The 72,089-nt window shown below is 43.2% G+C and overlaps 2 protein-coding genes across 2 annotated transcripts; one reads left to right on the top strand and one right to left on the bottom strand.

The window, feature by feature from the left end:
- Positions 1 to 15,669: 15,669 nt before the first annotated feature.
- On the bottom strand, positions 15,670 to 20,965 carry LOC148505790 (transcription factor HES-5-like). The gene is made up of 3 exons (XM_088447725.1): positions 20,859 to 20,965; positions 19,737 to 19,917; positions 15,670 to 16,718 (listed from the first exon to the last, which is right to left on the bottom strand). Exons 1-3 carry the CDS (start codon positions 20,925 to 20,927, stop codon positions 16,498 to 16,500), a joined length of 471 nt encoding a protein of 156 aa, XP_088303851.1. The 5' UTR covers positions 20,928 to 20,965; the 3' UTR covers positions 15,670 to 16,497.
- A 30,513-nt stretch (positions 20,966 to 51,478) lies between these two features.
- LOC148505789 (transcription factor HES-5-like) lies at positions 51,479 to 53,363 on the top strand. The gene is made up of 3 exons (XM_088447724.1): positions 51,479 to 51,572; positions 51,779 to 51,953; positions 52,070 to 53,363. Exons 1-3 carry the CDS (start codon positions 51,513 to 51,515, stop codon positions 52,285 to 52,287), a joined length of 453 nt encoding a protein of 150 aa, XP_088303850.1. The 5' UTR covers positions 51,479 to 51,512; the 3' UTR covers positions 52,288 to 53,363.
- The last annotated feature ends 18,726 nt before the right edge of the window (positions 53,364 to 72,089 follow it).

The raw sequence follows: 72,089 nt of genomic DNA, 5'->3' as shown, positions 1-72,089 counted from the left end.
TAAAGTAGAGACAAAAAGGTGTAATCGGAGTAAACTATTATAAATTACTTTTTAGGCCCAATTTTTAGTAAATATACCCCATACTGTCCTTGAGTTGTTTTCTCAATTTTCTTCAGTAAAATAATAATAATAATAAAAAAAAACTTCTTACACGGTGAGATGATCAACATATTATGACTACAAGAGACGCAAATGAATTTGAATAATTGGATTTAGATTTCAAGAAATGTGACAGAGACGGATGTTTGACATTTTGTTCCCAGCGTTGCACAATATTTATTCTCATACTCGAGGTTAGGACGTTTAGTAAGAAAACATGATACAATATAGCAGGGTGTAGGCAAAAGTTCACAGTCTAGAATACATTTGTCCTGAAGGTTAGTTGGGATTAAATAACAAATGTAATAACGTATATCTGTGTTCATGTGTTTGTACTTTGAGTGGGGTCCAAATATAAATGTTTTTGGCCTTGGCCTATAATGTTTTAAGGTTTGCCAGCAGTACAGGATGGCCGTAGCATTATACTGTACAGAACAGTTCTTATCTTTCTCTATATACAGTACCTTGCAAAAGTATTCATTGTCCTGCTGGAAGATGAACCTCCATCCCAGTCTCAAATCACAGGCAGACTGAAACAGGTTTTGCTCAAGAATATCCCTGTATTTAGCACCATCCATCTTTCCCTCGACTCAAATCAGTTTCCCAGTCCCTGCTGCTGAAAAACATCCCTACAGCATGATGCTGCCACCACCATGTTTCACTGTGGGGATGGTGTTCTTGGGGCGATGGGATGTGTTGGGTTTGCGCCAGACATAGCGTTTTCGTTGGTGGCTGAAAAGTTAAATTTTAGTCTCCTCTGACCAGAGCACCTTCCTCCATACATTTGGGGAGTCGCCCACATGCCTTTTGGCAAACTCAAATCGTGTCTTCTTATTTTTATCACTAAGTAATGTTTTTTTTCTGGACACTCTTCCATAAAGCCCAGCTCTATGGAGTGTACGGCTTATTGTGGTCACATGCACAGATACACCAGTCTCTGCTGTGGAACTCTGCAGTTCCTTCAGGGTTACCTTTGGTCTCTGTGCTGCCTCTCTGATTAATGCCCTCCTTGCCCAGTCTGTGAGTTTTGGTGGGCGGCCCTCTCTTGGCAGGTTTGTTGTGGTACCATGTTCTTTTCATTTGATGATGATGGATTTGATGGTGCTCCGGGGGATCATGAAAGTTTTGGATATATTTTTTAGAACCCAACCCAGAATTGTACTTCTCAACAACTTTTTCCCTGACTTGTTTGGAGATCTCCTTGGTCTTCATGGTGTGATGCCTTTTGCTTAGTGGTGTTGCAGCCTCTGGGGCCTTTCAGAAAAGGTGTGATTATACTGACAGATCATGTGACACTTAGATTTCACACAGGTGGATTTCATTTCACTAATTATGTGACTTCTGAAGGTAATTGGTTGCACCAGAACTTTTGAGGGGCTCCATAGCAAAGGGGGTGATTACATATGCACATGCCAATTTTCTGATTTTTATTTATAAAGATTCTTTTTTATATATATTTTTATCATTTCACTTCACCAAATTAGACTATTTTGTGCAAATCCATCACAGATTAAAACAATAAATAAATTACAGGTTGTAATGTAACAAAAAAGGTAAAAAGCCAAGGGGGTGAATACTTTTGCAAGGCACTGTACAATTTTATTCACCCTTTTTCTTCTTTTCTGAGCATTATAAGCTAATAGATATTAAATATCAGTATATAAACAGTGTTCAGTGAACTTGTCTCAGTCATACTTGCCTATTCCCAAATTTCGATGTGTTCCCCAACACTCCCAGATCCCGCCTACTTCCCCAGCAAAGCAGGGAGGATGGGTCGATGAGAATACAGTACTATTCGTGGTGAATGGCGTCATTAAGCCACCCTCATCAGCACCATGTATTTTACCCCCTCGAGATCTACCATATGGGAGCAGCAAAAAGTAGGTGAGTATAGTCGTGGTGCAAATTTTAATACACCAAGCTCCACTGAGACAGAATTGCTAGTAATACCATTAGATGCACCCAGCCAATAGCAAAAAGTGCCCCAGGAAATTATTTAGAAATGCTGCCAGCTATGGAAGTCAGAGTTCTGTAACCTTTATACTACTGGGTGTAACAGGGGAGCCCTGTACTGCTGGGTGTAACGGGAGCCATGTGCTGCTTGGTGTAACGGGAGATGTGTGCTGCTGGGTGTGACAGGGGAGCCGTTTACTGCGCATGTCTAGGACCAGTGCTAATGTGTTTGGCACCCCCTGCAAACTATAAATTTGCACCCTCCCTCCCACTTTTTATAAAGGGACAGCACGTGACTTTGGGCCACAAAAGAGGCGTGGTCTCACAAGGAAGGGGACGTGGCCACAATTTATCCCCAAGTCAAATTACACCACACAGTAGCACAATCTTATTCACATTACACTGCACATAGTGCCCCAGATTCACATTACAACACATAGTAGTGCCTCTTTTTCACATGCCACACAGTAGTAGTGCCCCTTATACACATAGTGCCACAGTAGTAGTGCCCCTTATACACATGCCACAGTAGTAGTACCCCTTATACACATAATGCCACAGTAGTGCCCCTTATACACACAATATCACAGTAGTAGCACCCCTTATACACATAATGCCAGAGTAGTGCCCCTTATACACACAATGCCACAGTAGTGCCCCTTATACACATAATGCCACAGTAGCAGTGCCCCTTATACACATGCCACAGTAGTAGTACCCCTTATACACATAATTCCCACAGTAGTGCCCCTTATACACACAATGCCACAGTAGTAGCACCCCTTATAAACATGCCACAATGGTAGTGGCCCTTAAACACATAATGCCCACAGTAGTGCCCCTTATAAACATAATGTTCACAGTAGTGCCCCATATACACATAATGCCACACAGTAGGGTCCCTTATACACATAATGCCACACAGTAGTGCCCCTTATACACAATGCCCACAGTAGTGCCCTTATACAAATGCCCACAGTAGTGCCCCTTATACACAATGTCCACAGTAGTGGCCCTTATACACATTTCCCCGCAGTAGTGCCCCTTATTCACATAATTCCCACAGTAGTAGTGCCCCTTACACATAATGCCCACAGCAGTAGTGCCCCTTATTCACATAATTCCCACAGTAGTAGTGCCCCTTACACATAATGCCCACAGCAGTAGTGCCCCTTACACATAATTCCCACAGTAGTAGTGCCCCTTACACATAATGCCCACAGCAGTAGTGCCCCTTACACATAATGCCCACAGTAGTAGTGCCCTTATACATTGCCCACAATAGTAGTGCCCCTTACACATAACGCCCACAGTAGTAGTGCCTCTTACACATAATGCCCACAGTAGTAGTGCCCCTTACACATAATTCCCACAGAAGTAGTGCCCCTTACACATAATGCCCACAGTAGTAGTGCCCTTATACATTGCCCATAGTAGTAATGCCCTTATACATTGCCCACAGACACACAACACTGTACTTCCCTGAAGCCCCGCTCCTGGCTCGCCGCCATCTGGGAGGTTCCGCAGGAGATATCAGTGATTTCCAAGTGGTTTACCTTTTTATAAATTGGGAGAAACAGCGATAACAAACTGCTTTCCGAGGCTAAAAAGCCACGAAAAGAGTTAAATAAACCCCACAGTCATATTATACGTGTACATGCTTTTATAAACGACATTATTTTTAGAGATACAAACTATCCATTGACCTGATTAAGCTTTATAATATCTAGTGCTGACATATTCTGTATTCGGGGGGTGTTTTTACCCTGGCCGAGCCCTAGGGCCTGATTCAGAGCTAGACTCAATAGCAGCCGCAACGGCGTCTTTTTATTCATCCACAAATGCATCTTTATGCTAATACCCTATGGCAGGTGCAATTTCTCCATCTGAACATGGCCGCAGGGCTCAGGGGACACAGTGGTTGGCCGACCACATGCCCACATCTGGCTATCCACCCCATTACCTCCCTGAGACGCCAACCGATCTGCGTCTTAAATGGATATTTACCAGTATGCCGACTTGAACGCACGTATGAGACCACACCACCCCTATCCATAAGCTTGGTTACATAGCCATCGTCATTATCACAGGGTACTTGGCGCAAGAGATCCGCATATCTCGGTTACACTCCCGCGGCACACCCTCACTAGACTTAGCATAGGTGCAGACACCCCATTACCACACAATGACGGGCATCGCCCGTAGTTGCGACTGCAACTGCATCAGCCCCAAAATGTTTAGGGCGACGATTAAAATGCGGGCGATGACCGCGACGTGCTGTTGAAACTGCGTCACTTCCCCACTGCCAATGTCGACAATTTTCCCTTGAACACAATAGAGATATGCAGGAAATGTTGGTGATGTTGGGGTACTGCATTGACAAATACTGTGGCTTTAGCACACACTTAGGGCCTGATTCAGAGGCGCTCGCTATTTGCAAGCTCTCGCTCTGAATCAGGGCGGATTTAAAAAAAAAAAAAAAGTCCGCCTCCAGGCCACTCGCATAGCTGTGGGTGACCACCCACAGCTTTTGCGAGCGGCTTGGCGATGGTTGCGATTATCGCGACCATCGGGCTTGCGACGAGACCCTTGTGGTAGGGTCTTGATTCCTGCAAGCCCGAGTGAACTTCCTGCTCTAATAGAGCAGGAAGTTCACTACTGACATCACAAATGATATCAGTAGGGCCGCCCACAAACGGCAGGCGTTCCTTCGGGAATGCCTCCGTTTGTCCAGCCACCCCCCCCCTCCCCACCTACAAAACGGGGCGACAGCCGCCCCATTTTGTAACGAGCCCCGGATCGAGTGAAGTTCTCACTCGCTCCGGGGCTCGCGCGTGCGCACTGGCCGACCATCGACCCGCTTGCGAATCTGAATTAGGCCCTTAATACACGTTTTAGGTACTTTACATTTTGTTTTAAGATATCAACTTATCGACCGCAAGTCGTAATATGAGGTTGTGTTTCCTGTGCTGACAGATATCTTATTACACTTACATGCTTACACAAGTAGCGCCTCTACTGAACATGTGCTACATACACCAACAACCAATTAAAGCTTTCATTTATTTATGAAAGGGTTCAAAGCATAAATTGTATCATCATAACTTCTGCCAGGGCTAGCAATTTGCACTCTTTAACTAGTACGGCTTTCATGTGCAAGGTGTTGTGGACAAAATATACAATCCATCCAGAGGTACAAGCACAATACAGACATTTACAATACACAATAACACTCACCACACAGATGTAATACACAGAAACCTCACCAAAATAACAAAATGCATTACATTGGTTCTCACAGAGAGACGTGCAATACTGAGATAGAAAGAGACTTTGGCAGGGGTACAATACATAACACTGGGCTTTCCTATACACAAAGTAATACAATGCACGAAGAACAATACATTGCACACAGATACACAGGGAGAAGGAGCTAGCACACAAACAATGCACCCAGCCTCCCTGCAAGGAGGGATTGTGCCTATGAAAGGGTATACTGACTGCATGCTGTTTTTAGTGCATTGTAATATGCTGAGCATTTCATAAATGAGTGGTGTTAGTGGACAGCACTGGTTAAGTCCACACATTTACTTATGTCTGTGTGATTAATTAGGCCCAATTCACAGTTGTACGCTATTTATTATTATTGGCTATGCCGCAGAGATGCCAACAATCTGGCTGCCCCTTCCGGGAGGGGGCAGCCAGATCGCCAAAATTGTGGGGCGTGGCCAGCTGTTGTGGGTGGAGCCACACACTAGCCCTGCACCGCTACACAATGCTGATAATCCGGGTATTGTGAAGCAGGGGGCGGGGCCAAAATGACAGGATTCGGCGTGAATCGCATCACAGGTCCCCACGCTGCTGGGGATTCTCATGTAATCGATGGGGGGGTGGGGGGCAGGAGGGGTCGTCAGCTTGCGGGAGGTTTGCCTGCCTTCCCGGGAGTCCTGGAGCAGCACCTGATTTTCGGGAGGCTCCCGACCAAATCGGGAGGGTAGGCAAGTATGCTATGCCGATGTTTTTCACAGTTGAGCGATTATCAGCCGCCTGGCAGTAGTCTGAGTCGCACTGTGCATGCGTCAAGGTACATTACCGTAGTCGCTTGCAGCGAGGATTTATTCCCAGTGTGATTGACAATCGGGGCATTTGAGGGAGGTAACAGTAAGCGGCGGCAAGGAACGCAGGCATGTCACGACCGTTCGGTGTTGGTCTCACCCTGCGACTGCGCACACGTACATAAGGAAAAGGCTCAGACATCTAAAATTCCCACATTCATTCTGCGGGACCATAGACTCATTTAGGACTGCAACAGTCACATGATCTGAATCAGGCCCTGTAATCCCCTGTCCTTGAGCTCACAGACCTTTGAACTCATAGTAGAAAGTTTTCTATAGCTGCCATGTTGCAAGCAGTAGTAGTTACCGTGCACTGCCAACCATCTGCACTTTACAACAGATGACTTAACTCCATGAGATATTGAAGTCTCGGCAATTGTGACCAAGGCCCCCCACTCTTGTACGCAGAGCTGGATCATACATTAGGCAACCCAATCTCCTGCCTAGGGTGTATTGGGATCTTAGAGGTGTTTTATTTTTACAAGCCTGGGGGGGAGGACAACCTAGTTCCGTGCCAGGGGCCCCATTTTGTTTTAATCAGGCTCTGTACCTCTGTAAATATCTTTAGATTGTTTTGTGTGGAGGTGTCGGCTATAGCTTTGTGCAATGAAAGCGAGTATATAATTATGTCACTTTTTTACAAGGCTGCAGTGTTAAGTGAGGATAAAACTAAACAATGCGTTTTACCGTATGCGTTTGAGTAACACTTTGCTTGAATATTATAAATTTGTTTAATTAATAATCTTGCTGTCAATATTTTACTTTTAATAAAGGAAGATGATTATGCATCTAGCACAGTGATTCTCAAACTCGGTCCTCAGGACCGCACACAGGTCCCGAGGAAGGTCACGTTTTCCAGGTCACCCAGCAGGTGCACAGGTGTACTCATTACTCACTGATATATTTTGAAAGATCCACAGGTGGAGACAATTATTTCACTTGTGATTCTGTGAGTAGACCAGGAAAAGATGCACTGTGTCCTGAGGACCGAGTTGAGAACCTGTGATCTAAGCACACAGGTTCTCAAACTCGGTCCTCTGGACCCCAAACAGGTCTTGTTTTCCAGGTCCCCTCACAGAATCAAAAGTGAAATAAATAGTTCCATCTGTGGATCTTTTAAAATGTGTCAGTGATTAATGATTAAACCTGTGCACCTGCTGGGTGACCTGCAAAATGTGATCTGTGTGGGGTCCTGAGGACCGAGTGTGAGAACCACTGATCCAGCATATTGGGCCTGATTTGGATGCAAGTGTAACAGCGGGCCAATTTCCAGCAGACTGCGCATGGTCCGCAAGGAGCATTCGCAAATTGCGCAGGCACTGCCCCAATGCATACGCGCTTCACTGAGAATACAAGAGCAGTCGGTTTGCTCCATGTGTGACCAGATCGCTTTGTCCCTGAAAAAGGGCTTTTCCTGGCGGCAGCAGGGCGGGTAATGCGCAGACCTACGGAAAAGATCCATCTCATGGGAGTATCGGAACACCCTGTCCCTGAAAATAGGCGTTTCTGCTGCTCTTAGCTCAGTACACAGACCCCACCCACATGTGTGACATCACAGATTGTGCTGTATGATAGATTGTGAATAAGCACAACACATATCCTAATATACAGCCTTCCCTATGATGATATACTGAGGCTCTACGCTGACAGATACAATACACAGCAGGAATGTGCATATAGAGAGCAAAGTACTATGCCAAGTCTAGCAACATGCAATACACAGAAACAACACACATAGGGGCACTTGATTAGGGGCAGGGGGTCTTGTTTTCCTCTGGACATCGTCCCAGCTGCATTCAGCTGCATTGCGTAGTTATACATTCAGAGGCAAATACCTGTGTTTCCCTTGAATCTCTTATGGATGCCTCTGAATACGCAGGGACACAAAGCACATATAAACATACACAGAGGGACACACAATACACTGACCTATAGCCAAGCACAATACATTGGAAAACATAGACATACACATCTTGGTCCTGTCATGCTGCCTCCTACTGTCCCTCATTATCCTGTGCACTAGTGCTGGTACCGTCATTAGCAGTTGCATAGAATCCTATAAAAAGAACAATGTCTCATAGAAGCCCCAGGAAAGTGTAAAGGGGTACAGACATATGGGTAAAACCTATATACTGAGTCTTGAATTTACAAACTTCACATTATGGGGCTGATGGTGAATTGGACTTCTCATTGATTGCGTAGTGTAAATACGCAAATTATCCCGATACATGGCCAAAAAATCTGTCTTCATGTATATACAGTATATGTGTATGCAGATTGGAGGGAACGTTGTAACATAGGCAAAGTACAATAAGGGCATGTTTGTATAATTACAAACATACTGTAAAGGTTCTGGTTTCCTGACTGTTGGTACAAACGCTGCTGGTGATTTGATGGTTGCCAGCACTGTCTATCTGATTGGTGGATTGCAAATGCCACTCTGAAGATAAAAGTGATTCCTTCGTTGCCCATGCATGCATTGTGTTTAATGTTATCGTGTATTACCTATTCCAGGTCAATGTAGTTGCAGCTTATTATTGAATTAGGAAGCACAACAATAATACTACATCCTGACCTTGCATATATACAAAAGTGGAAAACACAATAACAACAATACCTATATGTCGCTCCTTTGAAGACATTGAGATATACACTACTCAGAAACATATCATTGAACTGTTATTTATAATATACAGTCAAATAAAGGGAGAGAGTATACAAAGCATGCACTGCACAAATAAACATGCAATACACAGACACACAAGGCTGACAGAGATACAACACATAAGAGTGTTTGATAAGATGGGGGGTGGTGGTCCTTGATTTACTGCTACTTGCAGCCACCTGCATTACTTACTTACACATTCAGGGCCTGATTCATTACGGATCGCTATTGCGATGGCAGCTGCGATTACGTACGCAGTCCCACCACAAAAATATGCTAATGATTGCAATCGCTATGCCGTTGCAGCCTGACATAAGGACGCCCATTTTACCTTCCACACATCCATAATACTTTGCAAGTCTGAGAAACCATCGGTAACATCGAGTACCATCGCAGCCTCACTCAGGCTGATAGCGTGGGATCGATAAGGAATCAGGCCCTCAGTTTGTTTAATTAATAACCTTGCTGCCTATATTTTACTTGTAATAAAGGATGAAGATAGTTTTCATGCATGCATCTAGCATAATGGGCCTGACTATGATTCAGACTCCCGATTTCCAGCAGACCGCGCATGTGCCGTAAGGAGCATTCGCAGATTGCGCAGGCATTGCCCCAATGCATACGCGCTTTCACTGAGAATACTAGAGCAGTCGGTTTGCTCCATGCGTGACCGGATCGCTCTCTCCCTGAAAAAGGGTGTTTCCTGGAGGCGGCAGGGCTGGTAAAGCGCAGACCTACGGAAAAGATCCATCTCATGGGAATGTCGGAACACTCTGGGGTCGATTCAGATCCGGACGCTAAGCTGCGCTCTCTCACTGCCAAAAGGGGCTGGGTATGCAAATTCCGCTATCGCACTGTCTGGTGTAAGGACGCCCTCTATGTTTTAGAGAGCGATGGCAGAGTGAGCGCATGCCGGTATAAAGGCGCCCACTTTTCTTTCTTAACACACGTCATCTCCAGGAAGTGAATGATTAATCAGAACCATCGAGAGCCATCAGAGCTGCACACAGTGCTTGTGGTAGACCCTACCCCGCCGCAAACACTGCGATCACCGCAGGCTGAAATAGAACCAAGTGACGTGTACAATGACTCTTCCATGCTAATTATACACACCCACAAAACTCCATTTCGACGGCCAGACACGCCTGCGTTCGCAGCACCACTCCCCTGTTCACAAGCACCTTCCCTTGTTACCACCACAAACAGCGCATTCTGTCACTCAAGTAGCGTCCAGTCTGTGTACTACGAGCGCAGGATTCCCAGATGCAGTGACTGGTTCGCTCATGCGTATTTTGACAAATACGAATGCGCAGACGGGCGACAATTGCCCATAGCGTGCGTCCGCGGCTTAGCGTCCGGGTCTGAATCGGGCCCTCTGTCCTTGAAAATGGGCGTTTCTGGGCAGATGCTCTTAGCTCAGTACACAGACCCCGCCCACATGTGTGACATCACAGATTGATAATGTGCTATATGATAAAATGTGAATAAGCACAACACATACCCTAATATACAGCCTTCCCTATGATGATATACTGAGGCCCTACACTGACAGATACAATACACAGCAGGAATCTGCAGAATATGCATATAGAAAGCAAAGTACTATGCAAAGACTGGCAACATACAATACACAGAAACAACACACATAGGGGCACTTGATTAGGGGCAGGGGGTCTTGTTTTCCTCTGGACATCACCCCAGCTGCATTGCGTAGTTATACATTCAGAGGCAAATACCTGAGTTTCCCTTCCTATGAATCTCTTATGGATGCCTATGAATACACAGAGATACAAAGCACATATAAACATACACAGAGGAACACACAATACACAGACACACACAGACCTATAGCCAAGCACAATACATTGGAAAACATAGACATACACATCTTGGTCCTGTCATGCTGCCCCCTACTGTCCTTCATTATCCTGTGCACTAGTGCTGGTACCGTCATTAGCAGTTGCATAGAATTCTATAAAAGGAACAATGGCTCTCATTCAGAGGCGGTCGCAAAATGCGAGCAGTCGTTCTGAATGTGGGCGGCTGCTTGGGTTTTGAAGTGCAGCCTCCTGGTCGCTACCTAAGCTGTGGGTTACCACCCACAGCTTTAGCGACCGAACAGGTTGATGGTCGCGTTGGTCAAGACCATCGCGACAATCGGGGCTTGCGACGAGACCCTAAGGTTGGGTCTCGGCAACCGCAAGCCTCAGGGAGCTTCCTGCTCTGATCGAGCAGAAAGCTCCCCACTGACATCACTGCTGATGTCAGTGCGGCCGCCCACAAAACGGCAGGCGTTCCTTAAGGAACGCCTCCGTTTGTGAAACCACCCCCCCGCCACGCCTACAAAACGGGTCGAGCTGTCAATCACCATCGACAGCTGCCCCTCTTGTAGTGAGCGCCGGAGCGAGAGAATTTCTCTCTCTCTCTGGGGCTAGCGCACGAGCAGTGCGGCCGCTGCGCATGCGCAGGGCCTAAACATCGACCCGGTTGCGAGCGCTCAGCGCTTGCGACCGGGTCTGAATGAGGTCCAATGTCTAATAGAAGCCTCAGGGAAGTGTAAAGGGCTACAGACATATGGGTAAAACCTATATACTGAGTCTTGAATTTACAAACTGTATTATTGGGCTGATGGTGAGCTGGACTTACCACTGTTTGTGTAGAGTAAATGCACAAATTATCCCTATACATGGCCATAAAACTGTATTCACGTATATTTATGTATATGCAGATTGGAGGGAACGTTGTAAGTAAAATAAAACCATCTTTGCAGAATTGCAAGTATACTGTATGTACATCTGTAAAATTTACAGTTTCCCGACTGTTGGTAGTTGGTGCAAACGCCTCCTGGTGATTTGATGGTTGCCGGCACCACCTATCTGATTGGCTGATTGCAAATTCCTCTGTGAAGCCGACAAATGCTTCCTTCGTTGCCCGTGTATGTATTACGGTTAATTTGGGCGTGTTTTAGCAACTTATTTTTTGCACACGCGGTGAAGAGTGGTGTCTGCGGTATTAGAGAGCTTTTTAAAGTTGTATTCTTCCCCATTTGCAAATGCGTCTTTCACAATCAAAACATATGGGTGTAAGTGTACAGTATGTGACGTATGTCTGATATAAATCTGGCGCAGAGTCCGCTGGCTCCGATCTGCACGCATCTTGCGATATGCACACCTTTGCATATGAGCGTAAATACTCTATTACTCTGTGCTGCTTTTTTTTTAGCATAAATTACAACTAATAGGCGTCCAAATCAGCATTTTCTGCCTTTGAGATGCTTTGTGCCACTATTCACGGAATTTCTGATCCAGGCTGGAACCGGCAGAATTTATACCTGGTCAGTGTCCTTGCAGCTTATCACTGGAAGCATAACCGTAATGCTACAGTACATCCTGGCCTTGCATATATACAAAAGTGGAAAACACAACATCAATACCTACAGACACTCCTTTGAAGACATTGAGACATGCACTACACATAGACAAATAATAGAAGTATTATTTATAATATACAGTCAGACAAAGGTAAAGAGGTATACAAAGCATGCACTGCACAGATAAACATACAATACACAGAAAAAACACACATAGGAGCACTTGATTAGGGGCAGGGGGTCTTGTTTTCCTCTGGACATCACCCCAGCTGCATTGCGTAGTTATACATTCAGAGGCAAATACCTGAGTTTCCCTTCCTATGAATCTCTTATGGATGCCTATGAATACGCAGAGACACAAAGCACATATAAACATACACAGAGGAACACACAATACACAGACACACACAGACCTATAGCCAAGTACAATACAATGGAAAACATAGACATACACATCTTGGTCCTGTCATGCTGCCCCCTACTGTCCCTCATTATCCTGTGCACTAGTGCTGGTACCGTCATTACCAGTTGGATAGAATCGAACATTGTCTCATAGAAGCCTCAGGAAAGCGTAAAGGGATACAGACATATGGGTAAAACGGGATACAGAACCTGAATCATACCCACTCGCTAAGCTGCGTTTGCGCGCAGCCGTCAGATGCCTAAGTATGCAAATCCCGTGATCGCACGGCAAGACATCAGGATGCCCACTATGTCTTAACGTGCGACCGCAAGCCAGCCTTAAGGCGCCCACTTTCCCTTCGCAGCACACGTCATCTCCAGGAAGTATATGTAACAATCGGTAACATCGAGAACCATCGGAGGCATTCGCAGTGCTCGTGGTTGACCCTTTCCTACTTTAAGCACTGCGAGTGCTGCAGTGCTTTAAACAACCAGGTGACGTGTACAATGACGCTCCGTCTTAATTATGCACGCCCTACAAATGCCATGTTGACGCTCAGGCACGCCTCCGTTCGCACCACCACACCCCCGTTTTCATGGACCTTCCCTGTCACCACCCACAAACGGCAAATTCTGCCAGACAAACTTGTGGGCCGATCGCAATGACTGCTTCGTACACTGGGATGCATATGCATGCGCAGATAGCGAAAATCGACCAGCAGCGTGCGAACGCAGCCTAGCGAGCAGGTCTGAATCAGGCCCATAATTCATATCCCGGCTGTCGGGATGCCGGTGCACAGAATGCCGGCGCCAGAACCCTGACACCATTCAGTAACCTGGCACCAGCATCCTGACCACCGACATCCCGACGGTAAGTATTTGGGTTAGGCACTAGAGGCAGTGGCGTATCTATAATGGATGCAGTGTGTGCGGGGCCCCCGGGTCCAGGGGGGCTCCGCACCGCACACACTGCACCCATATTATTTTAGACTTACCTGTCCGTGGTCCCACGTCGGGTGTCTGCGCTGCTCAAAACACCGGAAAATGACCGCTGCGGCCATTTACCGGCGTTCTGCGCACGCTCTAGTACCCGGAGTCTACTAAGGCTCCGGTGGCTGGCTAGCCGCGTCAGTTGGCTGCCGGCCATCGGGGAGAGAGGAGGGGGCCCCGCACAGGGAGTGCACACGGGCCCCCTCCTCTCTTAAGACGCCCCTGACTAGAGGCACACGAGCAGGGCCCTCTTCCCTTGTCTCCTTTTCCCTCCCTCACCATCATCTACACCCCTCTGCCCTCAGAGGCACATAACCTTCAGTTTGAACCAGCGCTGCTTTTGTGGGCACTGCGGCTGCATATACATCAATGTCTGTGTAGCCTGTATCCCATGTTTTGCAGAGCTTTGTGCTGTAAATCTTTTGCACTTTTGTCATGTTGTGTTTGCACTGCCTCTGCTTACGGACTTTGTAACCCCTTGCAGCGTCATATAAATAAAGGATAATAATAATTAATAACTAAGAATTTTAGAAAGTAAGTCACAAATAAGTTGTCCTAGAATTTGTCCCTTTAAAATAAACTTTCTTGCAGCACAGATCGCTGTAACTTGTCATTGGGGGGGAGATTCAATTTTGCTTGATGGATCATGTGATGTGCCATTCGGCACATTGCGCCCGGCGACTTCTCAAGTTTTCCATCGCACCCCATAGAGTTGGGAGGGAAAACTTGCGATGTCGGCACTACAGTAAATGGCAGATATACTCGTAGCTTTGAATTGAATTCTCCCAGTGTTTTAAAACATTTACAAACTGCTCAGTGTTGCATAGGATCATTCTATAGTGCAGTATGGACAGCAAGGCCACGCCCTCTAGTGGCTGATCAATAAAACAGAGTTAGAGTTCCCACTAGTAGTTATAAAACTGGTGCCCATCTGGTGACTTGCATGCCACATGCTGTCCTCCTATACTCCAGCTGTGTCCGTGGCCTATGTGCAGTACCATTTAATTGCCTATGTGCATTTTTTTTTTATATTGATTTTTTTTTTTCCCTGTCTCTTCTGCTTCCTTTCCAGCCGCTTTATTGGCGAGGTCAGGATGATTTCTGAGGAAGGGATGGGGGTGGAGATAGTGGTCAGAGCAGGAAGAGAAAGATTGTGGTGAATATTATTTATGTTATATTATTGTACTACTGCATCTGTCATGTTATTGGGTAAAGATGTAACGTCATTGTATATAACTGGGCGTCACTTCTACCCATATTATTGGGCATTACTGCTGACATATTGTTGCCTGGTACTGTCCGGTATTTCATACTAATGTAATCAGTGATATATTGCATTAATGTGATTAAATATTAATCCTCCCAAAATTTTCCCTTCTTTAGGATTGATGGCTGCCTGAGTGACCCCCCAAAATCGAATAGGTTTCTCTGCAGCTCCAATATTATAAAGGTATTTTTTTTTAAATAATAATTTATATTTACTTTCATTAATTATCTTAATAATTATCTTAATAATAATTATAATAATAATAATAATAATCATAATAATAATAATAACATTTGCATATTAGAGATATATATATAAATATATATATCTCTAATATGCAAATGTTATTATTATTATGATTTGCATATTAGAGATATATATATATATATATATATATATATGTTCCACTTTAGTCTGGAGGTTGCCTAAAATTGATCCTGTAATTTGCTTCTGGACTCCCACCTACTTTATACATTATATAAAAGTTATGGTATTTTGTATTGAGCCCCTTTCACCCAGGAGTGCGTGTGTAAAGTATTCTGGGTTTAATGGAATAGACTCTAGGGTGAACAGAAATATTATTTAATAGTTTTTGCTGGCTGCCTTTCTTCGCCAAGCAATAATATCTCCTGCATTTGTTACTAGCCATAAAGGATCCCACTCGGCTCGTGGTTATGTAACTGAGTCTTGTCACGTAGAAGGTAGATAAAGGCACATCCTTAGCGACATCAGGCAAGGTATTAGAACAATCTCAATCAAACTGTTTTTCAAAATATATTTTATTTAGAGATTGTATCTGCATATATTATCATCACAAGGGTGCAAAATAAGCAAAAAATAAAATAAAATTGAATAAAAATAATATACTTTTCATAGAAAAGAACATTCAATTTCAGCACAAATACCAAGATCTCCTTTTGTAAAATAGGTAGAACATACAGTAAATGGTATAGATAAGAGATTAGGATTTCTGCCCTTCATAGAAGGGAAATCCCCTCTTCTGAATATAAATGTATTCTGTTTACTGAACACACCTACAAAGGATAAACCCATTCTTCACCTGTCTGCCCCTAGGCAGAAGCCTAAGAGCCTTATCCTGTATTTCAGATTAATGGTAGATTTAACAATATAAAGTCAGAACATAAAGGAATAATTGCGATGTTAAACTGCGGGTCTTATTTAAGTTAATGATGCAATGTGAATACATTAGCTGTGACCATAGCAACCAATCAGGGTTTAACCTATATTTTTTTAAAATCTGTGTTACAAATTTTTCAGATACAATCTAATTGCTTGCTATGGGTTCCAGCACATTTGCTCACATTGAGCTGTTAAATTTAGCAAGCCCCTATGTGGCCTAAACACTATAGAATATTCTTGGTCATTCCAATGCACTCTAAGACACCATCTACATGTAAAAAAATATATATATTTTTGTGTGTGTATAACGAACAACTTTAAAAATATCAGTATGGCAGGAATTGTAAAATAAAGTACCACACTATAAATATATTAAATCTCTGACGGACGAATATTCCATTTGCTTTGTGTGATTGGAAGACACCACATGAGAATGTTTTATAATTCTTTTGCATTTTGCAAATTAACTTCCTTGTCGGCACACATGGGGGCGCCATCACCACGGTCTCCACAGGTCTGAGGTACCGTACGGTTGAGCTGCCTGCTTGATAATTCCTTGGTTGAAAGAACTCAGAGGATGACGAACATTTTCCTTTGTTGACCTGCATTTTTGGGGGTCATTGCAGAGACCCAACTCTGTGGCCACATGTTTACTGGCAGGATAAAACTCTGCCTGCTTCGCAGACGTTGAAAAGGCTTCTTTGTACGGTGTCACAGCTATGATAGAAAATAAAGATATATTAGTTTTATTGCCATACAATTTGTATAGCCAAAACTGCATGTCTCAGAAGGGCTTTACTGACAGATAGGGGGAGATGTATCAAACTTTCAAGAGAGATAAAAAAAATAAAAAAGAATCATAATCTAGCTATCATTTATCTAGCACAGTCAAATAATTGTTAGAAGCTGATTGGTTACTATGGGCAACTTCCACTTTATCGCTCTCAAAAGGTTTGATACTTCTCCCCCATATTGTGGTACCGATAAAGAACACTTTTATATCCTTCCAGACATGAATGGTGCATACTTAAAGCACCCTTGTCACCTATACACAATATAGGCAGGCATTTTATGGGTACCTCAGTGTTGTCACCGATTCCTAATGAACTGGTAGGCCTCATTTATTGTATATTATAAACAAGTGCATATATATATATATATATATATATATACATATATATATTTATATTTGCACCAGGCACCTATTATAGAAAAACCAATGCTGTTTGGAATTCTCTGATTTGCTGGGTATACTGTCTTTATTTAATATCTGTAAACACCAGAGTAACTTTAAATTTAATTATATAGTCAGATCTTATCTCCTAGCTTCATGGGATGCTGTTTTGGCCTTGCTTGTTTGTATTAGAATTTTATGACTTGTATCTGGTGTGGGTGAGGGTAATGAGGGTGGGTGTAATCAGTGACTACACATGTTATGCTTAACTATATAATCAGTAGGTCACAAGGCGTTAGGCTTGTACAAGGCTGCTAGGTTTTATTTCAAAGTGGGTTTTTTCTAAGTGGGACTACATGTACAGCATAACTTAAAGAGTTAGTCAGGAGTTAAGCAGGAGGAAGACAGGAGGACAATATTTTAAAAGAACTCTCTATAACTTGGAAAAAAGCAAAGGATCTTCTGAGCTTCTGGAAACCCTGCTACTCAGCAACCAGCTTCCATTATAACCTGGCCCCACCTTTTGACAACACCCTGCTTCAGCATTGCAAGCAACTACCTGCTTACTAAACATTTAATACTTGTATGTTTGCGTTTCTTCTCTACATTGTTTAAATCATTCCAATACCACTGTCAATTTATCTTTATACCACTGTAGTATCTACCATTGTTTCACACCTATACCTTTTTTTTTTAATATATATATATATTCATACTTTAGACTAATTCTCAAGTCTTGCTACTTTAACAGCTCTACACTCCTTTTTTGGTTATAATTTACTATTGTAGTTGTGCCTTTACATCTTCCAGCACTGTTCTTTCTTTTATCTGATTTTGACCTTTGACCTGTACTGCTCCCTCATCTCAAACTCATTACTACTACTGACTTTTTCACCCCCAACCACCTCATCTACACGATGTCTCTTTTATTCTACTTCACCCTCACTCAGCCGCTACATTATTTTCTCCTCTACCACCAGTTTTCACCTCTTTTCTCCATCCATAGTCCCCTCTACGTTCTCCCCCTCCTCTGTCTCTCTTCATCACATATAAGTCTCTCAACTGCATCTCCCACAACTCCAGTATTATTCACTTCTCTTCCACCATGGTCCTGCTGCACCACCACTAAACCCTGCACCCTCTCTTTTCTCCAAGTTACCTATCCTCTCCCCCCCCACACCACACTAAACCTCCACCTGACCCACCACCTGCTGTCACCCTTCCTCATTCAGAAGCCAGCCACATAACCCCACACTCCTTATTCCCCTTCTCTAGATCAGTATCACCTCCACACTGCATCAACCCTAATAATCTCATTCTCCTCTCACCTCTTAACTCTGTCCCTCTCTCCTGTTCCCTCTGGAAAGCCAGTTTTGTCTATAATAAACTGGTCTCCGTTCATGAGCACTTCATCTGCAATGCCTTGATTCTCCTAGCCATCACCAAACCCTGGATTTACCCCTCTGACACCACTGCTCCTGCAAAATTCCTCCATCACTTGGCTTCCTGGCTCTTAATCTTCAAATGGGCCATCAAGACCCATTTCTTCCTCAATGCTTTCCAGCGCTCATCCTAACCCACTACTCTATGCTCCTTCCTCACTATCTAGCCCATCTGTGTCACCCCTGTTTGTCTGACCCTCCCCTCAGAATGTAAGCTCTCGCGAGCAGGGCCCTCTTTCCTCACGTGCTTCTTCTTGCCATACTTTTACTTTCATTCACAATGGCACCTAAAACTGCTTACTGACACCCTGCTGCTTATTTAGGTGTTATGCAGCATTGTTTATAAATCATGTACTTGCACTGCATTGTCTGTACTGTTAATAGCTGTTGTCTTGTGTGCTCATTTGTTTCTGTACTTTGTAAGGCGCTGCGGAACCCTTGTGGCGCCATATAAATAAAGGATAATAATAATAATAATAATAATAATAATAATATATATAGAACTCGAAGACGGCGGCACTCGATTCAAAAGATGTCAAAAGAGCAGGAAAAAATAGCCAACGTTTCAATATTTAATATATCGTCATCAGGGTACTGTACCCTGATGACAATGTATTAAATTTCAAAATGTTGGCTATTTTTTCCTGTTCTTGTGACATCTTTTGAATTGAGTGCCGCCGTCTCCAAGTTCTATTTGTGGGCCTAATTATTGGTACCTACGGAGGGCACCAAGACACTGTATCTGCATGGGAGTGCCGCCATAACCTGGATTTTTTATATATACATAGTGTAAAGGGTCATGGTACTACATAATGCATTTATTATTTAAATGTAGCCCTCCCCACTGACCAAAATGATGGTACCCTAATGTGAAAATAAAAAAGATTAGCTTGTTAATTGGCAAGTTTTCTTGTACTTTATAAAAGACTCCCGCAATCCACATCCCTCCATTTGATGAACTGCAAGCCCCAGCAAACTGTGCAACACTTGTCCAATTCTGATTAAATATCTGTTATTATAAATCCCTAAAAATCCTCTGCAGTCGGATGGGATTTGATCTTAACGGGTCATAAATACTTGGTGTTGTACAACAGGGCAGCGTAGGAAGTGATTGCTCACCTTTAGTGACTCGGTGAAGCTGCTGTCTCAGTAAGTTCACTGTCATCTCGAGGATGTCGGCCTTCTCGGGTTTGGAGGGGAGCTGGTGTTTCTGAAACTCCTTCTCCAATAACATCCGGAGCTGCTCAATGCTGCTGTTAATACGATCCCTCCTCATCTTCTCTATAACCGGCTTCCTCAGCTAAAGGGAAAAATAAATAAAACCATTAGGATGCACCAGCATAAGGGTCCGGAATAAAGTAACACTACATAATTATACTAGCTGCTCACTGTAATCATATATTTATGTGAATTTATATACTGTATGTATGTCTTATGTGTATCCAGTTGTCAGTTTTATCATCCTTCCACGCCACTTATAAATAAAAACGAATAACTATTTTAATAATAACTCATTTATTATAAATGATGGGAAAATTCATTTTTCATAACCATCTGTTCACATCTACTAACAAATATTTTCTCTATTAAAAATAATTTTTTTTTTAAATTTAATAATCTACCGATACCCTCATGAAGTACAAACACTAACTCACTAACATGCACAAAAATAATTAAATAGTGCAACATGATAACTGAAATATCCAATAAACCAACACATCAGGAAACAGCTAAAATCCTGAAAATCTCTGATGTAATAATGAACTACTAGTCAGGGCTCAAAAAAATGATACTATATGGACGAGAAAATTTAGCATCGAGCCACAGCAACCAATCAGCAGTCAGCTGTTTAACCCTCTAGTGCAAATGCCTGATTGCTGTGATTCAGTTAAATGCAATGTTATGATTCTAAGCAATGTAATGTAAGTACACGTGCCTTATAATTAATTATTTATGGTGCAACACTTTTTTATTTTCGAAAAATTCTGTTTTTCCGTTAAAAAAAAAATAATCAATCAGTATAAAAAAAACCCACTAATTTATCAAACTTTTTGGAATAATTAGAATTTATAAAAAAAAAAACTTTCAACTCCAAGTTGAAAAAAAATAATAAATAACTGAAACTATCTAAAAGTAAGCAATGTAAAGAAAAAATAATGTATATTTAAAAAAAATAATAATAAAAAAAATATATATATTTGTCCCAGGAACATAAAATGTAGGCAAGTTACATCTCCTTACCTTCCTCATGTCTTTCCCCATGTGGATCTCAGTATCGGTATCCTCCATTCTGTTATTATTAGGAGCCATGCTGGCAGTAGGATCCCAGTGTAAGTCCTTTGCTATGGTCAGGCAGGCAGCGTGTGTCTGAGTGCTAATAGGGAAGCCTCCCTTTATACCTCTCTATCTGCATAACAGAGTGTGAAGAGTTCCCTCTCCGGAGGTTCCCACACTCTGCAGCCAATCCCAGCACTTGCTGGGACAATGGAAGTGTGTAACAAGAGCGAGGCATCTGGAGCTGGTCATAAAACTCAGGAGGAAGAGAAGTGTGGGAAAGACTTATAACCCCAGAACCTGATGCAACTGATATCCCTGCTCTTCCTTTGGCAGCTGTTGTTATCATAACATTGACTTTTTTTTAGCTCATTAAAACTTAATATTATACTGTGGCACATGGCTCGCCATAAAGATGCGGCATGTGTGCTGGCCATTCATGCACGCTAAGTACAGTTGTATAACAAGGTATAATGGCCTGTGTGGTGCCACAGTGCAAACACCTTCAGAGCTTGTTACGTTCCTTGTACTTTGTATATCGTCAGATTAGTTTGCTGGGGGGAGTTTATTTATATTGTTATATTTATTTGCATAAAATGTAAGCTGCATTACAGACAGTTTCAGTTAACTTATATATCAATTATAATGCTGATCCCGGTAAATGTTAAAGACATACCACAAGTCCCCAGTTGTACTTTATACAAATATAAAGTGTGGCATTGTTCCTTTTATGGCTCTTTTAGGAGTCACCCAGTGTAATGGTGCCTACACACTGGACGATCGATAACGATATCGTTGTACGATCTCCCGGGTGTGCTGGATGTTCAATATCGAATATCCAGCACACCATGAACCCACCAACGATGGCCAACGATCGCGGGTCCCTATAGTAACCTGGTCAATATTGACCAGGTTGGCCTGCATGCATGGGCGATGGACAATACCGTTATCGTCCATACGTGCCAGCGCATCACAGGTCGCTGGCCACCGAAAAATGCACGATATGAACGATAACTATATGATCGATATCATTATCGTTCATATCGGCCATTTTAATCGTACCGTGCGTACGCACTATAAGGGTATGGTATTCCCTACTCAAGTGGTAATGCATTACTCACAGATTGCAAAGATAACACACTAACATTGCTGATCTCTGTAAAGGGAAATACACTTTCTGACAGATCGCCCGATCCAGTGACCCCAAACCGCCGATCGGAAGTGCCGACCTGCAGCCATCGATGATGTTTTGATCGTGATCGGCAAGTCAGTGAAATCTAACATGTAGGATTTCACCGCTGCGCCGACCCCAACGTCTGGGGATAGGCAAATCGCCACAATCAATTGTTAGTGTATGGGGGCCTTAAGCCAATAAAGTAACACGGCCACAGACTGTTCCAGACGTACAATCAGCGGGGCTGATAGAGAGCACCACACAGACAGACGCCACATCCTCGGCCACATTGCATGCTTGAGAACAGTTATGGCTTTCTGTCCTAATCTTGGTGCAGAAACTTCATCTGAAATCAATTTATCTTTGTGTACGCTCATCTATATAGCCTGAAATTCAGTCTCCATAACCACGACATAACCGAGAGCAAACGTATCCTAAGGGCATATGCCCCGATGCTGCTCTCAGACCTGTAAACATATGTCTCTATGCCTTGGTCGACCTCTGGTGCATGTGCGGCTCTCAAGATCGCAGGTGCGGTCACTTTACATGCGACTCTGAATCAGAAGTTTGAGGTGCCGCTGACCCAGTTATTCATTAACATATCCTGATACAGCGCACACGTATTCTGCAGCGCTTTGCAGAGAAGATGTGGTCATTGGCGGTTTAGTTTTAATTACCAGCATGAAATCACAGAATTGATATGTTATAGGTAATCTTCCATGTGAGCAGGAGTCCCGTGTCAGGCCATACATCGGTTTGACCAAATCGGTGTCTGATGGCACACTATTAGCCAATCGGGCAATGACTGCAAACATGGAAGTCCATCTGCGTTCACCGTCCGCCCCTGCTGACACCTGGTAAGACAATGACTGGAGTTAGACGTATTTTTAGGCCCATAAATGTTGTGTCCTGAGTCTAGTCAGATCGAAAAGGACCTAATTCCTTCTACAAATCTCAGTCTACTCTATAGTCACTTTTACTTTATATATAATCTCTCATTTTTAAAACAATGAAACACGAATGTTGTCAAAACACTGTCTGACAACTTTGTAAAAGTTTTTGGTTTTCCACCGCAGAATGCTTGGACTGATAACGGGTCTGCAGCTAGGTACTATTACTCCTACTTAGCATCACAATATCTAAATTTGTCTTGTTTTTAGGAGCGAACTTCCCACAGAAACCTTGCAAGTGGCCTTTGATCTTCTCCTTGTCTTTGAGGAGGAGTGAGCCCGAACTCCAGCCTGCCCCTCCTCCCCTCGCCTCGTCTGTCCCTGACACAAGTGTGTCACATCTCACAATACAATGTAAAGCACACTCTCATGTATAGGGTTATGCTGGTAGGCAGGATTTTCCCAGACAGACACTTTCCTCTTTTGAAAATTGTTTTAAAAGAAAAATTGCTCTGTCTGAGAGAGTTTCCACTACGCCATAAGGCTAAACTCACTCAGGTACAGCTATAGTGGGAGTCCGCAGAATCAGGATCCAAAGTGTCACTGTATCTTTTATTATGTCTATTATAGATGTACCATATATTTACACAGAAAGTGGGATGTGGTAAACATTTAAACTGTGATGTGTGATGATATATGGCATACTATCTATCTATCTATCTATCTATCTATCTATCTATCTATCTATCTATCTATCTATCTATCTATCTATCTAATATCTATATATCTCATATCTATCTGTCTATCTCATATCTATCTAGCTATGTATCTATCTCATATCTATCTATATATCTATCTATCTATCTATCTATTTATCTATCTATCTAATATCTATCTATCTCATATCTATCTATCTGTCTATCTCATATCTATCTATCTATCTATCTATCTATCTATCTCATATCTATCTATCTATCTATCTATCTATCTATCTCATATCTATCTATCTATCTATCTCATATCTATATCAATCTATCTCATATCTATCTAGCTGTCTATCTCATATCTATCTATCTATTTAATATCTATCTATCTCATATCTGTCTATCTATCTATCTATCTATCTATCTATCTATCTATCTATCTATCTATCTATCTATCAGTCTATCAGTCTATCTATCTCATATCTATCTATCTCATATCTATCTATCTATCTATCACATATCTATCTATCTATCTATCTATCTATTATTATTATCATTTATTTATATGGCGCCACAAATGTTCCGCAGCGCCTTACAAAGTACATAAACAAGTTTTAGGCAAGCGACTTACAGAACAATACAATACAGGACCAGGACATGGATAATATATATGGCTACATTAGTGACCACAACACCCAGATAAGCAACAGAGCATAAGCAGCCAAGTGTTAGGTGCCCTAGTGGGGAGTAAGAAGTAGATGAAAGTAAAGTAGGGAGAAGTACAAGAGGTTAGAGGGCCCTGCACATAAGAGCTTACATTCTAAAAGGGGAGGGGAAGACAAACAGGGGTGATATCTATCTATCTCATATCTATCTATCAATCTATCTCATATCTATCAGTCTATCTCATATCTATCTAGCTATCTATCTATTTAATACCTATCTACCTATCGCATATCTATCTATCTATCTATCTATCTATCTATCTATCTATCTATCTATCTCATTATCTATCTATATCTATCTCATATTCTATCTATCTCATATCTATCTATCTATCTATCTATCTATCAATCTATCTCATATCTATCTAGCTATCTATCTATTTAATATCTATCTATCTAATATCTATCTATCTATCTATCTATCTAATCTATCTCATATCTATCAATCTATCTCATATCTATCAGTCTATCTCATATCTATCCAGCTATCTATCTATTTAATATCTATCTATTTAATATCTATCTATCTCATATATCTATCTATCTATCTATCTAATATCTATCAATCTCATATCTATCTATCTCATATTCTATCTATCTATCTGGCTCATATCTAATTATCTACATATCTATCCATCTATCTCATATCTAATTATTTATCTATCTATCTCATATTCTATCTATCTATCTATCTATCTATCTATCTATCTCATATTCTATCTATCTATCTATCTATCTATCTATCTCATATTCTATCTATCTCATATCTATCTATCTATCTATCTATCTATCTATCTATCTATCTCATATTCTATCTATTTCATATTCTATCTATCTTTCCCATATCTATCTATCTATCTATCTATCTATCTATCTATCTATCTATCTATCAATCTATCTCATATCTATCAGTCTATCTCATATCTATCTAGCTATCTATCTATTTAATATCTATCAATCTCATATCTATCTATCTCATATTCTATCTATCTATCTATCTGGCTCATATCTAATTATCTACATATCTATCCATCTATCTCATATCTAATTATCTATCTATCTATCTCATATTCTATCTATCTAGCTATCTATCTATCTATCTATCTATCTATCTATCTATCTATCTATCTATCTAATCTATCTCATATCTATCAATCTATCTCATATCTATCAGTCTATCTCATATCTATCAGTCTATCTCATATCTATCCAGCTATCTATCTATTTAATATCTATCTATTTAATGTCTATCTATCTATCTATCTATCTATCTATCTATCTATCTATCTATCTATCTATCTATCTCATATATCTATCTATCTATCTATCTATCTATCTATCTATCTAATATCTATCAATCTCATATCTATCTATCTATCTATCTATCTATCTATCTCATATCTAATTATCTACATATCTATCCATCTATCTCATATCTAATTATCTATCTATCTCATATTCTATCTATCTATCTATCTATCTATCTATCTATCTATCTATCTATCTATCTATCTATCTATCTCATATTCTATCTATTTCATATTCTATCTATCTTTCCCATATCTATCTATCTATCTATCTATCTATCTATCTATCTATCTATCTATCTATCTATCTATCTATCTATCTGTCTTATGATCTCATATCTGAAGCTGGCCATCCACTATCCAATTTTCTGTCAGATATCTGTCCAATCTGGCTGGTTGGAATGAAAACCTGGTAATATATGGGAGCAAATGACAGTCGATGATTTGGTTTTAAACACTGAAAAAAGGAAAAAAATGTTCAAATTGGTTAAATTTGTGTGTTTTAATCAATTTGTCTGAACAACCATTTTTGTCTGTTTTCCAGTGTTTGTGAGCAAATGGACGATTGTAATTTGCTCCCTTATATTACCAGGTTTTCATTCAAACCAGGGAGATTGGACAGATATCTGACAGAAAATTGTATAGTGGATGCCCAGCTTAACTATCTATCTATCTATCTATCTATCTATCTATCTATCTATCTATCTATCTATCTATCTATCTGTCTCATATCTAATTATCTACATATCTATCCATCTATCTCATATCTAATTATCTATCTATCTATCTCATAACTAATTATCTACATATCTATCTATCTATGTATCTATTTATCTATCTATCTCATATTCTTTCTAGTTCATATTCTTTCTATCTCTCATATTCTATCTATCTATCTATCTATCTATCTATCTATCTATCTATCTATCTATCTATCTATCTATCTATCTATCTATCTATCTATCTGTCTGTCTCATATCTAATTATCTACATATCTATCCATCTATCTCATATCTAATTATCTATCTATCTATCTATCTATCTATCTATCTCATAACTAATTATCTATCTATCTATCTATCTATCTATCTATCATCTATCTATCATATTCTATCTAACTATCTCAGAACTAATTCTCTACATATCTATCTAGCTATCTATCTATCTATCTATCTATCTCTCTATCTAATATTCTAACTATCTCATATCTATCTATCTATTTATTTATCTATCTATCTCATATTCTATCTATTTCATATTCTATCTCTCTATCTATCTATCTATCTATTTATCTATCTATCTCTCATATTCTATCTAACTATCTCACAACTTATTATCTACATATCTATCTATCTATCTATCTATCTATCTATCTATCTATCTATCTAATATTCTAACTATATCATATATATCTATTTATCTATCTATCTATCTATCTATCTATCTATCTATCTATCTATCTATCTATCTATCTATCTATCTATCTCATATTCTATCTATTTCATATTCTATCTATTTCATATTCTATCTATCTATCTATCTATCTATCTATCTATCTATCTATCCCATATCTATCTATCTATCTATCTATCTATCTCATAACTAATTATCTATCTATCTATCTAATATTCTAACTATCTCATATCTATCTATGTATCTATTTATCTATCTATCTCATATTCTATCTAGTTCATATTCTTTCTATCTATCTCTCATATTCTATCTATCTATCTATCTATCTATCTATCTGTCTGTCTGTCTATCTATCTATCCTAGATTGTATGTGTGTGTCCGTGGACCCTAGTGTGCATGGACCCTAGTTTGTATGCCTATGTGTTGTGTGTGTGCGTGGACTCTAGTGTATATGTATGTATGCATGCGGGGACCCTATTGTGTGTGTGCATGTACCCTATTGTGTATGTGTGTGTGCAGTGGGGAATTTAGCCCAGGGCCGTAACTAGGGTAGTGAGACCAGTGCCATGGCACAGGGCACCACAGGGCAGGGAGCGCTGTTTGGGCCTGTCAATTTTCTGTTTGTTATCATTCTCACTTGTAGCTTCTTCGTATTTTATCCCCAGCATCTCCTGGCCTCCCCTATCTCTTCCATGGACCCTTACCCAAGAGGCCATGGCAATTTTTCAAGGGTGTTATATCCCTATTTAAAAAACAGGGTGGGCGCCAATGCTCTTTCTGGCACAGGGCACCAAATAGTCTAGTTACGGCTCTGATTTAGCCTAAGAGCTCCAATAGGGCAAGGACTGATGTGAGTGCTAAATACTCTCTGCACAGGGCTGTGTTATATGGTGGCGTTATATATACAGTATATAAATGATAACAATAAGATGATAATAATAAGAGTGACAGAAGTCTGCTTTGTGAACCCAGCAGGTACTGGCTATACGTGTGACAATACGTACTCTACTGGATGACCCATGACTTTACTATATACAGTATCTATTTGTTTAGTTGGTATGTTGAGAATATTCCTTCTATAGCAGTTACAGAGACATAAGTTGTATTTCCTTCAATGCTAATAAATATACCCTAATTATAACATAACGCAGAAAATAGAGGGATGGAATGAGACACTGATAGTGGTCTCTTCCTTATAATAGAATGCGGTGTAAGCCATGTGAGAACACAGGTGCTCGCTACTCTATCAGAGGACCGGGCTCAGGAAGTGCGAGCATCACCCCTGATTCATCAGGTTACAGCGCAGCTGTTATTATTCCCCTAGAAACTGCCATGCGAATAGGATTTATAAATATGTTTTTGTAGAACCAAACAATTAAATATATAACAAATCAGGCTTCCGCTGCATCATTCAAACTCAGCCCCATCAGGCTCAGAATAAGCCCTATGTGAACCCATCAGCTTGTACACATTAACATGTACCCCTAACCTATACACAATGGAGATCAGCTGCAAAAGTGCATATCATCTACCGCGCAGTACAAAGCCAGCTACGGTGGATGTCCGTGTGCCTTGATCTGCTGAAACCCTCCTAGGGCCTGATTATGATATTTATGCAATGCCGAGATTTATGCAGATCGAGCGATTATTTGCCATTGGTTAGGGTAGGCGAAGGGTTAGCCACCCCCGGGGGAGGTTAGGGTTAGGCACCCCCTCGGGAGGGTTAGGTCTAGGCAGCGGAGAAGGGGGGGTTAGGTTTAAGCACTTAGAGGGGGGTTAGGCACTATGGAGGGAGGTTAGGGTTAGACACCCCTAAAGGAGTGTTAAGGTTAGGGGGGGTAGGTTAGGTTAGTTAGTACTGGGATTCAGTCAGGAAACCGGCTGACGTAAGCCCGACAGCCGGCTTCCCAATTGCTTTATCCCGGCGAGGGTTAAATGACAGGCGTCTAAATCTAGACGCCTGTCATTTTTCCGATGCCGGGAGATCGGGATGCCGGGCGCCGCGAGCGGACAGCCGCGGGGGGGGGGTTAGGTGTAGGGCACCCGGGAGGGACTTAGGGTTAGGCACCCCCCTGGGAGGGTCAGGCTAGGGGGAGGGAGGGTTAGGGTTAGGCATCTCCGCGGGGGAGGTTAGGGTCAGGCACCCACCCGGGGGACTTAGGTTTAGGCAGCCGGGAAGGGGGGGGTTAGGTTTAGGCACTTAGAGAGGGGATTAGGGTTAGGCACAGGGGGGGAGGTTAGGGTTAGGCACCCCTAAGGAGGGTTAGGGGGTTTAGGTTAGGTTAGTTTGTACTAACCTATGGACGATCGGGATTTCCAGCGCTGTCAGGCTGCCACTGCCGGGATCTCTGCTTCTGTCGGGCTGATGCTGCCGGGAATCGAACTGCCGGCCATGCGTCAGCCGGACTTTCATACCGAATGCCTTAGTACTTAGCTTTAGAGCAGTTGGGATCTTCACTGGAGCCTATGCAAATGCTGGTCCCCTCCGAAGGCTCAGAGAGGTAGATTGGGAGGTCTCTGGAGTATCAATCAGCATTACTGCCCCCAGTTTTGTTTTGAAGTACAGGTGGAGTCTCCCATATCCAAATATTCAGAAACACGGAATATTCCGAAATACGGAATTATTTTGGCATGGCTTAGATAATGAAACCTTTGATTTTTGATGGTTCAATGTACACAAACTTTGTCTAAGGCACAAATTATTAAAAATATTGTATAAACTTACCTTCAGGCTGTGTGTATAAGGTGTATATGACACATAAATTAATTTCATTTCTGTACACAAACTTTGTTTGAGCCACAAAATTATTCAATATATTGTATAAAATGACCTGCAGGCTGTGTGTATAAGGTGTATATAACACATAAATGCATTTTGTATGTATATTTGGGTCATATTCCCAAGATATTTAATTATGGTATGCAACTATTCCAAAATACGGAATATTCCGTTATACAAAATACCCCTGGCCCCAAGCATTTTGGATATGGGAGACTCAACCTGTATTACAGTGCAATGTTCCATTGGTATGTCAACCAACACTCAAGAAAACAGCTTCAGCACTGGCTCCTACCGGATGTATACACTACATGCTCAACACCAGTGTTACATTTCTGCTTAAGCTAGGTGTAAAGGGGCCCATACATCTAGCCGTTATTGCAGCAATTCTCCGCTCTGTCGACGTTGGGGCCGGGGGATCGGGAATAGTCAACATAATTAAAAATTCCTGACCTGAAAGTGGTCAGATTCTGCCAATGTATCGTCAATCATTGATGTCTATGGATTGGTGGTTTTGATCGGCGATTAGCGGATCGGGTCTACATCGGCAGAACGGCGAATCGCTGTATGGGGCCCTTAAGAAATGGACACACTGTAAAATGATAGAGCTGAGCGCATCCTGCGTAAATTCGCATTGCGCATGCAATGGAAATGTCGATGCAGAGCCGAACGCATCTACACTTATGAGCAAAGAGATGGAAATGGCGTTCTCACATAGACAAATGGGTCAATTTAATTACCAGCGAATACATCACAGGTGCAAGTAAGCACAGCAATAGCCGCACTTTACGGCAGCTCGAACTCGCTGAAAACTGCTCACAGCCCCATAAGGCTCCAGGGCTAAAATGAACAAATTCAGGCCGTAGGAGGTGCGAGATGTGGTGCCATTGACAGCGTTTATTGGGCGTATGTATCAAAGCTTGATGTAAGATAAAATTGTGAGGTATATATGAATACTGGTGAATATAATAATTTTTTCTCTTGTATACTTATTTTGAGTAATAGTTTGCTTCCAACAGTGCGTGAAGCCAGTCTCTTTAGTAACATGCGATAATTAATAAATATGCCCTATTGTCACTTCAGTATGTTAGGTAATACCACATAATAGCCTGCAGAGGGCACTAATGCTATGGTAACAGCTTACAGGAGTAACTGCATCAGCTATAATTGCAGCATATAGGAAGGTATACTATGAGACCCATTGGGGAAAAAAACAAGACACTGCATTGCAGCTACTGGAGCACCGTTATATTATTTAGCGGGGGGGTCTGTAAGTAGTGGCTCTGACAGAGAGAGGTAAAGGGCTCATCCGCACAATCAGGTTTTTCAAAATGTATTTAATTACGAATTTTCACATTTAAACACAATGCAAGAAAAAGTCAAGTTAAATAATGCAGGCAAGGGATTCATTGAGCTTGATGGGACCTGTAGTTCCACAACCAGGGCTGCCATCAGAAATTGTGGGGCCCGGGACTGAAAGAATAGGCAGGGTCCCCCTCCTCTCCATTATTGAATGCAGTCTGTGCGCCCTTCCTTTTTATTTGTATTACCTCACCCCCCCCCTTATTGAATGTAGTCTGTGTACAGGCCCTGCATTTTCATCACCTCACCCACCACCCCTCGTTAGTGAATATATTCTGCGCGTGGCAGGCCCTGCATTTTTATTTTTATTACCTCACCCCCCCCATTAGTGAATTTAGTGAGCTAGTGAGCGTAGCAGGCCCTGCATTTTTATCACCTTTCCCCCTCCTGCCCCCCTGGTAGTGAAGTCTGTGAGCGGCAGACATCTCTCCCCCTCCGCCCCCGGGTAGTGACATGTGTGCGCGGAAGGCCCTGCATTTTTATCACCTCACTCTCCCCCATCCCCCTGCTGCCCAGACATTCCCCCACTTACCTTATGGATCCGGCAGCGGCTACTTCCTCCACGGTCCACCAGCACTGCAGACGCGCTCCTCTTCTTCTGCAGCTCACCCTACACTGGCGCGCCGTTACGCCACGCGCGCTGACGCCAAAACAAGCTCGCGGACCGGCAGCCAATCAGGAGCAGCCGCTACGGCCGCTCCTGATTGGCTGCTGTTCCGCAACCTCAAGTTGGCTTGCGGCCACCCTGCTTCTATCTCTCTCTCCCTGCATCATTTGCTGCTGCAGCAGCGCTGCTACCTGAGCCCCCCTCCGTCTACCCTCCCTCCGGGCCCGGGACTCGAGGCCCGGCGGTCCTCCCCTGATGGCGGCCCTGTCCACAACAGTTGGAGAGCCCCAGGTTGCCCAACTCTATATCGTGCAAAGAGATAAATAATTATCTACCGAAAAATAAGAAATTAAAGTAAATGACTTATTGGGGTAAATTTACTAAAGTGAGAGTTTTTAGAAGAGAGTGTTATAAGAGATGTTGCCCATAGCAACCAATCAGATTCTAGCTATTATCTTCTAGAAGGTCCTAGTTAAATGTTAAGTAGAATCTGATTGGTAGCTATGGGCAACATCTCTTCTAAAACTCACTTCTACAAACTCTCACTTTAGTAAATGTACCCCATTGAGTGTTCTAGCTCATCTGAAAAAGAACGGGATCCACCACCATGCCCTTTTAGTTAATGTAAATAAGACACTTGCATGGTACCCTAAGAGGTGCACATATATATTATATACTCAGATGAAGTCATGAAGTCATGAATATAGTTTTGACCTTACCAATGCAACCACAGCTACAGCGATGTGAGCACACCATCCTAGTGCTGGGCTTAGACAATGACCACTACAATCATTCTATGTCCTAGGACACATCCCGTGAAACAGCTGGGAAGCCCCCTCTAGTGCTGAACAAGTGTTTCTTATGTCACCTCTATGGTGTCTTCCTCCACCTCCATGATCTCTACACCGTGACATTGTGCCAGCCGTCAGCCCTCCTCCCCCTTCCTTGTTAGGAGAAGCAGACACTTACAAAAACTGGGTATAGGAAACTGACAAAAATGTGAGAGAAAATGAGCCACCACGTTCATAGACACGGCACTGTCTCTCCCAGCTTTCCTGCCATAGGTTTGTCGGGATGTAGTATGGAAGCCGACAGTATAAATGGCGACCGCCGGCTTCCAGACTTTCTAACCCCCGCGCCCGGCTTACTGTCGTTCGGTATGCTGGGCGTACCAAACGAAGGTAAGCCGGGCGCCGGGCGCGGGCAGCCGCAGGGGGGGGAGGGTTAAGTTTAGGGCTCCCGGGGGGATTTAGGGTTAGGCACCCCCCCGGGAGGGTTAGGTTTAGGCTAGGGGAAGGGGGGGTTAGGGTTAGGCACCCCCGGGGGGAGGTTAGGGTTACGCACACCCCCAGGGGACTTCGGTTTAGGCGGCGGGGAAGGGGGGGTTAGGTTTAGGCACTTAGAGGGGAGGTTAGGGTTAAGCACTTGGAGAGGAGGTTAGGGTTAGGCACCCCTAAGGGAGGCTTAGGGTTAGGGAGTAGAATTAGGTTAGCGATTCTTACCTTAGGGACGATCAGGATTTTCACCCTTGCCGGGCTGCCGCTGTCGGGATTTGAACCGGCTGCCATGCGTCCGGCGGTAATACCTACTACACCCGGTTTGTCCTGTCCAAGAAAAATAAAGGGTTTTAGTGAAGTGCAAAAGTGATGGCGCATGGCGTAAAGGTCGTTTTGCGATATCACATTATTTTCTGCATAACTGCGTCCATCGAGGACGATTCGGAGATGGACGGTGGTGCCGGGGCCATGATGATGCAATTGTAGTGTTACACATCCCTACTGCCCACCTGGCTGCCCCCTCCCCTGGACCCTCCTGGAGCCCCCTCCCAAGAAAGTCGGCCAGTATGGCATAGAAGATCCCTCTGCCTCCAGTGGCCCTCTCTGCGCACATGTGCAAATTCAGTTCATGCGTGCGCACTTACGCCCTGCTAGTGTAAACTTTCACCGCCAGTAACTAGTGGTGAAAGTGTAAGTGATAGAAATCGCGGAACGGCTGCTTTTCGGAGCTGCTGTCCCACAACAGGAGCAATGCTGAATTTCTCGTTACTATGGGGTCTATTTACTAAGCAGTGTTAGGAGACAGAGTGAAAAGTGATAAGGTGCCAGCCAATCAGCTCCCAACTGTCATTTTTCAAACACAGCCTGTGAGATAACAGTTGGGAGCTGATTGGCTGGCACTTTATCACTTTTCAATCAGCTCCCAACTGTCATTTTTCAAACACAGCCTGTGAGATGACAGTTGGGAGCTGATTGGCTGGCACCTTATCACTTTTCACTCTGTCTCCTAACACTGCTTAGTATATAAACCCCTATTTCTCGTTCTCGTTACTATAGTGTCCAACGCTGTAACTCGTAGATACTTAAGTATCATGGGCTAATCTATAGCGAAAAAGGGGAAATGGCAAATTAATTTGTTTTCTTGCTTTAACAGGTCAAACAACATATAATCAGGGGTAAGAAAATAATGAGTACAATAGAAAGGGAGCACGGCAAAACGATATAACAGTACTGTGCAGTATATAAGCTATGAGTGCTTAGTAACGGCAAAACTGTGCCTAGGCTGATCCCAAAGTGGGGAGACTTTTCCAATATGCAACTCCTTGTCTACTAACATTGTGTATCATTAATGTGGAACCCGTCCAAGGTTCGTTATAGACCCAACTCATTAAAATTCCAACAACAGCATTTCAATGTCACTGTTCTGTCTCTAACGTTTTTATACGCACAGTTCTTGATGCATTGTTCCGGCAGTAAGATGCAGAGGTCCACAGGGAGATGTAGGTATTAGGCCTTCAATGTTATAGCTGCCTGTAACATACTCTGTCTACCTCTGTATAATGGTAATCACTCTCCTGCCTTCCCTCATCTGTCCTTGGCCCCTCCTGAATGAGGAAGATGACGGCTCTCTATGGTTTGTACTACCTGTTCCTTCCTATGTCCATGTGGCTGGGTCTGATGGAACATGTCATTTCTCCAGATCCCAGTCACTGGCAGCTGACTCTGTACCCCAGAGATTGCCCATGTATATCCCACCTGACATCACAGGTACACAGAGCGCACGGGGATATGTAAGATTTCCTGTTAAGCCGTCCATACGCGTTGCGATACGCACCTTGCGACGCAACGGGGGATCCGACTGCCAACACGCGGTGCGATCGGGTGGCCGGCCGCCCGGTATATGGCACAGCCTCCCCCCCGCGCAGAGCACTGCATGGGATTGCACATCGCATCCCCAGATCAAATGAACCTGCAGTAAGATCTGGAGGTGCGATGTACAACCCCACGGGAGAGCGCTTTATCCGACATCGTGCCCATACACGGTACGATATAGCCGTGATATCGTACCAATCCGTCGGATCGGCTGCTTTATCGCGCAGCGTAAGGGCACCTTTAGGGACACTATTATGTAGATGAGGTGGGATTTTTCTAAAATGCTGCATTGAGTTGAGTCCGTAGAATATTTTTCCCATCTGCATTAAACTACATCCCAGCTGCCTGAATTCCACTGGCCGCTCAGAAGGCCATGATGGGGCTGAGTGTGAAAGTGTGCCTGACACAGGCCTGTGAGATTTATCATACGTACCATAAGAGGAAGCCGGCTGTGTAGCTCTGGTCCTATAGACATTAAACCTACTGACGGTTGTGTTTTCCCTTCCAGTGGAACAATGTCCCCTCCTGCCTCCTGCACTATATAAGTGTGCTGTGGTTCCTGATACACTGTAATAAGAGGTAAGATGTGAGCACTAGACTTCCTCTCCTCCCAGGCACGTGTGACAAGTCACAGCTGTGTGTGGGGCACACTTCCAGCACCATGGACAAGTGCCTGCAGTGCCATTAGGGCCTAACACCCTCTGTTGTCTGACCCAGGCTGTGATCAAAAGGGCACAAGGTGTGAAAGTGTGCTGCCCCGACAGGGTGCGTTCACAGGGTCTGCTCATCAAAGGATGGTGGTGGGGGGGGGGGACTGGGAACCTGGGACCTAATACAGGCAGACAGTACAAGTGCACTGCAGTCTAGAGACCAGTAGAGACTGATCGCCATAATACATTCTGTTGTATAGTATTTTTTCTATTACTATTATTTACTTTTACACTGCCTGGAGGTGGTAGAAACCAGCCATCAGTCTATACATTAAGTGTATGTGCATTTAATAGGAGAAAACACATTATTTCTGTGCTGTATGCGTATGGGCAGTATGGTAGTGCAATGGATAGCTTTGCTGCCACACAGCACTGATATCACAGTTTACATTCCAGCCAGTTCCCCATCTGTGTGGAGTTTGTATGTTCCCCACATGCTTGCGTGGGTTACCTCCTAGTGTTTGTGTGTGTGTGATAGCCAATATAGGGACTGATTCAGCAAGGATCGCAAGTGCGATACACATGCAATCGGCTGATGGTTGTGTTCTGCGTATGTGTACGCATCGCAGTACACGTGCGCGAACAGGCGACTGCCATCACAGTGGCTATGCAGACCCATTGCAGAGTGACTGACAGGAAGTACAGTTTAGGGGTGGTGATGGGGGGGGTCAGTGAAAAGCAGGCGTGTCAGTGCGTTTGTGCGCTGTTACAGGGGCGTGCATACATTAGCTACTGCGATGCCACACGCAGCCTAAGCTCTCACTGCGTACAGGAAGTTTAGCGATTCCTGAGTAAGGTCAGAGCTTGTGCAAGTGTGCGTGAGGCTCCGATGTTACTCGATGTTACCGATGGTTTTGCAGTCTTGCAAAGGATTACGGATGTGTGTAAGGTAAGGTGGGCGTCCTTATGTTGTGCTGCGACGGCATAGCGATCGCAGTGGATTAGCATACTATCGCAGTGAGACTGCGTGTGTAATCACAGCCGCGATCCGTACTGAATCAGGCCTATAGATCGTAAGCTCCACTGATACAGAGAGGGACTGATATGAATGACGATACAGTCTCTGTGAAGTGCATGCGGAATTTGTGTGCGCTATATAAATAACTGGTAATAAAATATATAGATAACTTAACTAAAACTAAATGATTTAGGGGTCTATTTACTAAGCAGTGTTAGGAGACAGAGTGAAAAGTGATAAGGTGCCAGCCAATCAGCTCCCAACTGATGAGCTGTGAGATGGCAGTTGGGAGCTGATTGGCTGGCACCTTATCACTTTTCACTCTGTCTCCTAACACTGCTTAGTAAATAGACCCCTACAGCACATAAAAGCATCACAAGTAACAAGGGCCTTCCTGATGTCCCATCAGTGAGAGGATTAATGTAGGACACGAATAAGGGTAAATTGAGCAGTATTTCAGGAGATAATTGGGAGAGGTTGGGATACATTGTGGGGATAACAGTACAGTGGAAGCAGGCCGGGCTGACGTTGTGTTCTGACACTCCTCTCCGTTCTCACTTCCAGCTGAACGTGCAAAGCACAATGACATGGTCAGCGCCAATCCGCAATGATGGCATGCTATCGTTTATGTGCTATGTGGGCAGCTGGGTGTATTTGCACAACTAGAAATGTGTTGTGTGTCTGCAGGGTTTCTACTTAGTAAATTAAAATTATATAGATGGGCTGATTCTGACTCACAGGCAGTTCCATAGCAAATTTTAGCACAATGCGCAGGTGTAGTGGAGATTTTAGCACAATGCGCAGGTGTAGTGGAGATTTTAGCACAATGCGCAGCAGTGGCAAATGCAGGATTTCTAGAGGGGGGTTTCCAAATGCTTGATTTTAGAGCGAGTGTGGCCTGTCCATGAAGGGGGCAGAATTAGTACTTATACAGCTTTAATATGCATCATACAATGTGTATTGTGTGTCATAATTCTGGCATATATAGGGCCAGCGATCACAATAAGCCATTAGATGCGTCAGTAGGCCATCCTGCCTGAGCTGAATGTATTTATTTTAGATGTGGGCACCATTCCAGGGCATGGGAGCAAGTCCGGGAGCCTGGAGGAGCAGCAGAATAACCTAGCACTTCCCTAGACATATATGTACATATTGGGCTCTATAACAGTGCCTGTTTTCCAGATCTCCTAGTTGGTGCACAGGTTATTTATTACTGGCTGATACATGTTAAAAGATCCACAGGTGGTGCTAATTATTTCATTTGTGATACTGAGAAGAACATGCAGCGCTAGTAAAATTCTATTATTTTACTATTTCTATTGTGGTCATGGTGTGGGCTGGGGAGGGGGGTTTCCAGGCAGACGGAAACCCCCCCTGCGTTTGTCTATGCGCAGGTGTAGTGGAGATGTTAGCACAATGCGCAGGTGTAGTGGAGATGTTAGCACAATGCACAGGTGCAGTGGAGATTTTACACATTTGTACCATACATGCCTACTCTCCCGATTTGGCCGGGAGCCTCCCGAAAATCGGGTGCCGCTCCCGGCCCCCCGGAAAAGTAGACAGTTCTCCCGACTTCTTCAGTCCCCCCGCAATGTAGCGCTAAACCCCCACTGCGGAGGGGCTGATGACGCGATTCACGTCATCATAACCCCGCCCCCTGCCTTGCAATGCCGGAAATATCGGCATTGTGTAGCGGGGGCGGAGCCTAAATGACGCGATCGCGTAGCTCTGCCCCCCAACCCCGCCCCTAAGCACTGGTAATGTGTCCGGCCACGCCCCCTCTATACAGATCCCGCCCCCCTGCTAAACCGACCTGGCTGCTTCCTCCCGCAGGAAAGCAGCCAGGATGTAGGCAAGTATGATTTGTACGTATCTCCGGGTGATTCTGAGTTGGATGGATCTGAGGGCCTGATTCAGACCTGGTTGCATGGCTGCGTTCGCACGCAGCCTGTCGATGTTTGTATTCTGCGTATGCATCGCAGTGCGCGTGTGCGAACCGGGTGCTGCGATCGGGAATCGACAACAGCGAGCTCGCAGAGGCTTCATACAGTGATTGACAGGCAGTCACTGTTTGAGGGTGGTAACGGAGGGGTGGTCAGAGAAACACAGGCGTGCCTGGGGGTCTCGACGCCGTTTCAGGGGCGTGCGTAGTTAGGCCCCAGCGACGGCATACGCATCCTAACATCTAGTCACACACAAACATTAGCAATGTCTGCGGCAGGGTCAGGTCAACCACAACTTGTGCGTGTGGGTCCGATGGTTCCTCATGTTACCGATGTTTTCGCTGTCTTGCGAGAATGTAAGTGAAGGGAAGTCGATGGCATTATGTAGTGTTGGGTGTCTACTTATTGTGCTGCGGTTACATTGCGTATGCGGCCATTAGCATATTTTCGCATCGGCAGGCTGCGTGCAAACGCAGCCTTGCGACCGGGTCTGATTCAGGCCCTGAGATCCTGGCATTAACCATAAGGAAACTGACATTAGCATAAGGCAGTAGTTCCCACACTGTGTGTTATGTGGCACCCTGGGGTGTCTTGGGGCACATGCAGGGGTGCTATGGGTTGGTGTTCCAGGACCAAACCAAATTATTTATAGTCAATGTGATAGGCAGTGCTGGTGGTTGCCTATCATATCCAGTATGTGGACAAACAGAAGCACAACCCGGTCCATCGGCACATAAATGGAGCTAAGGATGGATTAGCACGAATTCCTTCATTTAATAATTTACAGAATTCCTCAATAAGAAACGTTTGGCCTAGGGGGTGCCGTGAAAATAAAAGCTGAAACTTTAGGGCACCGTGATTCAAGAAAGTTTGGGAACCACTGGCATCAGGAATTAAATCTGTCTTCTGGGGCTTCCCACAAACACAGACACTTTTGCCCCAGACCCCTTAAGAACCGGCACCAGTATTTGGACCGTTGGCATCCCGCACTCCAGGATGCTGACTACATCCCGGAAACTAAAGTACCTGCAGCGTTCGTCTTAACCTGAATGTCCTGGCCTCTGTCGCTCGTCCTTATCACATTTATATGGTCCAGAGATCCCCGTGAGTGTCGCACCAAGTGATATCACTGATAACCAAACCATTGTCCAATCTAGAGGAAACTGTAACCCAGCTGCCTGATTTCCAGTGGCCGCTCAGGAGGCCATGATGGGGCTGAGTGTGAAAGTGTGCCTGACACAGGCCTGTGAGATTTACCATACGTATCATAAAAGGAAGCCGGCTATGTAGCTCTGCTCCTATAGACATTAAACCTACTGACGGTTGTGTTTTCCCTTCCAGTGGAACAATGTCCCCTCCTGCCTCCTGCACTATATAAGTGTGCTGTGGTTCCTGATACACTGTAATAAGAGGTAAGATGTGAGCACTAGACTTCCTCTCCTCCCAGGCACGTGTGACAAGTCACAGCTGTGTGTGGGGCACACTTCCAGCACCATGGACAAGTGCCTGCAGTGCCATTAGGGCCTAACACGCTCAGTTGTCTGACCCAGGCTGTGATCAAAAGGGCACAAGGTGTGAAAGTGTGCTGCCCCGACAGGGTGCGTTCACACGGTCTGCTCATCAAAGGACGGGGGGGGGGGGGGGACTGGGAACCTGGGACCTAATACAGGCAGACAGTACAAGTACACGCAGTCTAGAGACCGGATTGGACTGGTTGCCATAACGCATTCTTTTGTATGGTATATTATTATTATTATTATTATTAATAATAATAAACAGTATTTATAGAGTGGCAGCATTTTGTAGGTGAAGGGGCATCAGACCACCAGTGCCGGAGCTGGATGACATTCCGCCCTGTGCTTGCCCCGCCCTCAGACATGTGACATAATGATGTCACACTCTGGGAGGCTGGCAGCAGTGGCACTGGTTGCAGGGTGCCGTTGTAGGGCAAATGCAGGTGCCATGAGGCAGTGACGATGCTGCCCCGGGGCCTGCGCACAGGACAGCAGCACTGCTCACACAACCCTAATTATGGACCTGCAGACTGCACAAAGGCTACTATGAAAAGCTTGTTTCATGTACCAATAATGTGCATACTAATATCTGGTGCCAAGTACAGGCTATACTTGGCACTAGACAAGGGTCTGAATATTGGACTTATCACCTTATATAGCCTTGCATGTTAGACTTGGCATCAGAATGGATCTAACACCAGACTTCATATTGGTCTGTGTATGAAGGTCGGCACCAATTAAACATTTGCGTCCTGCTTTTAGCCCTAGCGACAGATAGGGTTCTGAATATTAACCTGAGTTCTGCCTATTAGCCTTGGCATTAGATATAGCTATGAAAATTAGTTTTTCTTGGCTCCATATTTGGTTTTGCATATTACTGGCAGATATGGGTCTGTCTATAAGTCTCAGCACCAGTTATGGGTCTGCCTATTAGTCTCAGCATCAGTTATGGGTCTGCCTATAAGTCTCAGCACCAGTTATGGGTCTGTCTATAAGTCTCAGCACCAGTTATGGGTCTGTCTATAAGTCTCAGTACCAGTTATGGGTCTGCCTATTAGTCTCAGCACCAGTTATGGGTCTGCCTATTTGTCTCAGCACCAGTTATGGGTCTGCCTATTAGTCTCAGCACCAGTTATGGGTCTGCATATTAGTCTCTGCACCAGTTATGGGTCTGCCTATTAGTCTCAGCACCAGTTATGGGTCTGCCTATTCATCTCAGCACCAGTTATGGGTCTGCCTATTAGTCTCGGCACCAGTTATGGGTCTGCCTATTAGTCTCGGCACCAGTTATGGGTCTGAATATTAGTCTCAGCACCAGTTATGGGTCTGCCTATTAGTCTCAGCACCAGTTATGGGTCTGCCTATTAGTCTCAGCACCAGTTATGGGTCTGCCTATTAGTCTCAGCACCAGTTATGGGTCTGCATATTAGTCTCAGCACCAGTTATGGGTCTGCATATTCAATTTGGCACCAGATATGGGTCCGTATAGCATTGACATCGAATGGATGTCTGCGACTTTGGCCGACGGGATCCCCCCATCCCCCCATTTTGATTCAATTTGTCAACCCCCTTTGTGAACCTGCCACCAACCAGAGCTATACAATACTGTTTACAGCTAATGTGTGGTTTTATTTTTGTTATTATTATTGTTGGTTGCAATAATCTATGTGTTACCATGGACTGGACTGTTCCTAGTTTCAATAAACCTCTCTATTTTTATTATGCAATTATAATAAATTTTTCTGCTTTATGTTAATTTATTTTACTTCTTTCAATAAAAAACATATTAAAAATAAAATAGTACATATTAGACTTGGCATGAAATACAGGCCTGCATATTAGTCTTGGCTTCAAAATTTATGCTTGGCACTAGATATTACACTTGACCACAGAAGTTTATTGCCGGAAGTTTATGCATTTGGCAGCTGCTATGGCTCATTATATACGGTAGCCTTTGGTGGCGGATATAGCTCGGTGTAGCATATCTGGAGCCAGTTATACTGTACCTCAGCATATGGCAACTTCTAGGTGTTGAGCTGTCTCCCAGTCAGCTCTGCATGGAGCTGAAACAGCAAACCACTGACTGGCAGACTCCATTCCCTCTACCTCAGGGAACATATAGCAAGGCAGACTCTGTCCCCTCTACCTCAGGGAACATATAGCAAAGTGTAACCTCTACCTCAAGGGCCATATAGCAAGGCAGACTCTGTCACCTCTACCTCAAGGACCATATAGCAAGGCAGACTCTGTCACCTCTACCTCAAGGACCATATAGCAAGGCAGACTCTGTCCCCTCTACCTCAGGGAACATATAGCAAAGTGTAACCTCTACCTCAAGGACCATATAGCAAGGCAGACTCTGTCACCTCTACCTCAAGGACCATATAGCAAGACAGACTCTGTCACCTCTACCTCAGGGAACATATAGCAAGGCAGACTCTGTCCCCTCTACATCAGGGGACATATAGCAAGACAGACTCCATTCCCTCTACATCAGGGGACATATAGCAAGGCAGACTCCATTCCCTCTACATCAGGGGACATATAGCAAGACAGTCTCCATTCCCTCTACATCAGGGGACATATAACAAGGCAGTCTCCATTCCCTCTACATCAGGGGACATATAGCAAGGCACTCTCCATTCCCTCTACCTCAGGGGACATATAGCAAGGCAGAGTCCATCACCTCTACCTCAGGGAACATATAGCAAGGCAGACGCTGTCCCCTCTACCTCAGGGAACATATAGCAAAGTGTAACCTCTACCTCAAGGACCATATAGCAAGGCAGACTCTGTCACCTCTACCTCAAGGACCATATAGCAAGGCAGACTCTGTCACCTCTACCTCAAGGACCATATAGCAAGGCAGACTCTGTCCCCTCTACCTCAAGGACCATATAGCAAGGCAGACTCTGTCACCTCTACCTCAAGGACCATATAGCAAGGCAGACTCTGTCACCTATACCTCAGGGAACATATAGCAAGGCAGACTCTGTCCCCTCTACCTCAGGGAACATATAGCAAAGTGTAACCTCTACCTCAAGGGCCATATAGCAAGGCAGACTCTGTCACCTCTACCTCAAGGACCATATAGCAAGGCAGACTCTGTCACCTCTACCTCAAGGACCATATAGCAAGGCAGACTCTGTCACCTCTACCTCAGGGAACATATAGCAAGGCAGACTCTGTCACCTCTACCTCAGGGAACATATAGCAAAGTGTAACCTCTACCTCAAGGGCCATATAGCAAGGCAGACTCTGTCACCTCTATCTCAAGGACCATATAGCAAGGCAGACTCTGTCACCTCTACCTCAAGGACCATATAGCAAGGCAGACTCTGTCACCTCTACCTCAGGGAACATATAGCAAGGCAGACTCTGTCACCTCTACCTCAAGGACCATATAGCAAGGCAGACTCTGTCACCTCTACCTCAGGGAACATATAGCAAGGCAGACTCTGTCACCTCTACCTCAGGAAACATATAACCGGTCATACACGGCTGCGTTTGCCTATTCCCCCCCTGTTACCTCCCCCCAAACGCTGACTACCTGTCACTCATTTTGCGATTGGATCATCTGTGTGAGCGTACTCGCAATACAATCACTGCGCGTGGTCAGTGCTTCTTATGCGCAATGGCAAACATTTGCTCAGGCCCAGGGTACCATTATAATTAGATGTATAGCTGCGGCCAGGCCCAGTGTACCAATATAATTAGATGTATAGCTGCGGCCAGGCCCAGTGTACCAATATAATTAGATGTATAGCTGCGGCCAGGCCCAGTGTACCATTATAATTAGATGTATAGCTGCGGCCAGGCCCAGTGTACCAATATAATTAGATGTATAGCTGCGGCCAGGCCCAGTGTACCATTATAATTAGATGTATAGCTGCGGTCAGGCCCAGTGTACCATTATAATTAGATGTATAGCTGTGGCCAGGCCCAGTGTACCAATATAATTAGATGTATAGCTGTGGCCAGGCCCAGTGTACCATTATAATTAGATGTATAGCTGTGGCCAGGCCCAGTGTACCATTATAATTAGATGTATAGCTGTGGCCAGGCCCAGTGTACCAATATAATTAGATGTATAGCTGCGGCCAGGCCCAGTGTACCAATATAATTAGATGTATAGCTGCGGCCAGGCCCAGTGCACCAATATAATTAGATGTATGGCTGTGGCCAGGCCCAGTGTACCACTATAATTAGATGTATAGCTGTGGCCAGGCCCAGTGTACCATCATAATTAGATGTATAGCTGCGGGCAGGCCCAGTGTACCAATATAATTAGATGTATAGCTGTGGCCAGGCCCAGTGTACCATTATAATTAGATGTATAGCTGCGGTCAGGGATGCAGCATCAGTTGCAGATCATTCCATATTCCATATTAGCAGTCCTGAGTAACTCTATGGTCGCGTAGAATGGCTGTGGGAAATGAGATGCCGGAGCCATGTTTACCAAATACGGGATCGCAGACGAAAGATGTGACACGGTCGCGACACGTCTGCGCTTTTAACTGACACTTCTCGTTACTTCCCCCAAACGCTCTCTGACTGTCAAACATAGTAAAATACCATGGCCCATGCGACTCAGACACACGCGCAGATGACCGATAGTCGCATAACTGTGAAAACATCGGCAAAGCGTTTAACTCTGAATCAGGAGCTATGCTGATATCTGTGTTGGACACTTTTCTTGTGACTATCACATTTTATATGTACGTACGCACACATGTACAGTATGTATGCTCGTATGTATGTATGTATGCATATATCTGTGTATGTATTATTATTATCACATTTTATTTATAGGGCGCCACAAGAGGTCTGCAGCGCCGTACATACAGTAAAGCATACACAGAACATTACATTACAATACAGTAACCAAAATATAAACAGAGCACAAGTAACAATTAGCAACACAATTCTCCATACACAGTACAGCTGGGAAGGTGAAGGCTGTCATAGAAGTGCTAGAGAAGAAGGCTGTGAGACAGTGGGGAGGAGGACCCTGCTCCTAGGAGCTTACAATCATATGTATGTATACATGTATGTATGTAAAATAGCTCAGTCGACATTTTCCTAAACATCTATTCTATACATGTATGCGCAGTAGAAAAGTCACTGGGAACATGGAAGCTCATTCAGACCCACTCGCTAAGATGCAAACGCTCGCTGCTGCCGATAGTATGCAGTGTATAGGCATTGTGTGCATGTGTATACCTTAGCGAAAGTTCACAATGCATTCGCTCGCTGCGCATAGACAGCCCAGCAGAGTGAGTGACAGGGGAAGCCGTTTATAGGTGGTAACAGGGGCTGGCCATTAAAAACGGGGGAGTGGAGGTGCAAACGCAGGCGTGCCTGAGCGTCTCAACGGTGTTTTTACACTGAAGTGCTCGCAGTGTCTTTGCGTCAGGGTATAGTTAACCTCAAACGCTGCGATAGCATCCGATGTACCGATGGTTGCATACACTTCCTAGACATGACGTACACAAGTGGGAATCTTAGGACAGGCTGGTGGGTGTCTGCACACACTATGTGATCGCTCTCTAAGAAATACTGGGCGTGCTAATGCATTGCTGTGCTTTAGCACTGCCTACGCAATTTGCATACACATGGTGCGAGCGATCACATCTAACGAGCAGCTCTGAATCAGCTCCATGGCGCAGGCACCATGATCCCGGAGACCTGCACATATGCAGTAGACTTCGACACAGGGCAAGAGTCTACTCGGCAACTGTGAGGGGCACTCGGAGACTTCATACAGGTCCCCTCCTCGGTTAAGTTGCCCTGGTACGTACATATGCAAATGTATGTATTAATGTATGCATGATATAAGTGTTATCATGATGGGGCTGAGTGTGAAAGTGTGCCTGACACAGGCCTACGAAATTTACCATACGTATCATAAGAGGAAGCCGGCTATGTAGCTCTGGTCCTATAGACATTAAACCTACTGACGGTTGTGTTTTCCCTTCCAGTGGAACAATGTCCCCTCCTGCCTCCTGCACTATATAAGTGTGCTGTGGTTCCTGATACACTGTAATAAGAGGTAAGATGTGAGCACTAGACTTCCTCTCCTCCCAGGCACGTGTGACAAGTCACAGCTGTGTGTGGGGCACACTTCCAGCACCATGGACAAGTGCCTGCAGTGCCATTAGGGCCTAACACGCTCTGTTGTCTGACCCAGGCTGTGATCAAAAGGGCACAAGGTGTGAAAGTGTGCTGCCCCGACAGGGTGCGTTCACACGGTCTGCTCATCAAAGGATGGAGGGGGGGGACTGAGATCCTAAGAGATAAACAAGGGGCAATAACATGGAACTGGCAAGTTCAAAATCTAACTCTCCAAAATAGGTTTCTGATTGACCAAAGAATCGCAAGTGTCGCCCATGTTCTCATCTTTCATTTTTCAAATAAATTCCTTTTTCGTGCCTCTGTAGTTGGAGCAGTATATTTCATATAGGAAAATTAGGCAGATATGTTTATATATATTTTTTTTATTCCTTTTAAAGATCTTTTTACTCGATACCCTTAACCATTCCCTTTTTCTCAGTAATCTACGAAAGAGGGGGTGTTGGATGGATAGAGCCGTAACTAGACTTTTTGGTGCCCTGTGCCAGAAAGAGCATTGGCGCCACCCTCATTTTTCAAAGGGACATAGGACTTTATTCAGAGGCGGCCGTACGGTCTACGACCGCACGGCCGCCTCGATGTTTGGCCAGTGCGCATGCGCACGAGGGAGCCGGCTCCCTCGTGCGCATGCGTGAGACCCGCTACGACCGACAGCGCCGGTCGTAGCAGGTCTCTTTCCAAAGGGGGCGAGCTGTTGATGTTGATTGACAGCTCGCCCCGTTTGGAAGGCGGGCCGGGGGGTGGCAGCCCAAACGGAGGCGTTCCCATGGGAACGCCTACCGTTTGGGGGAGGTCCCACTGACATCACTAGTGATGTCAGTGGAGAGCTTCCGGCTCTGACAGAGCCAGAAGCTCTCCGGGGCTTACGACAAGTGAGACCCTACCCTAGGGTCTCGTCGTAAGCCCCGATGGTCGCGATGGTCTCTGACCATCGCGACCATCACCCGAGCAGTCGTTAGAGCTGTGGGTGTAAACCCACAGCCTAACGACCGAAACAGAGGCGGGCGGTCAGGATGCAAGCGGCCGCCCAGTTTCTGAGCGACCGCTTGCATCCTCCGACCGCCTCTGAATGAGGCCCATAATGCACCCAAAAAAGGGCCATGGCTTCATGGGGAAGGGCCAGGGAAGAGATAGGGGAGGCCAGGAGATGCTGGGGATGAAATAAGAGGAAGCTACAAGCAAGAATTATAATAAACAGAAATTTGACAGGCCCAAACAGCGCCCCCTGACCTGTGGTGCCCTGTGCCATGGCACCGGCCACACTACCCTAGCTACGGCCCTGTGGATGGATACATAGAGTATGTGGGGTAAGCACTATTATAATGTAAGTTATATTAGCTTAATATCCAATCTAGCCAGACAAGTGCAGATCCTGCTGCCCTATGCTGGCATTGTAAGGCTGGACCCCATGGGCACATCATGGTGACAGCACATACAGTACAATAGTGGTCGCGGCATCTGTTTGCCAGTCCTGATCAAAATCACAAATTTTTCCAGATGTGTATCTGGATCAGTTATTTCTTTGTGACGCCGCACAACAATCTGCGGATGATAGAGCAGCTTATTTTAGCTGCGAAAATCACATTATGTAAGAAGAACGCCTTTATTGTGACTCATGTGTGAGATGTGTAGTGCTCACGTCACCCCCAGCAAGTGCAGGCTTATTAATCATTACATGCCCATCATCTCAGTCTGCTGAATATTCCCGCATGTCATTTCAGATAAGTGACATCACACAACCTATCAATCCAGGGACTAAAGATATTCTGGGCCTCATTCAGTGGTGGCCGCTGCTGTGCCCGCTCTTGCCAGAATCGTAGTGGCGTTGGTATGCAAATATTAGTACCAGAAATTGCCCTGGTGCAGTAGCCTGCGTCTGAAGGAGCAAGCACTGAGACACCCACCTTCAGGGCCTCGGCACGGTGTAACACCGCCTGGTATTCTTGACACGCCACTATTGGCGCACCACCGTGCAGGCTATCGCCACTTGCACCAGCACTATGGCAGCTGCGGTTTCTCTGTCTGACTCCGGCCGCTGCGGCTGAGCGTGTGAGAACGCAGACGCTTTCACTAACACCCGCGACACTACCATAACACGATTTTTTTTTCCGTTCGATTCTAGCCACATCCCAGTTTGCTGGCCCTTTTCTGATACCGTCTGTCCCGATCGCATCAGCGCCTTTGTGCGTACAGCCTGTGTCACGCATTAGTCCTCAGGCTTTTCAGAACTTTACGCGCATGTACACGGAGAAATAATGGCTAAATTATGGGAACATGGGCATTGGGTTGGAATTGCCTGCTCCTCCTGATATTTAATATTCAAAGAATAAAACCTCTTTTGCCACCGGGGTCTCTTTATCATTGTTGACTAGTGGGCAGCTGTAACTATCATTACGAGGACCATTTATTAATTGATCGCATTTGCAATGAGATCTGGGCACGATATTAGCACCCATTATCGCATTGCAGGATGCGATCACAGCGCCCAAGCCTACTGAAGGGCACCCGCAGGGACAGGGGCTCCGTAAGGAGTCTGTGCCTGATTCAGACCCGCTCAGAGCGCTTGAGCGCTCGCGAGCGGGTCGATGGTGGCCTCTGCACACGCACAGCGGCTGTACTTCGTTTGCGCAAGCCTCGGAGTGAGAGAGAAATTCTCTCGCTCCGTGGCTCACTACAAAAGGGGCGGCTGTCGATGTTGATCGACAGCTCGCCCCGTTTTGTAGGCGTGGCGGGGGGGTGGCTTCACAAACAGAGGCATTCCCAAGCGAACACCTGCCGTTTGTGGGCGGCCCCACTGACATCACCAGTGATGTCAGTGGGAGAGCTTCCGGCTCTATTACAGCCAGAAACTCTCTGGGGCTTGCGGCCACGAGAGCCTACCACAAGGGTCTCGTCACAAGCCCCGATGGTCGCGATGGTCTTGACCATCGCGACCATCATCCTGGCCGCTTGCAATAGCTGTGGGTGGTCACCCACAGCTATGCGAGCGGCCAGGAGGCAGCACAAAAAAAAAATGCCCTGATTCAGAGTGAGCGCTCTTTCACAGCGTCCGTCTCTGAATCAGGCCCTCTATCCCTACGATGTGTTGGGGGTGAAGTGACCGCGTTAACGTTCTCTTCGTTCCTGTGCCTGGACTCCTGTGCATGCACGGTTTACAGACCACACATACGCGGCGGCCATTGCCAGGGGAGGGTTCCTATGGAGCCCTCTCCTGGCTAGTACTGTGATGTGTAGACCTTAGGCTACAGTGGCTTATGCCAACTTCAGATGGCATATGCAGCATCGCGTCCCCCATGGGCTTTGCGCTGCTGGTGGAAATAGAGGGACAGCAGCAGAGATACCTGCTGCGAACCCCCCATAGATCTGGGTATCCAAATATTAAATGATAGATGGGCCCTATAGTTACATCTATTGAAAATCTTGCTGTTCCTTTATGACAGTTTTATGAAGACTCTTTGCCAACTGTGGGTTCTCTTAATGACGTTTTGTTTTTGCAATATGAAAATGTAGATGTCAGAAATAAAAAAATAAAGGACTGACAGAACTGCTTAGTTGTCCTACATATGGTACATACAGTAGCCTAGCACTGTGCAATTTCCTATTGGGGTGCAAGATAAATTGCACAATGTAGGGATCTCTTGCCGGTGTTCACTTGTCGTCCCACTGACATATCGCCTGCATCTCCCCTAATTTACATTTAGCTGAATCACACTCTTAGAGTTCAGCAAGCACCCTTTCCCCAATTGCTGGTATAAATAAAATGAAATATAGACTTCCATACAGTTTAATATAGTAACCACGTGCAGTCTTCATTTTGTAACTCTGAAGGTGCCCACAGACATAGCGATGTGCTCACGATCAGCCGATGTGTACGATTTCCCTTGAAACTCTCCCCGGCAGCTCGGCACACGATCTGCTCACGATTTGGTGTATAATCGTCATACGATCTCTCCTGCATCCAGACTTTCACAGTGCATTGCGTCCTAGATTGTCAGATCTGTCCTACTGCACGGTAGATCTGACGATGCGATGTGCGACCAGCGGGGACGCGCATCGTGAACCTGAGTGGGGACTCATGATTTAATCAGGATTTGGCCATATTTTACACGATCTGTCATTCCAATGTGTCAGAATCGGCCAGATCGGGTAAAATATCGCTATGTGCATGGGCAGCTTGAGGGGTAAATTTATTAAAGGGAGAGTTTTTAGAAGTGAGTTTTAGAAGAGATGTTGTCCATAGCAACCAATCAGATTCTACTTAACATTCAACTAGCACCTTCTAGAAGATACTAGCTAGGATCTGATTGGTTGCTATAGGCAACATCTCTTCTAAAACTCACTTCTAAAAAAAACTCTCACTTTAGTAGATTTACCCCTGAGTGTTTGGAGGCAAACAAGTGCTGTTTTGTTTTGCAACCAGTTAACTAATTTTAAAATGAATGATAGTTACTGGAAAAATTATAATTCATTATCATAGATTGTTTTGGAACTTGTTATTAAATTAGTATTCATATGTGTCAAGTTTTGCTATTGCAGTGCCCTGCTGAAAAGGCTGGTGATTTTATAGTTAAATTATAAAATATATATATATATATATATTGGTGTTTGACATTTTTTATTTATTATTTTATGTTGTTTCCCAAATAACAAATAGAATCTGATCAATAAATACTTCATAAACTTTAAAATATTATCAATACATATGAGTTACAGTTACACACCTACACAGATGTTTATTTAACTAGTATTGTTTATTTTATTTATGTCACTTTTTATGTTGCATATTTTGCTTTGTTGCTAAACTCACGTCGGACGTTTTGTTTGCTTTTTTTTTTTTTTTTAGCAGAAATATTTTTGCAGGAAAACATACAGAAATGTTGATCCTTTTGGGCTCATGCTTATTAATGAGACAATGTTGTAAGCGGTGTTTATTATATCAGTGTCATTCTGAGAAGCCAGTCTACACAACAGCAGATGCACCAAGAGCTTTTATGTTGTGTGTCTTTCCCACACTTTCATGTCTATCGACACAATGCCAGCCCCAGATGCTATCTTCCCCTGCCACCGTTTATTGTGACACACGTCCATTGTCCCCGCTGCCCTGCCATTGGCTGTTGAGTGTGGGAACCTCTTGTAAGTCAGCTCTCCACACATCGTTATGTGGGGAGTGGGCTATATAAAGGGGACGGCTGCTCACCAGCAGTCAGACAGCAACTGGCTCAGGCACCAGAACTCTGAAATCTAACAGTGCAACATGGCTCCCTGCAACACCAAGACCATGGACCACCACCAGGCTGCCAGTGGGCTTAGAAAGGTAAGATTAACCCCTCGGTGACAATGTCACCTTCATATCGCTAGCCTATTATTGCGGATATGTATATTTTTAAACTTGTACAGCCTTTATGGTCACTCATCATTGTCTTCATCATCACCGGCGAATTCAACCAGTGATTGATGATATGAAGTATACGATGATGAGATGTACTAACCGAACTCTTGTCTTGTTTTTTTTGTTTGCAGCTAAGAAAGCCGGTTATAGAGAAGATGAGGAGAGATCGTATCAATAGCAGCATTGAGCAGCTTCGCCAGTTACTGGAGAGAGAGTGTCAGAGACATCAGCTCCCCTCCAAACCCGAGAAGGCCGACATCCTGGAGATGACAGTGACCTTCCTGCAGCAGCACATGGCTGGAAGAAGTAAGTATCTTGCTCCAGCACTTCCCACATGCCCCATGTTTCCTTCTATGAGAGCAGATTGTAGGAGGATGATGTACAAGGTCACTGACGTCTATGTCTTTCCTTTTTTTTTCCAGATATAACCACCTCCAGCCAAGCCCACGGAGAAGGCTACTCCAGGTGTGTCCAGGACTCTGTGGACTTCTTGTCAGCCCAGAGCCAGCAGGACCAGCTGATGAGACATCTCAGTGGACAGGCTGCGTCTTACAAACTGTCCACAGCGCTGACCACTTCTCTGTCTGTGCCCGGTCAGCTCAGTGAGAGCAAGACCAAAACCTTATGGAGACCTTGGTGAAGAATAACCCCTGACGTACATCTGGGAAAGGCATAAGAGATAACGAGAGGCTCTTTTCTTTCTGTATTGGTCAGAGCTCACAGATACCTTTGCGTATGGACTTATTCGTGTCAATGTCACGTCAACCACGTGTGCTACTAGTTAGGGAGCCTATGCGTGATCGTTGCAAGCCACCTTTCTCATAGAAAGTATTGTTTTTCTTATCTTAGGAAAATATGTCAATGCTTCTACAATAGGAGTGAAAAGTTAACTGATTTTGAGTTGCATAGTGTATATGTAAGATTATATTACTTGCAAAGTGTATATGTAGGTATATATGTATATATTACTTGCATAGTGTATATGTAGCTATATATGTATATATTACTTGCATAGTGTATATGTAGGTATATATGTTTATATAACTTGCATAGTGTATATTTAGGTATATATATTTTTCTATTACTTGCATAGTGTATATGTAGGTATATATATTTATATAACTTGCATAGTGTATATGTAGGTATATATATTTATATTACTTGCATAGTGTATATGTAGGTATATATATTTATATAACTTGCATAGTGTATATGTAGGTATATAGGTTTATATAGCGCCGCAGCGCCTTAAAGATTCTATATATAAAGAATATTATGCAATATTTGTATATTGATAATATTGATAAGTGCAGCACAGGCTGAATGCATTAATAGATTGAGGATTAAATCCTCCGTTCATTAGTTCTATGGGAAACGCTGATACGTCTGTTTTCAGATGATCCTTTACTTTAAGTTCCTTAGAAATATCATTTTCTTCTGTGAAGATGTATCTGTTCCAGCATTTAAAATGCAGTTGCAGCGGTAACATTAATAATGTGTACTTTCTGAGTTGACTGTTTTCTTGTAAGTCATAATTAACAGTATCATTTAATTGAATAATGAAAGCCTTTTCTATTCGGGAAAGTTTGCATATTAAGAGATGTTTTAATTTTCTTCCTTGAAAAAAAATTTTGTAATGTCTGTGAAATTTACCAGTTTGCGTAATAGTCCTCTATATTGTGTTATACTGGTAACTTTATATTGCTGTGTAATATAACCTGCTTATCAGACATGTTATATATCTTGTGTGTATCACACTATACAATAAATTATAATTATTAAGAAAAACAAAACGTTTCTGTTATACATAATTATTATCACTGAAATAAGGTACAATAAGTATATGATAAATAAAAATATCTATCTATCTATCTATCTATCTATCTATCTATCTATCTATCTATCTATCTATCTATCTATCTATCTCATAACTATCTCTTATTTATCTCATTATCTATCTATCTATCTATCTATCTATCTATCTCATAGCTATCTATCTATCTATCTATCTATCTATCTATCTATCTATCTATCTATCTATCTATCTGTCTCATATCTATCTATCTATCTATCTATCTTTGCTTGTGGGCTATACAAAGGAATGATCTGTGATCTAAACACTAAGGGAACACCAGTTTTGATTGCTTGAACAAAAAATCCCCAACCTGTTATATAGGTGTTATAATGGCCATATTGTGAAGAACTGTAACCAGCTATAATTATGATAGCGTTATAATATATGTAATGGATGCAACATATTCAAAACATCATTTAAATACACAAAGGATTACTTGTCAAATATTTATATACATTCAGTGTTTCTTCTGGGAATAAATGTAATCAGTTCACACGGTACTTGGAATACATTGGTGTTCAATAGGGTTACTTGGTAGACATTTAGGTGTAGATTTACTAAAGGTCGATTTTAATTGATTAAAAATCGCTCAACATCAATGTTGTGTTTCAGGGGCTAAATCAAACATTTACTAACACTTCAAAATCGACACGACATTGATGTTGATCGATTTACAGAAACTTGGAAACAATATTCAAGAAGGTACATCAAGATCTAGTCACCTCACAGTGGACAGTTATCAAACCTTTGAAAGTGGGTGAGTGGAGGGTTGTGCCCATATCAACCAATCAGTTGCTAGCTATCATTTGAGAATGTACAAGATAAATGATAGCTAGGATATCATTGGTTTCTATGTCCAATTCCACCATTTGCCCTTCTAAGTGCCATTGTGTCCATTATGTCAACTAAATACACAGCTCTGTCATCTCTTAGCCCTAAACCTGTTAATAAAACAAGTGCACCCCCTCCCCACACAGTTTATCAGGCAGATATGATGACTCTGCAACATGGAACACACCAGACCCCCATATACTGATGTTCATAGTACACCTCAGCTGTATCACTGGTCCTTACTGTGCTAATAAGCTCACTGTTGTTTCTGCACCAGGAACGTCTGTCCTTCGTTTTTGTACAGATTACTCCGCCTACACTCTTTTCTAGGAATGTTATTTTATACATACAGTAGTTTGGTGCAATATAATGATATTATTAAATAATCAATCCTGTGCCCCATATACACAGCTGGACAGGGCCACAGGTTGCAGCAGTTGCCAAGTCTGCCCATAGTACTTAAGCGTGCTCGCAGCCCAACTCTGTAGATCCCTGCCCCCATCAATTTAACCACTTAACTGACGTGGTCGCATGGTACGTGTTAATATGTTTCATCCACGTGATATTATGGTGCATTATTCCATTATTTTGTTGGTGATGATAAAATAAAAAAATAAACAGAAATAAACTAAAAAAAAATAAATAAAAAAAGATAACAGATTTGCACCGTATAAGATTATTATCTATTGATTGGCACATTTGAAACTTGTTTATTTAGCTTTGTTTCCTATATTCCTGGACGGACATGTAAGCGGTATATGTAAGTAGGTAGTAGGTTATAACTTATAAGTAATTTTTCTATGTGACAGATGTTGGGACAGATAAGGTGACTCAGACCATTCAGAGACAGATCCTCTTCCAAGTTAAACTTGTTCCCACACACGTCTTCCTGTCGCTCTGTGAATCCCTCCATTATATTCTCATCCCCAGATGTTAGTGCAGCCTCCTTCCCAATGTGACACTCGCCTATTGTCTGTGTCAGCTATCTATTGCCTGCTGAGTGTGGGATGGCCTGGGGAGCATAGAGGGGGGGGGGGGTCTGGCTTCTGTCTATCCGCAGATTTACTACTGCCTGGGGAGAGGGATTAGGGGGCTGCAGGTATTGATCATTATACAGTCTGCACCAATACTAGTGCACACATTCTGAGTTATGTCAACCTGTCAACATTTGTTAATGTTGACTTAATGACTACATCCCCACCGGGTCATATCTTCAGGGCCGAAACTAGGATTTTTGTCACCAGGGGCAAGACAGTAATTTGGCGCCCCCCATGTAATTCCCCCTGCAGTAGTGCCCATATTGTAATGCCCCCATAGTAATGCCCATATGTTAATACCCCCATAGTAATGCCCCTGTAGTGCCCACCATACAGTAATGCCCCTGTAGTGCCCATGCTCCCATATTAATGCCCCTGTAGTGCCCATGCTTTCATAGTAATGCCCCTGTAGTGCCCATGCCCCAATAGTAATGCCCCTGTAGTGCTCATGCCCCATTAGTAATGCCCCTTATTGCCTATGCCCCCATAGTAATGCCCCTGACCCCATAATAATGCCCCTGTAGTGCAGCTTATTAAAAAAAAAATACTTACCCCGCTCCTGCATCCAGCGTCGCGTCCGGTCCGCCGGCTGCTCCTTGGAACTATGGGGGAGATGTCATGACGTCTCCCCCATAGTGCCCGTGGGGAGAGCCGGAAGCTGGAGTTCGGGAGAGAACTCCAGCCTCCGGCTCCGGCTACACCGCGTCGCTGCAGAGAAGGAGCGGGCGCCCGCTGGTAATAAATATTACCAGCGGACGTCCAGCTTGGAGCCTCTCTGCAGCGCCGGGCTGGAGGTCACTGGCACCAGGTACAGCGGCTCACCCGGTGCACCTCCAGCCCCCCCCTAGTTGCGGCCCTGATATCTTTAATATACATCTTCTGTTTAAAACTCTGGAGCCACTGAACATTAATTGATTGATTGAATCTAATAAAGAGAACAATCTGGGAATAACTTTCTCTGTAAACATAACACTATAATAGGAATAAAGTTCAAAGACTTTTATATTTGAATTATTATTATAATTATTATTATTATTTTACAATATAAAAGACAGCTGCGCTTATCAACCACTCAGTATAAATGCTTAATCAAACTGGCAGTTCCGCCAGCAGGGTCTGCTATCTGCTAAAAAGACCTTTAATTATGTTCCACCCCTAATTACAGTATATAGCCGTGATCCAATGAGTTTACAATCTAACTGGGTTAAATTGGTATCTCGTGCCTCATCATTATTATTAGTTTTATTACTAATATTATTATTATTATTATTATTATTATTATTATTATTATTATTAAAGGGATGATTGCATTTCCGCACAACCTCATCAATATACAATTCAGGCGCACGGTTTACAAATACGATCAATTTAACTCCTATAATTTTTTAACCAGGTCCTAAACGATTGCTTCATTTTAGTCTTTAGTCATACGATCCCAGTACACCCCCCCTGAGTAAAGGTTTCTGCTTGATCCATTCCCATTAAGGACTGATTCATCAATCTACATTTGATCGCATTGACAAGAGTGACACCAACGTGCCGGAGTGAGGGGGTCTCTAACTGTCCTGGAGTTGTGAAAAGTTGAGGTAACTATAATAAGTTTTTGGGTATGCATTTTGCAATAATCTGAGCCATTATAGAGTAGAAAGCAGAGTTTGATGCACACCAGCAACCCCTATAACCTCCTTCAGTGGGCAGCGGAAATGACCCCATAATAAGAGGGCACACATCTTCAGCTCTGTTATAATCCAGTCCAGGTTCTCTCAACTTTTGTCTTATTACTTACACTGTGTACACATGTCTGTGAGTACCCCCTAATGTCTGGGTAAATGTTCACCAAGAGAACTGTATGTCTCTATGTGTGCCATTTCATCTTTCCACAGGTAACAGGCTGTATTTCACCTCCCTGTAGGGGAAACGTACCAGTGGCTGGGAACCTTCATCTCCAGTGCAGTGAGAACGCCGGGAGCTGACTTTGTCTCCTTCCTTTGATATAGAGGTAAAACTTGTCACATAGCCTTCCCCAATAATAAACACACACTTTCACACCCAGGCGTCACATGGCGCCCTATTGTCACTGCTCGGATTACAGTCTCACAGATACTACTGGAGGTGCAGGTCTCTCGCACTTAGGACAATACCTGGATAGTGAAAGTGCCAGAGTTTATCGATGGCTAAACCATTATTGTACATCCCTCGCTTTCTGCTCGTTGAGCCCTGGATCCGATACAAGTCGTCAACAATTACTCCCTCATGGCCTGCACAGAACTAAGGGCCTGATTCAGAGCCGCTCGCTCAGGCTGTGCGTTCGCAAGCAGCCTGATGTTTTGCATACGAGCATGCGCACGCATCGTTCTGCGCGTGCGCGAACTACACACTGCGATCGCATCCCTCTCGCTCGCCCAGCAAAGGCAGCCCAGTGTAATGAGTGACAGGAGAGGCCGGTTGTGGGTGGTAACAGGGGCAGGACACTAATAACGGGGGGTTGGAGATGCGAACGCTGGCGTGCCTGAGTGTTTCAACGCCGTTTTAGAGGCGTGCATAATTAACAGGCAGCGTCATAGTACACGTCACATGCCTGTTTTTTACACTGATTTCCTCGCAATGCTTGCGGTAGGGTAAAGCTACCGTAAGCACTGCGTTCACATCCGATGGTGCTCGATGTACCAATGTTTTAATACATTTCCTGGAGATGACGTGTACTGGTGGGCGGCTCTGCCTGTGCGATTGGGCATACGCTCAGACAAAGTGGACGCTCGTTAAGACATGGTGGGCGTGCTTATGCCTTGGCGAGCGTTCGGTTCCCGTGGCGTCACTTTGACAAATTTGCATACGCATCCAGCGAGCGTACGCAGATAGTGAGCGGGTCTGAATCAGGCCCTAAATGCGTATTTCACCCATATGCAGGACTGTACGCATCTGTGCGACCAGACCGCCCCTACCCATATGCTGTGCCCGATTGCTACTCGTCATCATCGTCACGGCACATTTGCATCAGCCTATACTTGGCACCAATGATACTCCTGGAAACCGGCGTATATACTCTTACATTAGACACTACATGACCCACTGTCTTGTCGGCACGCCCTCACTGATCACTGGCACAGGTGCTAGTGCCTTCGCTATCTTGTGCACATGATCCATCTTTTCTAATATCACTGGGAAGAAGGCGCCACGTAGGAGGGGGTGGGGGGTCCTGATTGCCTGAGAGGTAGGATGTGGAGGGGAGGGGCGGAGCTACTCAGAGGCCTTAATTCGCCCCAGCATACACTGCGCAAACCCTGTATGTTATTGCCTGTTGCTGTTGTATTACAGGATAACACGGGTCAGCCGTAGGAAAGCGATATAGGTAAACGATAAATACAACACAAAATATGTTCTAGGTGACGGATGAAATGAACCTGCACTGGGTATAATTAATTATCTTTGTATAATGTAAAACCACAAGCTCTACGTCTAACCCCATTTTGAAAAACCGTAAGTAAAGATAATTAATCATTGACACTTTGATCCAAGTACAACAAGGGTGGGTCTACGTAACTGCAACCCGACTCTACGCATCTCAGGAGGTGTATAGCGCGCAGGCAGTGTAACAATATGCCTTCTTGATGATGACTATTGGCAGCAATATCTAGCTGCTTCTGATTTATTGATTTCATATTGACCCCGCCAGTTCGTAGTACTTAGATCATTAGCATTGTGACCATGTTACATAAAGTCACGGCCATCTATTCTCATAACTTAATTGATACTTCCATTTAGCCTAACGAGAAAAGAATATTCTCATTTGATTTTTAAAGGGAGAATAAAAACAGAAATGTGGATTTCGGATTTATTACTGGTAGTCAGGACAATGTTCTCTTTTGCATATATGGTGCTGAATTATATTCTTATTATATTGTGTAAAAATATAAAAAAGTAACCCTAGCATTTACTTGTCAAACCACATCTCTATGCTATTGTAGGACATAAATATACAGCGTTGTTAATACATCTGGCTCCCACGGGTCTCTACTAGAGCAACTGTCTTGTCCTATAAACTCTTTGGGCGCAAATGGGCCCAATTCTAATGAGCTACAACGTGAACTGACAAATAAATGTTTGCTTAGGTAACTGACAACATGTGTATTCTACCCACGTGAATATACCTATATGCCTTCATATTTGTTTTTCATCCTATGAGTAGTGGTTTAAATAAAATACATTTTGGTTAACAAGTCTGCTTTAGTTGCCATTGTCCGGTCCTTTGTCTTTGCCCCAGATGTTTTTCTGTCACAGTGTAATGATGGGATAATGCTATTGTGTCCCCTGCAGTGTGTCTGATTGGATGAGGAGTGTGGGAACTCCTGTCAGGACAGAGCCCCACACATGATTATGCAGAAGCAGCAGTAAGTATATAAGATGGCTCAGAGTCAGTCTTTGGGCGGAATTCAATTGATTCCTGCCCTCATCGCACCCGACGGAGCTATTCTATTCTTGCTCCTGTCGGGCACGATCAGCTGCCAGCGCTACATTTCAGCTCGCAGCCCCTGGGGGTTGAGAGCTGAAATGTGCGAAAAGTGACATGTTTGGGCACCCAAACATCACTTTTTGCGATTGCGCCCAGCACTTTGGTCGGGTTTAGCTGCTTTACGCGGTTAAACCCGACCACTTTGGGCGCAATCAGAACGAAAATCTAGAACAATTGCATAGCGGCCCGCGATCTCCTTTAGACGGGAGATGCGGGCCGCGAAAACAATTGAATTCCGCCCTATGTGTCCTTCACCTGACATGTTCACAAGGAGAGATTGCAGGGAAAAACTGTATGTAAATGGTACTATCTATCTATTATCTATCTATCTATCTATCTATTATCTATATATCTATTTATTATGTATCTATGATCTATAGCTCTATCTATCTATCTATTATCTATCTATCTATCTATCTATCTATCTATCTATCTATCTATCTATCTATCTATCTATCTATCTATCTATCTATCTATCTATCTATCTATCTATCTATCTATTTTTATCTATATATATATTATCTATAAATCTATCTATCTACCTATCTATTATCTATATATCTATATATTATGTATCTATTATCTATCTATCTCATATCTATCTAACTACATATATATATATATATATATATATATATAATATAACACAAAAGTGGTATAGGGCGCTGGTTCACTATTTACCATACAATGTTTATCTAGCCCAAATATGGCTACTCATCAGTCCCGGACAGTTCTTTATGTCCCAAAATTCTTGCACTTCCCCTGGTTCAAGGGGGACAGCTATTCTCCAAACAACCGTTGTCCCGACAGTTCAAATATGTCTCTAAAAATAAAATGAGAAACAGCGCCTCCTAGTGCAATAACGACAATAATGGTTTCTCCACCACCAATCAGTGAGCACCCTTAAGGTTAGAGGTGTACCTATTACTGTGGTAAAAACCACTATCTAGATAATAGTTGGAAGTATCTTCCCTCCAATAATATTCACATGGGATATGACCGTTCACAACCGTATCCAGATGTTTTATCTATCTATCTCATATCTATCTATCTATCTAATATCTATCTCATATCTATCTATCTAATATCTATCTATCTCATATCTATCTATCTCATATCTATCTATCTATCTATCTATCTCATATCTATCTATCTCATATCTATCTATCTATGTATCTATCTATCTATCTATCTATCTATCTATCTATCTATCTATCTATCTATCTATCTATCTATCTATCTATCTAATACAGTTTATACATAATAATCTTACTGATAAGCAGCAGGAAGAGATAAGTGTTATTACACAGAAGCTGAAGGAAATCTGGAGACAGTAAAAGGACAGAACTGTGACATGTACAGAGGGAAGTGTCGGCCAGTTCTCTGGATGAGAGGGAGCAGCTGGCAGGATGTGGTATAAGTGTGGCAAGAAGTGTGGTTCTCAGTGACCTGTGAAGTGTTTGTGTAACATCAGCACTAGGGCTGAGTATTACTGTACACTGAGCTTCAACTGAGTATTACACTGAGCATACACTAATCTTACACTGAGTATTACACTGAGCTTACACTAATCTTACACTGAGCTTACACTGAGTATTGCACTGAGCTTACACTGAGTATTACACTGAGCTTACACTGAGTATTACACTGAGTATTACACTGAGCTTACACTGAGTATTACACTGAGCTTACACTGAGTATTACACTGAGCTTACACTGAGTATTGCACTGAGCTTACACTGAGTATTACACTGAGCTTACACTGAGTATTCCACTGAGTATTACACTGAGCTTACACTGAGTATTACACTGAGCTTACACTGAGCTTACACTGAGTATTACACTGAGCTTACACTGAACTTACACTGAGTATTACACTGAGCTTACACTGAGCATTACACTTAGCTTACACTGAGTATTATACTGAGCTTACACTGAGTATTACACTGAGTATTACACTGAGCTTACACTGAGTATTACACTGAGCTTACACTGAGTATTACACTAAGTATTACACTGAGCTTACACTGAGTATTACACTGAGCTTATACTGAGTATTACACTGAGCTTACACTGAGTATTACACCGAGCTTACACTGAGTATTACACTGAATATTACACTGGGCTTACACTGAGTAATACACTGAGCTTACACTCAGTATTACACTAATCACACTGAGTTTTACACTGAGTATTACACTGAGCTTACACTGAGTATTACACTGAGTATTACACTGAGTATTACACTGAGCTTACACTGAGTATTACACTAAGCTTACACTGAGTATTACACTGAGCTTACATTGAGTATTACACTGAATATTATACTGAGCTTACACTGAGTATTACACTGAGCTTACACTGAGTATTACACTGAGCTTACACTGAGTTTACACTAATCTTATACTGAGTTTTACACTGAGTATTACACTGAGTATTACACTGAGTATTACACTGGGCTTACACTGAGTAATACACTGAGCTTACACTGAGTATTACACTAATCTTACACTGAGTTTTACACTGAGTATTACACTGAGCTTACACTGAGTATTACACTGAGTATTACACTGAGCTTACACTGAGTATTACACTGAGTATTACACTGAGCTTACACTGAGAATTACACTGAGCTTACACTGAGTTTACACTAATCTTACACTGAGTTTTACACTGAGTATTACACTGAGCTTACACTGAGTTTACACTAATCTTACACTGAGTTTTACACTGAGTATTACACTGAGCTTACACTGAGTATTACACTTAGCTTACACTGAGTATTACACTGAGTATTACACTGAGTATTACACTAAGTATTACCCTGAGCTTACACTGAGTATTACACTGAGCTTACACTGAGTATTACACCGAGCTTACACTGAGCTTACACTGAGTATTACACTGAAAATTACACCGGGCTTACACTGAGTATTACACTGAGCTTACACTGAGTATTACACTAATCTTACACTGAGTTTTACACAGAGTATTACACTGAGCTTACACTGAGTATTACACTGAGTATTACACTGAGCTTACACTGAGTATTACACTGAGTATTACACTGAGCTTACACTGAGTATTACACTGAGCTTACACTGAGAATTACACTGAGCTTACACTGAGTTTCCACTAATCTTACACTGAGTTTTACACTGAGTATTACACTGAGCTTACACTGAGTATTACACTTAGCTTACACTGAGTATTACACTGAGTATTACACTGAGTATTACACTAAGTATTACCCTGAGCTTACACTGAGTATTACACTGAGCTTACACTGAGTATTACACCGAGCTTACACTGAGTATTACACTGAAAATTACACTGGGCTTACACTGAGTATTACACTGAGCTTACACTGAGTATTACACTAATCTTACACTGAGTTTTACACTGAGTATTACACTGAGCTTACACTGAGTATTACACTGAGTATTACCCTGAGCTTACACTGAGTATTACACTGAGCTTACACTGAGTATTACACCGAGCTTACACTGAGTATTACACTGAAAATTACACTGGGCTTACACTGAGTATTACACTGAGCTTACACTGAGTATTACACTAATCTTACACTGAGTTTTACACTGAGTATTACACTGAGCTTACACTGAGTATTACACTGAGTATTACACTGAGTATTACACTGAGCTTACACTGAGTATTACACTGAGTTTACACTGAGTATTACACTGAGTATTACACTGAGCTTACACTGAGTATTACACTGAGCTAACACTGAGCTTACACTGAGTATTACACTGAGTTTACACTAATCTTACACTGAGCTTACACCGAGTATTACACTGCAGTGGCAAATGCAGGATTTCTAGAGGGGGGTTTCCAAATGCCTGATTTTAGAGTGAGTGTGGCCAGTCCATGAAGAGGGTATAATTAGCACTGAACCAGCTTTAATATGCGTCATACAAAGTGTATTGTGTGTCATACATAATAGTATTACACTTAGCTTACACTGAGTATTACACTGAGTATTACACTGAGTATTACACTGAGTATTACACTGAGTATTACACTAAGTATTACACTTAGCTTACACTGAGTATTACACTGAGTATTACACTGAGTATTACACTAAGTATTACCCTGAGCTCACACTGAGTATTACACTGAGCTTACACTGAGTATTACACCAAGCTTACACTGAGTATTACACTGAAAATTACACTGGGCTTACACTGAGTATTACACTGAGCTTACGCTGAGTATTACACTAATCTTACACTGAGTTTTACACTGAGTATTACACTGAGCTTACACTGAGTATTACACTGAGTATTACACTGAGCTTACACTGAGTATTACACTGAGTATTACACTGAGCTTACACTGAGTATTACACTGAGTATTACACTTAGCTTACACTGAGTATTACACTGAATATTACACTGAGTATTACACTAAGTATTACCCTGAGCTTACACTGAGTATTACACTGAGTATTACACTGAGTATTACACTGAGCTTACACTGAGTATTACACCGAGCTTACACTGAGTATTACACTGAAAATTACACTGGGCTTACACTGAGTATTACACTGAGCTTACACTGAGTATTACACTAATCTTACACTGAGTTTTACACTGAGTATTACACTGAGCTTACACTGAGTATTACACTGAGTATTACACTGAGTATTACACTGAGCTTACACTGAGTATTACACTGAGTTTACACTGAGTATTACACTGAGTATTACACTGAGCTTACACTGAGTATTACACTGAGCTAACTCTGAGCTTACACTGAGTATTACACTGAGTTTACACTAATCTTACACTGAGCTTACACCGAGTATTACACTGCAGTGGCAAATGCAGGATTTCTAGAGGGGGGTTTCCAAATGCCTGATTTTAGAGTGAGTGTGGCCAGTCCATGAAGAGGGTATAATTAGCACTGAACCAGCTTTAATATGCGTCATACAAAGTGTATTGTGTGTCATAATTTCAGCATGTACAGGACCAGCGATCATAATAAGCCAATAAATGCGGCAGTATGGCCATCCTGCCTAAGCTGAATGTTTTTATTTGAGATGTGTCACCATTCCAGTATTAGAGCATTAGAGCAAGTCCGGGAGTCTGGGAGCAACCTAGCTCTGCCCTGGACATATATGTACATATTGGGCTCTATAGCAGTGCATCCCTAACAGTGCATGTTTTCCCGATCTCCTAGTTGATGCACAGGTTATTTATTACTGACTGATACATGTTAAAAGATCCACAGGTGGTGCTAATTATTTCATTTGTGATAGTGAGTAAAATTCTATTATATTACTATTTCTATTGTAGTCATGGTGTGGGAGGGGGGTTTCCAAGCAGACGGAACCCCCCCCCCCCTTGCGTTTGCCTATGCACTGAGCTTACACTGAGTATTACACTGAGCTTACACTGAGCTCATACTGAGTATTACGTTGAGCTTACACTAAGTTTACACTGAGTATTACAGTAAGCTTACACTGAGTTTATACTGAGTATCACACTGAGCTTACACTGAGTATTACACTGAGCTTACACTGAGCTTATACTGAGTATTATATTGAGCTTACACTGAGTATTACACTGATCTTACACTGGGCTTACACTGAGTATTACACTAAACTTACACTGAGTATATTACACTTAGCTTACACTGAGTATTACACTGAGCTTACACTGAGTATTACACTGAGTATTACACTGAGCTTACACTGAGTATTACACTGAGCTTACACTAATCTTACACTGAGTATTACACTGAACTTACACTGAGCTTACACTGAGTATTACACTGAGCTTACACTGAGTATTACACTGCTTATTACACTGAGTATTACACTGAGCTTATACTGAGTATTACACTGAGCTTACACTGAGTATTACACTGAGCTTACACTGGGCTTACACTGAGTATATTACACTGAGTTTACACTGAGCTCATACTGAGTATTACGCTGAGCTTACACTGAGTTTATACTGAGTATAACTGTGGGCTGGGGAGGGGGGTTTCCAAGCAGACGGAAACCACCCCTGCGTTTGCCTATGCACTGAGCTTACACTGAGTATTATACTGAGCTTACACTGAGCTCATACTGAGTATTACGCTGAGCTTACACTGAGTTTATACTGAGTATCACACTGAGCTTACACTGAGTATTACACTGAGTATTACAATGAGTTTATACTGAGTATTACACTGAGCTTACACTGAGTATTACACTGAGCTTATACTGAGTATTACACTGAGCTTACACTGAGTATTACACTGAGCTTACCCTGAGTGTTACACTGAGTATTACAGTAATCTTACACTGAGTTTTACACTGAGTATTACACTGAGCTTACACTGAGTATTACACTGAGTATTACACTGAGCTTACACTGAGTATTACACTGAGTATTACACTGAGCTTACACTGAGTATTACACTGAGCTTACACTGAGTATTACTCTGAGCTTACACTGAGTATTACACTGATCTTACACTGGGCATACACTGAGTATTACACTGAGCTTACACTGAGTATTACACTGAGTATTACACTGAGCTTACACTGAGTATTACACTGAGTATTACACTGAGCTTACACTGAGATTACACTGAGTTTACACTAATCTTACACTGAGTATTACACTGAGCTTACACTGAGTATTACACTGAGTTTACACTAATCTTACACTGAGCTTACACCGAGTATTACACTGAGCTTACACTGAGTATTACACTGAGTTTACACTGAGTTTATACTGAGTATCACACTGGGCTTACACTGAGTATTACACTGATCTTACACTGAGTATTACACTGAGCTTACACTGAGCTTACACTGAGTATTCCACTGAGCTTACACTGAGTATTACACTAATCTTATACTGAGATTACACTGAGCATTACACTGAGTTTATACTGAGCTCATACTGAGTATTATGCTGAGCTTACACTGAGTATTACACTGAGTTTACACTGAGTATTACACTGAGCTTACACTGAGTTTATACTGAGTATCACACTGGGCTTACACTGAGTATTACACTGATCTTACACTGAGTATTACACTGAGCTTACACTGAGTATTAAACTGATCTTACACTGAGCTTACACTGAGTATTACACTGAGCTTACACTGAGCTTACACTGAGTATTACACTGAGCTTACACTGATCTTACACTAGGCTTACACTGAGCTTACACTGAGTATTACACTGAGTATATTACACTGAGCTTACACTGAGTATTACACTGAGTATTACACTGAGCTTACACTGAGTATTACACTGAGTATTACACTGAGCTTACACTGAGTATTACACTGAGTATTACACTTAGCTTACACTGAGTATTACACTGAATATTACACTGAGTATTACACTAAGTATTACCCTGAGCTTACACTGAGTATTACACTGAGCTTACACTGAGTATTACACCGAGCTTACACTGAGTATTACACTGAAAATTACACTGGGCTTACACTGAGTATTACACTGAGCTTACACTGAGTATTACACTAATCTTACACTGAGTTTTACACTGAGTATTACACTGAGCTTACACTGAGTATTACACTGAGTATTACACTGAGTATTACACTGAGCTTACACTGAGTATTACACTGAGTTTACACTGAGTATTACACTGAGTATTACACTGAGCTTACACTGAGTATTACACTGAGCTAACTCTGAGCTTACACTGAGTATTACACTGAGTTTACACTAATCTTACACTGAGCTTACACCGAGTATTACACTGCAGTGGCAAATGCAGGATTTCTAGAGGGGGGTTTCCAAATGCCTGATTTTAGAGTGAGTGTGGCCAGTCCATGAAGAGGGTATAATTAGCACTGAACCAGCTTTAATATGCGTCATACAAAGTGTATTGTGTGTCATAATTTCAGCATGTACAGGACCAGCGATCATAATAAGCCAATAAATGCGGCAGTATGGCCATCCTGCCTAAGCTGAATGTTTTTATTTGAGATGTGTCACCATTCCAGTATTAGAGCATTAGAGCAAGTCCGGGAGTCTGGGAGCAACCTAGCTCTGCCCTGGACATATATGTACATATTGGGCTCTATAGCAGTGCATCCCTAACAGTGCATGTTTTCCCGATCTCCTAGTTGATGCACAGGTTATTTATTACTGACTGATACATGTTAAAAGATCCACAGGTGGTGCTAATTATTTCATTTGTGATAGTGAGTAAAATTCTATTATATTACTATTTCTATTGTAGTCATGGTGTGGGAGGGGGGTTTCCAAGCAGACGGAACCCCCCCCCCTTGCGTTTGCCTATGCACTGAGCTTACACTGAGTATTACACTGAGCTTACACTGAGCTCATACTGAGTATTACGTTGAGCTTACACTAAGTTTACACTGAGTATTACAGTAAGCTTACACTGAGTTTATACTGAGTATCACACTGAGCTTACACTGAGTATTACACTGAGCTTACACTGAGCTTATACTGAGTATTATATTGAGCTTACACTGAGTATTACACTGATCTTACACTGGGCTTACACTGAGTATTACACTAAACTTACACTGAGTATATTACACTTAGCTTACACTGAGTATTACACTGAGCTTACACTGAGTATTACACTGAGTATTACACTGAGCTTACACTGAGTATTACACTGAGCTTACACTAATCTTACACTGAGTATTACACTGAACTTACACTGAGCTTACACTGAGTATTACACTGAGCTTACACTGAGTATTACACTGCTTATTACACTGAGTATTACACTGAGCTTATACTGAGTATTACACTGAGCTTACACTGAGTATTACACTGAGCTTACACTGGGCTTACACTGAGTATATTACACTGAGTTTACACTGAGCTCATACTGAGTATTACGCTGAGCTTACACTGAGTTTATACTGAGTATAACTGTGGGCTGGGGAGGGGGGTTTCCAAGCAGACGGAAACCACCCCTGCGTTTGCCTATGCACTGAGCTTACACTGAGTATTATACTGAGCTTACACTGAGCTCATACTGAGTATTACGCTGAGCTTACACTGAGTTTATACTGAGTATCACACTGAGCTTACACTGAGTATTACACTGAGTATTACAATGAGTTTATACTGAGTATTACACTGAGCTTACACTGAGTATTACACTGAGCTTATACTGAGTATTACACTGAGCTTACACTGAGTATTACACTGAGCTTACCCTGAGTGTTACACTGAGTATTACAGTAATCTTACACTGAGTTTTACACTGAGTATTACACTGAGCTTACACTGAGTATTACACTGAGTATTACACTGAGCTTACACTGAGTATTACACTGAGTATTACACTGAGCTTACACTGAGTATTACACTGAGCTTACACTGAGTATTACTCTGAGCTTACACTGAGTATTACACTGATCTTACACTGGGCATACACTGAGTATTACACTGAGCTTACACTGAGTATTACACTGAGTATTACACTGAGCTTACACTGAGTATTACACTGAGTATTACACTGAGCTTACACTGAGATTACACTGAGTTTACACTAATCTTACACTGAGTATTACACTGAGCTTACACTGAGTATTACACTGAGTTTACACTAATCTTACACTGAGCTTACACCGAGTATTACACTGAGCTTACACTGAGTATTACACTGAGTTTACACTGAGTTTATACTGAGTATCACACTGGGCTTACACTGAGTATTACACTGATCTTACACTGAGTATTACACTGAGCTTACACTGAGCTTACACTGAGTATTCCACTGAGCTTACACTGAGTATTACACTAATCTTATACTGAGATTACACTGAGCATTACACTGAGTTTATACTGAGCTCATACTGAGTATTATGCTGAGCTTACACTGAGTATTACACTGAGTTTACACTGAGTATTACACTGAGCTTACACTGAGTTTATACTGAGTATCACACTGGGCTTACACTGAGTATTACACTGATCTTACACTGAGTATTACACTGAGCTTACACTGAGTATTAAACTGATCTTACACTGAGCTTACACTGAGTATTACACTGAGCTTACACTGAGCTTACACTGAGTATTACACTGAGCTTACACTGATCTTACACTAGGCTTACACTGAGCTTACACTGAGTATTACACTGAGTATATTACACTGAGCTTACACTGAGTATTACACTGAGTATATTACACTGAGCTTACACTGAGTATTACACTGAGTATTACACTGAGCTTACACTGAGTATTACACTGAGCTTACACTGAGTATTATGCTGAGCTTACACTGAGTATTACACTGAGCTTACACTGAGTATTCCACTGAGCTTACACTGAGTATTACACTAATCTTATACTGAGATTACACTGAGCATTACACTGAGTTTATACTGAGCTCATACTGAGTATTATGCTGAGCTTACACTGAGTATTACACTGAGTTTACACTGAGTATTACACTGAGCTTACACTGAGTTTATACTGAGTATCACACTGGGCTTACACTGAGTATTACACTGATCTTACACTGAGTATTACACTGAGCTTACACTGAGTATTAAACTGATCTTACACTGAGCTTACACTGAGTATTACACTGAGCTTACACTGAGCTTACACTGAGTATTACACTGAGCTTACACTGATCTTACACTAGGCTTACACTGAGCTTACACTGAGTATTACACTGAGTATATTACACTGAGCTTACACTGAGTATTACACTGAGTATATTACACTGAGCTTACACTGAGTATTACACTGAGTATTACACTGAGCTTACACTGAGTATTACACTGAGCTTACACTGAGTATTATGCTGAGCTTACACTGAGTATTACACTGAGCTTACACTGAGTATTACACTGAGTATTACACTGAGCTTACACTGAGTATTACGCTGAGCTTACACTGAGTATTACGCTGAGCTTACACTGAGTATTACACTGAGCTTACACTGAGTATTACACTGAGTATTACACTGAGCTTACACTGAGCTGTAGGAAATGATGGGAACGTCAGCTAGGAGGAAATAGAACACCCGAGAAATCAATGGCTGCAGTAAATGCCCCTTATTGCCATTTGTCAACATATTTACCCACAGTTTATTATTAGATCCAGCACACATTAGTAATGACTATATGTAGTCAGGAAGCCGGTGGTCGAAATGCCGACCGCCGGCTTCCCGACAGTGAAATCCCGGCATGTGACTAATGATAGGCATTTACATACCGACGCCTATCATTAGCCCCATGCCGAAATCCTGACGCCCGGCATACCGATCGTAGGTAAGCCGGGTATTGGGAGTGGATAGCCGCGTGTGGGGGGGGTTTGAGGTTTAAGGGGTCTCCCGGGAGGACTTAGGGTTTGGCACCACCTTGGGTGGGTTAGGGTTAGGCTAGGCGAAGGAGAGGAGGAGGGGTTAGAGTCAGGCACCCCCAGGGAGGGTTAGGTGTAGGATGCGGGGAGGGGGGGTTAGGTTTAGGCACCCATGGGGGGAGGTTAGGGTTAGGAACTAGGGGGGAGGTTAGGGTTAGGCACCCCTAAGAGAGGGTTGGGGGGGGGAGAAGGTTAGAGATAGCCTCTATACTTATCCTGTCGGGAACTCCATCTGCTAGCCTTCTAGCTTCGGTATTTCATCTGCTGGGCTGACGTTCGGTGTTACATCGTACCGATTCAGTAATGACTGAGGGCCTAATTCATAGCTGGAGGTAAATCCGATATTTCCGTACATGTTTTCCCAGGAGCCACACTGCACATGTGCAGAGCTCTTGCTGCTGCAGCATTACTGACACGCTGCTGGCATTTGGGGGCGTCAACAGGGAGCGTTCCAGAAAATGGGGACGTGATGGCCCTGTTTTATGTGTGCGCCGAGGCCAGTGGCTGCATCCCTGGACACGGCTACACTGGCCCCGCCAACTTGATTTTGTCGGACATCCTGAGTAATCTGAGGGCTGTGGAGACGTCCGAAGTTCTCGCAGCTGATCCCATGCAGCAGATCAGAGAAGGCGGCAGGAGGCGACTTTTTACGTAAGAGGCCGCGGATGTGCCATTGCATCCATCCCTGTATCATCTCGGAATTCAGTTGTGAATCCTTTACTCTTAGAGCTGTCATTACCTGTCTCATTGTCTGTCACCCAGGACCCTCGTCGTGCACTCACATTGTCCTGCAAGAACCCACATCTCATGGTGATGATGCCTAATCTCAGATTATACTGTCAG

This window comes from Taudactylus pleione, unplaced genomic scaffold (assembly GCF_031769625.1).
Source record: "Taudactylus pleione unplaced genomic scaffold, aTauple2 ptg000437l, whole genome shotgun sequence".
NCBI lineage: Eukaryota > Metazoa > Chordata > Amphibia > Anura > Myobatrachidae > Taudactylus > Taudactylus pleione.
Note: the sequence above shows the minus strand (reverse complement) of the source record. Positions and strands in the feature narration are given on the sequence as shown.

Coding starts and splice junctions, on each gene's coding strand:
- LOC148505790 (XM_088447725.1), bottom strand. CDS start 20,927: ATGGCTCCTAATAATAACAGAATGGAGGATACCGATACTGAGATCCAC. Junction 19,918..20,858: donor TGGGGAAAGACATGAGGAAG/GTAAGGAGATGT, acceptor TTTTCCCTTTAG/CTGAGGAAGCCGGTTATAGA. Junction 16,719..19,736: donor GCTTCACCGAGTCACTAAAG/GTGAGCAATCAC, acceptor TTTCTATCATAG/CTGTGACACCGTACAAAGAA.
- LOC148505789 (XM_088447724.1), top strand. CDS start 51,513: ATGGCTCCCTGCAACACCAAGACCATGGACCACCACCAGGCTGCCAGT. Junction 51,573..51,778: donor CTGCCAGTGGGCTTAGAAAG/GTAAGATTAACC, acceptor TTTTGTTTGCAG/CTAAGAAAGCCGGTTATAGA. Junction 51,954..52,069: donor GCAGCACATGGCTGGAAGAA/GTAAGTATCTTG, acceptor TTTTTTTTCCAG/ATATAACCACCTCCAGCCAA.